We start from the raw sequence: 72,089 nt of genomic DNA on the forward strand, positions 1-72,089 counted from the left end.
CGCTGTGTAGGGCTCGAAATCATTACACCACTCGGCGCACAGTCACCCTTCATTCCTATAATCCCCCCCCCCCCGGCCTTCCAAACTAATGCCTAGTGGGATATTGGTCGAATAAACAAAAGTAGCTTGTGGTCAACGTCTTTGTGTTGGGCCTATAGTGCACGCGTGAGCAGCTCACAAAACACCTCGGACTAAGAGACTTGCCGGTGACAAATGGCAGCCGGCGGTCGCTGCAGTCCGTAGAGGTGCATAGAAAGACGGTAACGCTAAGCGTTGCGCCTACCCAAACATACATTTCGACGGCCGCATCTGGTAACCAGTTTTGTTTGCATGGTGCGCATCACGCCTGGTACACATAACGCCTTTCTCGAGTAGCCACGTTCTTGGTAAAGATGGGGGGGGGGGGGGGGGGGGGGACTGCATCTCAGAGACTGGGAGGCGCTCTTCGGTCACTGGCCCTGCAGGAAGTGCGAGGTTTATTTTGTGTCGCCACCTCGTTCGCTGTAACCGTGTTGTGCGGCCACACTTGTTCGTTGTATCTCATGGAATGCCGTAGCCCTAATACATATTTTGAAGGTTGCATCGCCTTCGTTCGTATTAAGCGAGCGTTCATTATAACTGCAGCCGTTAGGAGTGAGCTCGACTCTATACTGAGCTTGATTATCACACACACAAGAGAGCCTATACGACTTCCCTCGATTCTTGGGGCGAAGCTCCAAACGCTTTTGGAGCGTCCGCAAGTGCGATTAGTTACTGATCAGCAAGTAGTTTGGCTGAAAAATTGCTCACCATGGTGACTAGTAAGCGCAATGCCATCTCATGAAGCCCGCTTTGTGCGCCCTCTCATTGATTGATGTGCTCTCTCTTTCACAAGGCCTCGCCAATCAAAATAAATCTCACCAACATGCTCACACAAACTGTTTTAGCCTCTGGATCCTGGCAGTCCTTATGGTGAACCTAAAGTCCTTACAATGATGCAGTTGACTAAGTTGGTAAGCCATAGCAAGTAAATCGCGCAGAAAAGGAGACACGGACGAGGGGATTAAAAGCGTTGTGTCCCTGTTAGTCGTCCGGATCCCGTTTCCTGCTTTGTTTATTTGCTAAAGTCTTTTGTTTTTATGGCTTGCGCCTTTTTTGAAGAGGTCGTTTTTTTCTTGCGCCCTTTTGCTCTTGAGGCTTCGCGCTGTCTATTAAAACAAAACAACTTATCGGACAGTTTAGAGATTTATTTTCGTTCAGTAATGCTTCAGACCGAAGCCGTAGCCGCCGTAGCCGAGACCCAGACCATAGCCGCCGTAACCGAGGCCGTAGCCACCAAAGCCAAGACCGTATCCAACGTGTCCAAGGCCATAACCGTATCCGCCGTAGCCGAGTCCATAGCCAAGGCCGTAGCCGCCGTAACCGAGTCCGTAGCCTCCAAGGTAGCCAGCGCTGGCAACAGCCACAAGAAGGGCGAGGGTAGCGAGAATGGCCTGCAAATACCGCATCAAGTCGCAGCACTATGTCACTAAAGTTTTCTAGTATAGAAGCTATTCTAAGCTTTACGTCCTAGAATACGTGCACATTTAGCTGAGTGACACACCAGCATTTATACTTCGTCTTTTTAACCCGCTTTGTCGAGCCAGAGTGAAGGACCTAGCAATTTTCTCACTCCGCACAGGGATACGCAGCCAATCAAATTACTAGAACGCTTTTACTCGGTAATGGCTTATTGCTGTGCACGAATACAAAAGAAAAAAGTATATTTCATTTTTATGGCTTATCACCGTCGGATCTTGTGGTATAGAATAAATGTGAGAAGGAAAATCAGAAGGAAGCATTAGTAGTCCGCTCCGGTAATAAGTTAATGGATAAAGCTGCCCAACCTCCCCCGGCACAGGCCGGGAGCGGAGGAGTGGGAGGGAGGTTTCGTGCATGCAAATAGTTGGCTGGCTTCTCCTACATAACCCGTTTGCCAAATACTTTCGAACAAAGAAATATAATTGTCATCATCACCATCACGAAGTTCTCTGCCTGGGACAGAAATATCTTTCCATGTGTCTCTTCAAGCCCACAGTGACGGGATTTGAAGGCGCAGGCTCCTTTCCCAAGCACTGCAATCCTAGGAAGCCGAGCACCAGACCGGGGTATAGCTCGTACCTATTTTGAGAAAACCGGTGGGTGCCCGCGTGGCAGCGGCAGTCGAACCCACCACATCCCAAAGCCGAGGCGGGTGCTCTAGCACGAGGTTCACAAGTGGGCTTTACCGCACGAGGCTGATTTAGGGTTGCTTGACAGCGGAACCAATCAACGGCCCGTCAACACAACGGTTTGTTCGAAAATTCTTTTCCCAAGCGTCTCAGCCCAAAAGAGCCTAGCATCAGTCCGGGGGAAATCTTGTACCCATTAGAAAACCGGTGGGTACCCGGCGGCACTGGGGATCGAACTCAGCACCTCTCGAATGCGAGGTGAATGCTCCACCGCAAGACCATCATAGGTTTAAGAGCTTCTATAAACACTTTGCGCGGTGCCCTTGCTGCGTTGTACCAGGACGAACTAAGTGGTCGGAAACGGCAAGAGGCAAGAGCAGTAAGGTTTCGGCACGGTATTCATTACCCTGTGGTTTATGCCATCAATAACTTTTTTTTTCGAGGTGTACTAGCACAAGAAGAGCAAAAAATATGTGCGTAGAGCGTTACAATTTAGCCTTGAACAAGCACAGCGCTTGCTCCAAATATATCTTCCTTTTTGCGAAAACAAATATTGATCATATGGTACGGGCCTGACGTCCTTCCAGTTAGTAACCAGGAAGTCACGAGAAACTGAACACCTCATGCGTTTCAGCATTAGTCCAACTAGAGATTTGAACTCAACGTTTAACCTCACCTTTACTGCTTGTGTTAAGATCCAAGAGTTTTCACTTAGGCCTGTAATGTGTAAACGCAGGTGTGATAAGGAAAACGGAACTTCAGTGTATTTTTCTCAGCCAGGTACTGTCGCTCCTCATCCTAAAATGCAGCTAAATCTCTCAATTTGAGCTCAACATACATAAATCTTACCAAAGAGTAACGAATGTGATGTGATCGTCGCTATTGCTGCAGTATGCTTTCTTGAATATATAGACAGGTCGTAATGTCCAGCTGCCAGTTACTGCAAACAATAGTCGCAATTATGTGTAAAATCGACGAAAAATATAAAGATTTGTTGCAAAACACTGTACGTTAAGGCCACACATGCATCGACTCTTCTTTTATGGCTAAAATTGCCATTGCAATGCTGCTCATGTTTCGCACCTTACCCCGGCTTGCTGCAGAAAGTATTGACCTCAAAATTATCATAATTTCCACTGAACAGTCATACTTCGTTAAAATGAAAGCAGTATACTCGAACATCATCACAAATCCTTCATAAGAAACGCTGCATTTTCTCTATTCAGTTCGTTCAAAAAGGACCAACCTCCAATCATCTTTTAGCCTCACTGTTCTCTTCGAGTGCATTCCAGGAAGCCGAATAAGGCCTCAAAGGAAATCGAAACATTAAACAGCAGCTATATACAGTGTGATAGATTTGTTTTTGAAACATACAAGGGGCTCAGAATAAAATGTGGTGAACCATCAGACGCGAAACATTTGCGCGTTGGCCAACAGGCTAAAAAAACACTCGTTGTTGCACATACCGACCACTAATGTTGTGCACAGCAAGCTGTTGCCTTTGCGCTGATGAATTTCAGTCCTGAACATGCATCAGTACCCCAAGCTAAGTGCCTTTTCCTTGGCTTCAGCCGCCGCGGTGGCTCAGTAGTTATGGCGCTCGGCTACTGGCGCGAAAGACGCGCGTTCGATCCCGGGCGTGGCGGTCGCATTTCGATGGAGGCGAAACGGTAGAATGGTAGAAGCCCATCTACTGGGTGATGTCAGTGCACGTTAAGAACCCCAGGTGATCAAAATTATCTGGAGCCCTCCCACTACGGCGTCTCTCATATCCTTTATCGCTTTGGGACATTAAACCCTATAAAACAATGAAATCTTCCTCGGCTTCATTACATTCACGTCCAAAACCAAGTCATTTAGACACACTGCCGGTACTAGCACAAAGACCCCTGTCAGGACCCTTCGGAGCTTCTCAATCTGCCTGCCTCTCCACGATGATGTTGACATGTGCTGGCGTATTCTCACGTGCTGTTAAGCATGTGAGGAGACGGCAGCACAGGGTGACGAGTTTACCTTGCCTTCCGGCTGCTTTGCAGGTACTTACAACGGCCTTCATGTTGAATGAATAGAACGTCTCGGCTGGACTCAGGGCAGCTGTCGACTGTGTGCTCCGACGTCTCTGTGTCCCGTCTTATATATGCGAGCGGTCCGCAGAAACCTTGCGGCGGCGTTATCTGCATGCCCCACGCGCTGACTGCAGCGTGTCAGTTGCTTGTACGCCCCAAAGTCAAGCGGATTGGCTCCTTGAATTGGGCAGATCGCAGTTACGAGATCCGGCCGTGCACAGTATCTGCTCCATGCCGTGGGCAGAGGCATCGCCCTTTGAATGACAACGACGCGGGGAAAGCGAGGGAGCCTGTGATTAACTGCACTGATAAAGGTACTGCTAATCTTACGGGGGCTCCCTTTTTCTTCAGCGCAACCGCTTTGTGTCGGTGTTTGGGTTTGAGATATGCGTTTTTTTTTTCCTTGTGGCTCAGTTTTCACGCCAAAAGTTCAGGCCTGGCTAAACAACCTACAATTATCACTTCCTCCTCTTCTCCTCCCGATGAGCGTTCGCCACTAGAAAGCGCCCGTCCGAAAATTGGCACCTGATAAGGCTCCTTCCTGGCCGTAGTTTTTTTTTTGTGCGTTTTCTTTGCCACCTTTTGTTTTATGTTATTCTTGGTCACGGTTTAGTTTGAACTTTGCTTTCGCAATTGTCCGAAGCGAGCGTAGACCGATACATATGCACGCTGCCCGCCAGCACAACGAGTCCTTCTTCCAGTTTCTTTGTAGATACGCCCAAAGGAATTAGGTGCACGCTTAGAAGGTAAGGTTACCAACTGCTCTACTGCTGAAGCAGTTCGGACTGGCGCGCTTTTCTTTTCGCCGGTACAAAGTAAACTGCGGGCGGCTGAGAACGCGATTTCATAACCACGGTCTGGCGTTTGGTTGTCTAAGTAGGCGATCTGTATGCGGCATAGACAGCTCCACCGGTTTAGAGGCTCCAAAGTGATCTGCATATCGTCTCTTTTTTTTTTTTTTGAGTGGCCACTTCGAGTTAGCTCTCGCAACCGCTGTTTATGTTTGTTTTTTTAGCGCTCGTGTCGTAAATAATATTTCGATTTTGAGTCACTTCAATTTCCTTGTTTGCCCCTGCGGGGTTTTTTGACTTGCTCTTGGTTTTATGCACTGGACCGTAAGCAGACGCATGAATATTCCTGTTGCACCGGACGGAAGCGCATATCTCCGGTCTCAAATTTTACGGGGCACTCTTGCAAACAGCTGATGAAGATCAATCAAGAATGATTCAGCGGCCATTCTTGTGAGGTAACGCCCTAATGGGGCAATCCGGAGCCCCTTATTTTATTTTAGTATTTTTTTCCTGCTTGTAGGTTATGCTCCTTCGCCATCGCCAAGCCGCTCTCTCGTCTCTGACGCCGAAGCCGCTAACTCACATCGGTTGCCATGTGCGAGCCCTGACGTGACATATTGTTGCTACCAATTATGGGGACGCAAAATGATTAACTGAGAAGTGAACGGTTAGAAAATATGGTATTGGTATTTTTTCCTCCAACAGTTGCACCAATGACATACGACTCCTTGAAACTCTTGCAAGCAAAACGGGTCATGAATTCTTCATGACCATGCATCTTTTTTCTTTACTGAATATCATTTACACCTCTCCCTGCTAGTAGAAAGGCATTTGTCGTCAATAGAGCTGATTTGTTCCCACGGCCTTGCGTGAATGAGGCTTTCGTTTTGACATGTTGAGCGCACTAGCTAGCTAGCGCGGGCGCGTGATAGCTCAGTGGCTATGGCGCTCGGCCGCTGACCCGAAAGACGCGGGTTCGATCGCGGCGGTCGAATTTCGATGGAGGCGAAATTCTAGAGGCCCGTGTGCTGTGCGATGTCAGTGCACGTTAGAGAACCCCAGGTGGTCGAAATTTCCGGAGCCCTTCACTAAGGCGTCCCTCATAGCCTGAGTCGCTTCGGGACGTTAAAGCCCCCATACACCACACCAAACCAAAAACAGCGTAGGAGGGTGCAAGTAGCTGCTTTACACCCCATATCCTCCGCACCCCCGCCTCCAAAAAGAAAAGGAACTGCCGTACCGAACCGCAGTACATGACCTAGTACGCACCAAAACATGCATCACACGCAATATCTGTTGGCCACACTCGTCGCCACCATGCACAGTGTGGAGTAAGGTTTTCTTTTTCTCTACCATTATCTACTAAGTCCGTTTGCTTCGCAAGTATTATCGATATTTTTTGCTACACGGTGCATTTAGTGCTAAAAGTTTATCGGTTAAGTGTCATTATGCGGCTGTCATACTAATGGTGGTGTGCGAAGACTGGTTTAAGAGGAAAACATTTCGGGTAACCTGTTTCCGAATCTAAACACGGCAACATGATACGCAAAAAAATTAAGGCCAGTCATCAAATCATGCGCACAACATGATAAATGCGCCTTCTATTGACCTACAGATACTCCAATCCAGCCCCCCCCCCCTCCTGGTACCAATGAGATTTATCTCTCTTCGTACCCCTATCTCGCACACTGTTCCTTGTGTCTAGCCTGTCACTATTATAGCGCGCCATGCATTTATTATACGCTAGACGATCGAGCTGAGTCTCCCCCTGAGAATGGTGTTGAAGGACACGCAGCGCATGTGAGTCGCTGTCGTGTTTTCTGCTAGCCATCAGTGTGTATGCACAATTTGTCAAAAGTATATGGAAGGCGACTATGTCGAAGAAATTTTGTTTCTTTACATCCAAAGCATATTGCTTGAAATTTAATTGCGCAATGCGGTATCAGCCCAATTACACTTAGGCTGCATTCCGGGAAGCGTAAAAAGCCTGCCATAAAAATAAATTTTTAGCTAATATTCTATTTCACACATTTTTTTTTCTGTGCATGTGCTATGTGTTAGTGGCGTAGACCTGTAGTGACGGCGACGCCTTCCGCTTCTACAGTGAGCGCACGTTCATCTCTCGTGACGAAATACGAAACCGGCCTTATCATCTCGCCCCACCGTTTAACACAACCATCATTGTTCACGTATAGAGCACATCATGCGGGAGCGGCAGATCGTAATGTCACTTCAGCAGTTCACACTTATTGCCTCATTTTCAGACGAAGCATAAGATATAAAGTTAATTAATCGGCCTGGTTACTACCACAAGTAAAATTGACTGCAGCCGTCCTGCGATTGTATGCCCCCCTCGGTTTACTACATTGAAGCTCTTGAGGTTAGACAAATATTCGCACGTGGTGGCTTGCAGACTTTTTCCGCGTGCAATATATTTTAACTGCTCACATGCAGTCTCACAGAAAATAGCACAGAAGTATTTTAGACCAAAGAGGTCATACAGGAATGTTAGTTTTTTTTATGTTTTCTCCACTATAAAAGGAACCTACCTGAATGATCATTCTAGATGGTAGACAATATTACAATAAATTGCTAAAAAAAAGAAAACCTCATGCCACATGTCAGAGCTGAGAACTAAAGCTACTTCCCACGAGCCCGAGAGCAGAACCAACTCGGCTGCAGTTGCGGCTCTTCCGCCACAGTTGGGTTGCTTGCACCTTAACCTTAGTGTTCCCCAGCGTCGCACCCAACCAAAGCGGCAGACGCAGAGCGTCTTGCAGGGTATACCGCAAGTGCCACATAGAATGTGGTCGAAAGTGGAAGGCGGGTAATGTGCGAAAAGCCTTTTTTTTTTCAGAATAGGACTCAGTTTTTTATAAACGATCGATCAGTGAGTACACATATTTGACAAATATAGGAGGAGGTCCCAAGGCCAACGACTACACGGGGGATCTTTGTGCGACCTGTTGACGCTGTTAGTCAGCTTCCCTTCTTTTATATGAAGCACGGAATTTATCGAGAAAATAAAATTGTAGCCTCATGAAAAAAAAATGAAAAAGAGCAAGAAGAAGGAAAATAAATTCTTTCCCCAGCAAAGGAATACTACTCCCGCTCCGCACGCGTCTGTTGCTCCCTCCTTTAAAAACAGGAATGGCCAATGACTTTGGCCGATGTGATCTTCATGCTTATATAAATACAACACAACACTGATATCAAGCCAAAAGGTGCATACGCTCAAGCCCTACACTTGCGTTAGATAGGTTAGACAAGGATGAGATTTACAAAACATGTGCTCATTTAATCTTTCGTCAATCTAAAAAGGAAGAAGTTTGACCTATGTTCCGAAAAACAAGGAACGCGCCAGGCCAGTCTTCTTTCACAGACGGACACGCATCGCAACACGCACTGTGTACATCCATAGCTGCGCTTATCGCTCTTTCAGCGGACGGCTGCATTTTATTTTGACCCGGTCTCCCCTCGAGCTGCTTCCTAATCTTTTTGGCCTAGCGGTAAAAGCTGCGGAGACTGTTTTGCCTGCGTCGTTGTTTTTCGACAAAGTCCATTTTCAATAATCAAGCCGATAATCAGCATCCGTAATCTCTGTTGTTCCCATCCTTCTATAGTTTTCACGCAGCCAGTATAAAGCGTTATCTACATCTGGTAATGCAAGAGTGCTACCTTAGCCCTGCATTTCCTCGTACTTCTTTTCAGCGCTTAACTAAAGATCGCTTGCCAAAAAGTTTTAGTCATTTGGAGATACTGCTACTTGCCTTGCAGTCAAGTAACATGGCCTTCTTGGAATCTCCTCACAAACCACATGTTTCTTGTCCCCAGAATGAAATCATTATAAACAACGAGACATCACACAAGCATCAAACTTGCTACATCTCACTGGCAGCTGCTTCGTAAAAGGCACAGTGCTTTTTTCATGAATTGCGAGAAAGTTTTTGCAGGCTAGTTGGTGCATTACTAGAATTGGTTTTTAGCGCAGAAAGACAGCGTTCTGTCCTGTAAAGATCGATCCTTCCTGTGCTGTCTTTCGGCGCTATAAACCAATTCCAGTAACTTCTGTCATAGTCGAGGGAGTCGTTTATTGATTAATTTTGGCAGTTCCTTTAGCGCTCGTTTCAAAGCATACTAAATTGAAGAGTTGCGAATAGCGCTTGAGGAGAGTTGCAAATGGCAAGATACCTCTTTTCTTTTAGCTTATCTTTTTTTTTCTCTTTTTTTCTGCATTTGACGTAGAAACTGCAAGATCAGAAAAAAATGGAACGTGAAGTTTCTGACTTGTACGTCAGCATAAATGACTCTAATGAAAGTATTCAACAAACAAATCTGCATTTGGTAACTCCGAGGCAGCATACCTACCAAGATTATTGCGTGAGAGATATGACGATGTCATTTAATTTAAAGAATGCAGCGCGAAAAGACAAGGACAAACGAAGAAGTGGACAAGACTGGCGCTGACAGCGCCAGTCCTGTTCACTTCTTCGTTTGTCCTTGTCTTCTCACACTGCATTCTTTAGCCATGTTCACTGACCAACAAGCCCAAACAGCCACTTTAGTCATTTAATTGCCGGGGGGACTCTGGTTCGAGCGCTTCACCCCGTGACCTGCCCTTGTCCTTGATTAAAGTCATGTGATAGAATATTGGGGAACCCAATACCTGAAGATCTGTTAGACTTAAATATGATTTCTTTCGTTCCCGCTTAAACAGCTTAAACGCTGCGTTTTTTGCGTCCGTTAAAGCGCTGTTATAAGTTCAAGGGCAGGCAACTAAGTCAATATTTAGAGCATTTTGCAACGAAACTTTTAACCGCCACATACACTTGTTCTCGGCGCTGTGACAAAGCAATATTAAGCAAACCAGCATCACGGACTTCACTTTCCCCTTCAGTGAAGTCTCCCATCATCGAAGAATGAAAGAGCGCAACTAAAACGTGCTGGTTTATACTTTAACTGGCTACATCAGAGCATCAGAGTTCGGTGGCAAAGTTTTGTTTTCCGCGCCAAATAAACTGAGCAAGCTACTGGCTTCATTGAAACGCAGGAAATATAACAACAGCGCCACGGAAGAATGTGGGGTGCGCCACGGCACTCAGTACGTGCGGTGCGAGGTTAGCGAGGTATACCGGATCCCGTTCTCGTTTGCCCATTTCTACGTGGGCCAAACAGGCAAGTGCCTCAACGAACGCCTGTCAGAAAAATTCAGGGGGCACTTTGACTGTCTAAAGTGGGTAGAGGCGGAAGCGTTTTCCGCACCACCTTCGCTGTTTCTCTGGCACTAGTGGCGTCACATATAATTGAGTACTAATTACTAAGTGATGACAAATCACTAATTAATGGTTAATTACTGATTAATGCCTGAATACTAATTAACTGCTAATTCATGACGCTTAAGCTTCGCCTTTAAGAGTGGAACGCGACAGTGCGCTGTAGCGCTGCCAGGGAGTCCACGGAACCCCACCACCCGTTTCGGCGGATGCCTTACCCTTTGAACGCAACGCTTTTTGAGGAAAGGAAATGGCGCAGTAATTCTCTCTCATCTCGGTGGACACCTGAACCGCACCGTAGAGGAAGGGAGAAAGTGGGAGTGAAAGAAGATAGATAAAGAGGAGCCGTAATGAAGAAAATGAAAATTGTATTTGAGTAAAGGAAATTACGCAGTAACTGTCTCACAAAATTCAGGGGGGCACTTTTTTGACCTAAAGTGTGGTCACTGATGTGTGGTTAAGATGTTAAGCTTCGCACCTAATAGTGGAACGCGACAGCGTCTTGCAACGCTGCCAAGGAGTCCATAGAACGCCATCGCCCATTCGGTTCTACGCCTCGCTCGTCGGTAAATTGGTTTTTGAGGAAAGGAAATGTATCTGTCTCTCATTTGTCGGTGAACACCTAAACCTCGCCGGAAGGGAATGGAGGAGGATGAGAGTGAGTGAAGACACCGTATTCACTAGACGCGCCTTTGTTCATTCCAAACCATCGAGCTGGCATGGCGGAGTGGATAGCATGCTCGTCTCTCACGCCGTAGACCGGGGTTCGATTCCTGAGCTCGACCAATTTCTTAATCGGTTTTATTTATTTATATGGCCTGACCAGTAAAGCTAATTAGGCTAATTTGGTAATGAAGCAATTGACTAAGCTCAGTCCCCCTTACTTGGAGCATCACTATACGATCCCTTCAATTGGTTGCATGGTTACTAGCCAAAGTACAATTGGTCCTGTTTGAAATTCCCGCACTGTGACGTCACGACCGTTTCCACCAATTGAAAAGCGTGACATTTTCTGTCGACAACTGCTGCTTACAACGATGAGACATTAAAGGCTTCCGCCTTAAAATGAAAAAATCGTTGAGAGGCTCCGGTTCGTCGCTACTGGTCACACATTGTAAAACCTGTCAGTATTTCGACAACACTATTGTGCTGTATCACAACAAAGACCAACTTGTGCGGTAAATAGTAGAGGCATATCATATATTCCAAAAAGCTGACTTGTGTGTGAGGAGCACTTCCATAGCATTGACTAAGCGCGAGAAAGGACTTTTGGAACGAGACGGATGCCTCTAAGCGTTTACGATCAGCAAATGAGCAATCATTTTATTCCCTTTTTTTTTTATGAGGATGTAATGAGCTTGTTTTTCGGCGGTTAAATATTTAACTGTGTTTCTCCGATTAGACAGTTGTAAGTTCAACACTTGTACGTGTCTTTCCTTTCCCTGGTCCTTCGTTTTAGTTGCGTTGTTTCGTTCTTTGAAGATGCAATGCCAACTCGCTCGCTATGCTATGTTATCTCCAATTATGTGCGGCACCATGACATAAAATGTTCGGCCACCGGTTAACACAGCCTAAGGCACTGAAAGAAAGAAAACAATGTTCTTCACAATGTTCCAACTATAGAAGCGTGCAATCGTGTAGAAGCTATAGCTAGCTCCTGCGAATCGTGGGCCCCGTCTTTAAAGCCAGTTATGACTCAGAAGGCATTGTCGTAACCTTGCGCGACCGCCGTCATGGCTGGTCAGCACGCGGACGCCGCTAAGGGAAGAAGTGTTCCTTCCCTCTAACGGATTTCAGAGTTCGCGTAGCACTAAGTAAAGGACACAGGACCTACGTAGCGTCAAGAGCCCTGCATGCAAGCAAGTAGAAAAACAAGACAGGAGAAGCTTTTCCCTCAGTTTCGTTATACCGGAAGGGCAACTACTTCGTCTCACCAACTAAAATACCGTTTCGGTCCGTTGCTATCAGCGGGGAGCTATTGAAAAATGAGCGACAAATTTCTAGTACCATGTTAATGTGTTCCTTGCTACACATTACACAGTCATCGCAAGGTCAATAATTTATGTCTTCCAGCAATACTACCTCAAAAGAGACTCTATTAGCACCACACATGATTTCCTTACATCATTAGCCGCCATGCAACTGAAGTGACTTTTCTTGACGAACACCACATTGTACTGAAATGCCGGAAAATTGAGATGAGCTTTCAAAGGAACTTACCCGCGCCTTTAGAATCATTCTTTTCTAGGACCTCAATGCACATTTCACAAAATAGCCGGAATCTTTTTTTTATTTTTTTACTTTGCAGATGCGCCCATGACCCCTCTTATTTCAGTAGCGCGCCGAACGTAGCGCGCGAAGTTCCTCGCATCTGACTCGAGAACAAGTTCCTCGCAGAAGTGAAAGAAGGACGCAGGTGTTCGCCAATAAAGTGGAAAATATGCTTGGAGGCGCTAACACTCAGTGATGAACAGCTAATGAAGCACTGTTCGCTCAATCCCAGGCTTCGTACATACTCGATCTCAGCAGTTCCTTGCTGCACTACCAAAGCTGCGATGAGTGCAGAGGCGACACTGACGCAGCGGAATGCAGTGCCAGTATAAAATGGGCCTATGGGATAACGTACGCTAAAAAAATAGCTTCCTTCGTAGTGTACTATCGGGAGGGAAAGAAACGCGAACAACGCGGTGCCTACGCGCTCCATTGTTCGAATTTCTTTTCACCGCGCTTTTTCTGGGGGGGGGGTAAGAAAAATACATTTCAGTCGTTTTAGAATGCATCACGGACGACTATAGCGTCTTTTCGCTCTAACCGAAGTAAAAGCGTGCTAAAAAGAAACGCGAACAATAGAGCGCCTTGGCTCCGCTTTTTTCGCATTTCTTTCTATCGCCCCTGCACAACCCTGCGTAAAAGCGGAGAGACCACATGAGCTGACAGATCTGCGTGCCAGCGCTTTCTCACGGTGCAGCGCCTTTTTTCAAGATGTGCATAGGGTGTCTGACCAAATACAATAACCTGTCTGCCCCCACACTTCCGCCACGCACTCCTTTATATACAGAAAAATCGCAATAACCACCATTCCCGTACATGTACAATCGTATATGTTGGAAACGCTACTTTAAATCGAGCCTTACCGTACGCTCCCGTTACGTACGCTATTTACCAAGTTTCGCGTGCGTAGTTCTTGCGACTGCTCTTGCATACACTAAAAGATCGTTTCCAAAATGGCGGCGCCCTTCGAAGCAGAGCCCTCACTTGGTAACGGGTTCGTATGTTGTTGCCGCTGTTTTCAGAAGGTTCACTGGTAATAAACGGGGCAGCGCTGTTTCTCTTCGCCTCATGCCGCCGCGGTGGCTCAGTGGCTATGGTGCTCGGCTGCTGACCCAAAAGACGCGGGTTCGATCCCGGCCGCGGCGGCTAGAATTTCTTTGGAGGAGAAATTCTAGAGGCCCGTGTACTGTGCGATGTCAGTGCACGTTAAAGAACCCCAGGTGGTCGAAATTTCCGGAGCCCTTCACTACGGCGTCTCTCATAGCCTTAGTCGCTTTGGGACGTTAAACCCCACAAAACCACAAAACCAATCTTCGCCTCATCTCGCCTATAATAAAACGTATGAGCAATAAATTATTTTTATTTTTTTATTTAGAGCGACGATTGTGCCGCTTCCAGGCCTCTAGAGGAGCGTGGACATATTCACAGAAATGTAATAAGGGGGTAATTACTCATTGGCATCCACCCAAACGCAGTCACATGGTTAGAAAGAAAAGCTATACAGCTTTCTCAGGTTCTAGCAACCAGATAGTGTCTCTAAGCTGAGGTTATCGCTGCGTCTACGTCTGCATGCGCTGAACAATGTGTGAATCTGACATATAGCTTAACATGCTGCAAAATACTTGCGCTTAGCGTATGTAAGCGTGCATACGCTTGTGGTACGAAGAGAGCGTCTCTTTGAACTCTTCCAACCATATCTGTGTACGCCGCGAGCCGACGACCCACATACAACGAGGGAGAGGAACACGTTTAGCGCGCTCTGCTGATTGGCTCAAGAAGTCTCTAGCTTCCATACACCTGCAAGGATCTTATGAAATGCAGTATAATGCTTTATCAGCGATTGTAAGCACGTGCCTTCTTGGTGCACCATGAAGCTCCGAATAAGACTGCAAAAAGGAACGAAACCTGAAAGAACAATTAACAAACAAGTATTGAGCCTCCAGGCAAGAAAAAATAAAGAAGACAGCATCTATTTCGCGTATTTCTTCCGCACTTCTCTTTTTCAACTCCCTTTACACGATAGCCTGGTCCAACGAGCTGTCCATCTTCGTTCAACTCAGGAGTGTGTTTACAGTTTAAAATATTTAGAGCGATATGAACAATTAAGTGAGCTGAGAGAGCAGGACGGATAAGTGGCGGTATGAGGCTTGTAATATTACTGGAGCTTTGAACGCATACTACACTGCACATCAAGGCTCAATATGTCAGCGGCACAGCCAAAAACCCTGAAAGGCACTTCTGGACATCTTTTTTTTTTTTACTAGTAAAAGTTTAGCTGCTGCCACTATTTCTGCGCTTGAGTGAAATAGGAAAGAACTAGCGCCATATATGTCCTAAATAACGCGAATGAACTTGAAATGTTGCCATGAGCGACGAGCTTGGAGTATGAATGTCGGCGGTTCAAGTCTGCATGGCGGTGATGTTTACTTTCCTTCACTTATTTTTAGCTTTTAGTGCGAGAGCACTATTTCACCAGCAATGCTGAAAAAGGAGAGGTGTGTTTGAAGTCTCACAGTTACCTGCAGAAATAAAATAAGTATTGCCGCGACCTGATCTAGAACCCGCGGCGGAGCGAACAGACCTGCTTCGCTGGCCACTGCACGAAAGCACCGCGCTATCGTCGCAAACGATCTTGCCTCATGTTAAAATCAATGCCTCCTGCTTCTCTCTCGCGCTGGGCACTACAGGTCGCCGTCTTCATCAACTTCTATCTGTGCGCAGAAGTCACGAAAAGAAAGGAAACGCGCATAACTGGCTCCCTGGGTCAGAGGGCACCTCAATCGCGCTTTCAGCTACGTGACGGTAGTGAAAGAGAGATATGCGCTCCTTGCGTTCGCTTTGACAATGTTTTGGCAGAAACGCGGAACTGGCGCAAGAGGCCGCCGACGTTCATTGGGTTCATTGGTTTTGGCGTTGACAACATTGCAGACTCCGTTGATTGTGAGGAAAGGAAAGGTGCCCACTGGCTCGCAGGGCCAGTGGGCACCTCAATCGCGCTTTCATGTACGTGGCGGTGGTTTCGCATGAAAAAGCTAGCAATGCTAAACTGCCAACAATTTTTTTTTTCACTTTCTTCAACTTTCCTCGTCGTGTTATAGTCAGGAAAGCGTCCATTACGCCAGGATACGTCAAGATCCATTACGTCATTATAGTCACGAAAATATCCATTATGAATTAAGAACCACGGGGCCGGCAAATTCGTTTTTAAAGCCATTAGAAACGCATCAAGAAAAGTCACCATAAAAACTTAATCAGAGCAAATGGTCCCGCAGTCGAAGGAAATTTTAGTGTCTAGAAACTATCATTAGATTTTTTTTCCTAATTACGGACAATATCTAGCCGCTACTCGTCCAGGCATGGAGGAGTGGGAGTGTCCGGACAAGTTGTCATTCGTTAGTCCACCCTTTCCTCTTTATCTCTCTCTGCTTCCGCAGCGGGAAGGCGTCACAGCCGCTTTTGACATTGCAACTAAGACACAGTTTGTGGTCATTGGTGCGAGCGCCTAGATAAGATGGCCATCACAACCACGTGACCTCACCCATGCTTTCTAATTCCTACGCAGAAGTAAAGGAAGGGCATCTTTTTTTCGTTTCGCGGGGTACCCACCGGCAATGCAATGGGTATAAGCCTTTCCCTGGCCTGGTTCCCGGCTTATCTGGGAATCGTTTCTGTCCGGAGGCAAGCCAGTTTGCTCCTTTCGATCCGTGCCGCGTGTCTGACTGGCGAAAACGCCGAACGGCGTCGCAATAGCAGCAAGCAGTGCCGCAGCACGTGGTATACGCCTTTTTTTGCTCCCAGCAGTGTGTCCCCTTTACCATGAAATAGGCGCTCTATGCCGTGACTTTTCTTCTGCTTTTTCTTCAAATGCTGATATGCGTTCTATATGGTTTGCACCCTGCGATTTCGCCAACCCCCTGTTACATCTGCATTCTGGAGGTCAGAAAGAAACTCTCATGCATAAGCAATCAATAGCAACCGTGTCCTTATAAGTGTCCGCTGCCTACGTGGCCGCGAGTAGAGCACACTCCTTACAAGGCCACGTAGGTGTAGAGGTCGGTTATCCATACTATCAAGGTGATCTTGGAAGAAGAGAAAGATGGAGCAGAGGAAGTAGATGACCAAGAGAACATATCCTCCTAAAATAAGTAGGTTTCTGTGGGAGCTCCCGTAAAAAGTATAACAATAGCAAAGGAAAGGCCCGGAGATCCGTAGTGCACACGGTTTTCTTTCGAAGCGAAAAGCTTCACTACCCGCACCACAGCCGCGCTTCGCGTGAGCAGTCGGAGCTAAGATTTGCCACAGCTGCGCATGCGCGAAACCGCGGCGCAGGTGGCCGCAGTCGCCGCCGCGCCGACCCCGCCGCCTGACCTTTCGGCGCAGCCGCGCTCTACTGCGCATGTGCGCCGCCTCCTCACCACCGTTTGACCTTTCGTTGCAGCCGCGTGTTTACCACAGTTACTACGCATGCGCAAGAAGGGCTATATAACGCGCTTGCCTATACCGTTATCGTGGTGCTCCCAGTGCATTCTGCGCGAACTGCATGCGACAAACATGACGTCAAACAAAGCATAACTGCAGCTTTTCGCTTGTATATCTAGGCTTAACCAGAGCTAAGCCACTGCCAATTTTTTTTCATTTCAGAGGAAGATGTAGAAGAAGAAACTTTGAATACAGATTAACGACGGTGGGATGAAGAGGAAAAGAGAAAGCAGAAAAGCAGGCGATAAGCAACTGCAGTCGGTGAGAACGCATTTATACAGCAATTGGACTTGTCGTTTCGCGGGCCTATCTAGTTTTCTGTTTGTTTTTTTTTACGAAAGGCACCCGTAAACATGCAGCCATGTATTTAGACTGCATACGATGGAAGAATAAAAAAACGCAGGCTATTCTTAAGGATATTCAGGCACTAGGAAAACAGCTTTGATTCTCACATGTACACGTCTTCCACATTTCGTGGTGATGCGGAGCGACACCGAACCACTTACACACGCAGTACATGTAATTTGAGCGGTGGGAGGCGATGCTGACTAGAGATTGTATCGAGGACAAAGAGCCCTCAAAAAACAGGTCCGTCTGAGAGCACAAGCCAGTGGAGACCTGGAATGAGGACCCCACCCGCAAGCCTCCAGAAAAATTCCCCTGATTTTGATCATTGAGGTTTCTCTACCTACCTACCGCGGATTAGTCGAATATGAACGACCTAAGTAGCTGCAAGTTCGGGTGAAAGTGCTGCAAGTAATGCCAAAAAAGTGACCGGGAATTTGCACGCCTCTGCAGAGTGCAAAGCGCCGTTGTTTCCAGTTTGGACCAATGACGTTTCAAACTGCGTTCCTGGTAATAAGCTAGTCTCCACTCTCTCCTGCAAGGTTGGCACGACACAAGCAAGGCAAGGAGTACATTTTAAATCCACAGGCTTTAGCAGATGGGTTTTAAAATCACCGACCGCAATGTCTTTGCGCATCGGATAAGTTATTTTTTCTTTTATAAGCACTCCACGGCAGCCGGTTTGGCACCATGTCTTGGAAGGAATCTTTTGTTTCCATGATTTTTTGTTTGACTCTTTCCTTGTCGTCAACCGAACCTTGTCTTCACTCACGGCCACTGGTGTTCATAAGTATTTGGGCGCCTGAATACTATAGCGCTCTGCTGCTTCGTTAGCTATTCCCCGTGGCTGTAATTTTCTTACACTGCGCGTAAACGTTTTCGCTTTGGAAATTCAAATGTGCACCAGTTTTCTACCGTCAAAACTCCCGCGTGTTTTAATACTGGACATCAGTCATAATTCACGTCCTTATTAATTTTCTCTCTTTTCAATTCATTCAAAGTAGCGGTAGGTGGTGGAAGGACTGCTCCTCATGATTCCGTCCCTTCCGATGGGACGGTGGCGGCATTTGGCAGTCTCATGCATGACTGCCGGTTTTCTCGGCAGCCATCTTCAACCATACGCTAGGATTCGGGGCAAAGTAAGCAGAAAGTCTGGTTGCGGGTTCTTGGGAACATTTAGATCCTCATGTAACTGTAGCGAAAAAAAAATGAACATTTATGGGTCGCGTCCCACACCGACCTTATTTGCGCTGTCTATCTTTGCCATGCCTATACCACAATCACGGCCGCTAGATGCAAAGCGCAAAGCGAGCCACAATAAACGAACGCTTAGCTTTAGTTTTATTCCACCGCGAACAGAGTGCGCGCAGTTGCTGTTTATCATTGTTTTCGACAGTATTAACAGCAGCGCTATCGTTACCCTCGATGCCGCGGATTATTATTCGGCACATCTTCCTTTCACCTAATATACGGATATTTATGTAGCACCAATTTGCTGTGTATGCGTTTTTCTTATTGAAAGGATCATAAAAGAAAGTTCATGTCTGCAAAAACACGTGGCATGCCTCCTGCTGGAATATTATAGCACTTTTGTGTATCAGCTTTCCGAATAGGCAGGAACGCTGTCATTAGCACGGAGAAAAGAAAAAATTAGAGTGCTTTCGTTGGCTACGCATAAGAAACGAGTTTTCTTTCAGATGGTGTACTAAACAACGGCAGCCCAACTGCAACAAAGTGTCTTTGCTGCTTTTGTGTCATTGTTCTCATTTAATTCGCACCTAAAACTCCAAGAAACGCCCGTACTTTCCAAAACGTTATGTCCAACATTCTCAGAGAAAAATACTGAAAACTGAAAAATTGTAAGATACTTTTATGTAAATATTGAAGGTAATGGTCCATTCTTCTGATATGTAGCAAAATATTTCTTCCATCAAATCGCATCGAACAGTTGAGACAGCCATAGAAACCCATTTGGGAACGCTTGTGACGATAGCGAAAACGTTAACAGAGAAAAATGCGACTGTCATCAGGTGATCTGCGGATATAGTGGTTGTTATAGTGAAATCTTACGTCATATGAAAAAATTCCGTTCATAAACGGTTTAACGCTCAAAAATGATTTTGTAATCGTGGGTTTAAGATTCATTTCTTTTTTAGTTTCTTTCTTTCTTTCTCTCTTTCTTCCTTTCTTCCTTTCTTTCTCTCTTTCTTTCTTTCTTTCTTTCTTCGTTCTCTTATTTCTTCTTTCTTTATTTCCTCCTTCCTTATTTCATTCTTTCGTGCTTTCTTTCTTCTCCCCTATGTTGCTTTCTCTATTTCTTTCCTTCTTTTGTTCCTTCGTTCTTCACTTTTTTGTTTTCCTTTTTTCTTCTTCCTTTCCTTCGTTCTTTCTTCCTTCCTTTCTTCCTTCCTTCCTTGCTTCCTTCCTTCCCTCCTTCCTTTCTTCCTCCCTTCCTTTCTTTCTTTCTTTCTTTCTTTCTTCCTTTCTTTCTTCCTTTCTTTCTTTCTTTCTTTCTTCCTTTCTTTCTTCCTTTCTTTCTTCCTTTCTTTCTTTCTTTCTTTGTTTTATATTAATGCTTCTTTTAAATATTCGATGCTGATGCGCATCTTTCTGGCCGTAAAACGAGAACATTCAAGGAGCAATCTCTGAAATACAGAGCAGAACTTTGCTCTATCCGCAAATCGTAGAAGCCTTTAGCTACTAAACGCCATCTAGTTCGACTAAAGTGTTATCAGCTGTATATAACGCCAACAGTTTTAATTCCTCACCTTCATATCTACCCATCAAATATATTGGGGCTACAGTTGTCACTTTTCTCTTCAGATAAGCTACCGGGTGTGCTATCCGGGTGTGCTAGCGGGTGTGCTAGCGGGTGTGCTATCCATCATAACTGCAGCCATTGCCTGCCTTGTAAGAAAACATTTTACTTCGGAGCTCACTTGCACTTTGTCGCTTCCAGACGTGCTGCTTGGAAGTACGATATCATGCACTGCGGTTTCTTTTTTTTTTTTTTACTCTGCATTCAAAACTGTTACTTTTTAACCCACGACATTTTTATTGAGAACCTAATCATTAAAACGCAAACTACGGCTTCAGAGAGAACGCAAACTGCACTCAGTTTGTGTTAACGCAGCCTGGTACCGCGGGACAACCAAGGGTGTTTCAAGCTTTGAAAATAGTTAAGCATACCAGGCTAGGGGCTGCCATGACCTGGGCTCGATGGAGAGCATCTTTCCGGCGGATATATAGGGAAAATCAATCAATCAATCAATAAAATTCATAAAGCTGGAGCACACCTCACGACCAATGGCCCAAAAAACTTTAGACGGATTTTTAAAACTCCATCTGCGTACACTACTACCTAATTACCGTCGAACTTCTTCGGATAAACTGATTTGGGAAAAGCGCATTCGGCCCAAGCGCTCCTCCCATTCGTTCAGTCGAAATAAAAAATAGCCACTGGCAGAAGACGCTCGGCTATCTAGACTTGAGACAACAGCCGCCATCTGCCGGTAAACTTTAAAGGCTCTGCCTTGTGCCGCTGTCCATGGAATTCTAGTTCTCCGGCAGGCGGCAACACAATACTCTCGAGGCTAGCGGGCGCACATCTAGGCACCCTACTTGAGACCGCTAAGGCGCCTTTTATATGCTCGACCTTCGAAAAGAGCTTACTCGTAGTACTTCCTTAGAAAAAAAAAGAAAAGAAACACTCACACACATATGATCACACTGTACGCACCTCTGGAAGAAACAAAGCGTGGAATACTACGTGAGCTAATTTGTATGCAAGATATTTCAGTGTGAACACGCCACCCGTACGCATGTAGACGTTTCAGTCAAGCCTTCGTAAGCAGAAATCATGATAGAAAAACTCAAGAGAAGTCACATCGTTCTTTCCTGTTGCATGGGAAAACTGTAAACCAATGCTCCTCACTGATTTCATTTGTCTCGTTTACTCATCCTCCCCCTCCTCCGGGCATGCTCCTTGGCAAAATATATTTATTTATTTATTTTACTCTCAGGATAGAGTGCATTACAGAGGGGAACGGCAATTCACAGCAATATAGAAGATAAAAAAAGGTAAGGGGGCCAAGTACTGATCTTTCAGGATACCCAGAACCAAGTGGTACCGCAGATGTATTAGCGTCATTAATGCTGACAAATTCAACACCACAAGAAGGAAATCCACGGATCCAGTTAAGATTTGCAGGGTCAATGTTCAGCATGCTTAATTTATGTAATATCAGCAAGTTATTAACTTTATCGAATGTTTTAGCACAGTCAAGAAATATGCAGTCAGATGAAAAGGGGTCCAAATAGAAGTGCAAGTCGTAAGTGAAGGAAAGTAGTTGAATGTCACCAGAGAAAAACTTTCAGAAGTCAGGCTCTGTTAGAGAGAAGAAATTGTTATCCTCCAGAAAATTAACAAGATGTGTAAATATATGTACCATCATTTTGCATGCTATTGATCTCAAAGATATGGGTGAATGGATAGATGGATTCTGTTTATCTTCGGCTTTATGTACTGGTATGACCACAGTAGTTTTCCTGTCTTCAGTAGTACACTTTGTTGATACGATTGTGAGAATATGCACTTCATGATAGTCGAATAAAAAAAGTGTTTGTGCGGCAGTGACTCAAGTGAACTATGTGTTGGTGATCAAAGAGTGACGAACGATAGGTTGGCGCTGATATAAAGTGGCTGACAGGACGAGTTTGTTTATTCTACTTTTTATTCTACTTTGCATCGCGCTTTTTTTCGCTCAAGTGTACTTCTCCGTTCCTGTCGTGAAGCGTGCGGCTGGAAACAGCGACATCGCTCTCGGCGACTCCCCGTCGCCCCTTGTGAATGTGCCAATCTGTAGCGGAAGATATGCTGCCCCCTGACCCCATTGCTCAGTCTCCCTGGAAAAATTTCGGGGGAGGGGTGGTCTCGAGCCTGCCAGTCCCCCGCAGTCGGCCCAAAGAAATGGTCCCAAAGAAATACCATACGTATCGCTTTTGTGTAGACCACCGTCAACTGAATGAGGTTACTAGAAAAGATGCGTGCTCTCTACCATTCATCTTTTCCCCAGTGTCCAACTTTCGCGGAATGAAGTACTTTACAACGCCTGATGCCAATCTCGGATACTTGCAGGTTGAGGTGGACAAAGTCAACAAGGAGGAAACTGCTTTCGCTTGTCAGAGGGCTTTTCCATTTGAAGAGAATGTCTTCTTAATTGGTTGGAGCAACTGCTAGTTATCTGTGTTTAATGGACCGAGTTCTTGGAAATGAGTAGGAGTACCAGGCGCTCGCATACCTAAATGACATTGTGGTGTACTCAAAAACGTTCGAACAACACCTGTACCACTTGAATACCTAAAGAAGCTAAGAACTCAACGAGCTACTTTGAACCCGAAGAAGCTGCAGATCGCAACAACCAGAATAACACTATTAATGTCCATGGTCGACAAGGCACCTCCTGCCGTACGAGGATGAGCTCATGGCTTTGCTAAAGTATCTCTCGCCAATGATCCTTGCCGGTCTTACACGCTTTCTGGAATGCCAAAGTTTTATCGCTAATTCATCTCAGACAGCACAGTGCTGCATGAGCTTGGAGTTTGTCACATCTGCATTGGAACGACGCCTACTACTGCTCCAAAGTTCAATCCATTGGCGCTCGGAACAAAAGCGAGTCATTGACTGCTATTTCGAATGTATAAGGTTTATGTTTTATGGGGGTAAACGTCCCACGGGTGTGATGTGTGCCATACATAATTAGTTTTAGTCCTTTTCTTCTAGCTAAAGTGACCATATGAATAGCGACCCCCCCCCCCCCCCCCCTAAAAATAGCAGACATTGTATCCATGGTTACAGAGCACCATTGGCGCAGTTCTGTTAGGCGTGTTGGCTGTGGTCAAGTGCGAGTGGTTGAATAACGTTCCAAAATGTGCCAGAAAGGTAGAGTTTTCACAGCTTTGCTTCGAAAGCTTCTTTTCACGAAACTTCCCATTGGCAATCACATGGCATCAAATGTACCTGTAGCCATGCGCTTCGCTGTTTTTCGTTAGTTTAAACAACGGCTTAATCAGCCAGAGTCAGAAGAAAAAACTGCATGTAAATAAAAGACGATCTTCTTTCTTACGCTGCAGCCGTGTGAGCTGCTAACGTATTTCATATTTCGATGCAAAATAGTGAGAAACACATGTGCATTCACCAATCGCACGCACAGAATTGCCAATCTGCATACTTGATGAATAAAACGCGGGAACATGTGCAGCCTCGGTCAGATTTCTTGAGACCACATATTTTGCCGTTCAGCCATTTAGTGGGGCTGATGCCAGCTGTGAAGCTCTACGTTTGAGTAGGGTGAGTTGAACCCTCGTCCACACCTTTCATCCTTATCGAGAAACAACCATGAGGCCTGAAGAGTTTTGACCGAGGCTGTACGTCTTCAGTCAGGGGGTTTATTCAATGTGGAGTAACTTTCTCGTCGATGTTCGGCCTAGTACGGTATGTGTGGGACAATATCTTTTAAATTCTGCGCTTCGGGTAGGCGCATGCAGGCTCCCGTCGAGCGAACTTCATAAACTGCTAGAGAGGTGGTCTCTCACCTGTGTAATCAGCGAAGCTTCAGGGCGTCATCATCGTTTCCAGAAGGAATGCATGGTGGCCCCTGAGCTGCTACTGATGGTCACGGAACAGCACTGTCAGTACACAGCCTGTAGCATGTTGCCGAGTACGAAGACGGTGTCCAGGAGCACTGCCCGCCCAGCCACGTCGTGCTGGTATACCCAGTATCCATATCGACTCAGGTGGGACTGAAGACGAACAGCATCTGCCCCATCCCGTGGACACTGTAGTGTTAGCCTCCGAGAACTGGCGACCATGAACCAATCGCAGGAAGGCTGCACAGAGGTTCCTTGCTATTGCAAACTCTGAGATAAAGCAGCAGAAAGCCAGGAGGGCGAATATGAAATTGAATATTGTAACGAACACTGGGCACAGAAGCACTGACACAGCCCAGGAGAATGTGTGCTCTGACCAGATGGCTGTCGCACAAACACGCTCTTCCTACTCGTCGTCTGCTTGCCCAGAACCACGCGACAAGATTCCGCGATTGACTGTTCAGCATTGCAGACGGTCCTCGGAAAGTGGCGCTTTAACGGATGCTTCTGAATACAGAAATGGCAAGCCAAAAATATTGACCCTATTAGCGTATTTTCTTCTAGGCTCAAGCATCGTACGCAGTCTTTTCTTTTCCCCCCTCAGTACCAAGCATATTGCGCTCAGTCGTTATTTGTCTATTAGGAGTTTGTTTTTAGTTGTTTTCTCCGGAAGCGTTTTAACAATGGACCGAGATATTTCAAACATGCCATAAAGAAACACTAACAGTTCCAATGGATTTAGTTACGGCTTTAAGAAATTTTTTTTTCTGCTTCCTCTCAGATCTATCGTTTAAACAGCACTTTTTTTAAGTGAGCATTTTACTTCATGTTGGCCCAGAGCGTTTGCACAGTAGTCCAGCTGCTCCTCCTAAGGTTATAGGTTAGACGCTCGGCCACGGTAGCTGCGCTTAGGTGTAAATGAGTCCTGGGATTCCAGTGAACCTTAAATAAACCTCGGTAATGGAGACTGATGCTGAAATCACTATCTCCAATACAGTGGGCCTCATTGCCCACAGTGCTAGATTAAAATACAGAAATTATTAAATAGATATACGAATCAGTCAGTGCCACAATCAGCCGGTCACTTCATATGTGGCATTACGATAGGCTCCTCCCTAATGCTATTGGTCTGACCTCTACTGTATTCATTAAAATTTATCTCCTCCCTCCTCCATTGCTATTTGATTTGAAGAATTAATGGCCCTGCTTGAAATATAGGAACCAGCGTCGCTCAAGAGAAAGAACGAAGTGAAATATATTTTTTTATTTGGCGGAGTAAGCACTTTAGCACACGCCGAGCGTCATTTCTTGGTTGGGTAACCACTCCTGAACATCAGAACATACAAAATCTCAAGAACAAGAAAGGAGAGAACTCACCTCACTCTACTAAATGCCAGGCGTCAGGACCGTGAACACCGTAACTGTGCGCAGGTGACACCTGCAAGCGAATTAGTGCAAGGCATTAGTGAACGGTGGAGCAAGAAGATATCGCAGTTCCCAATTCATAAACAGTCAAGAAATCATCTTACAAAAGTTTAGCCACGTGGAAATATTTCTCTGACCATGCGATCGACCTCCACTGCTGGAGATCACCAACCTACAGTCCGCGTCACAATAAAGCTGATTTTAATCGGCAAGTCGTCACTGCAGTAAAGCAGTTGGCATTGAAATGTTAGACTGGTGCCTGGTCAGTCTCAAAGGAGCGAAACACCACCTTGGAACCATACACTGTACGGATTGCTTTCCTGGTACAGTCACTTGCGCATCTAGCATTCCCAGTCTCAACTTGTGACGTCATGACTTTGTGCTAAACGAGGGCTGCCAATCATCAATGCCCATCGACGGCGGGAACCACAAATAACAAAAAAGAAATAAACGCATAACGAACGATATCGTTGCAAAATACGGCTCTCGATCTTGCTGTGAGTACTCCACTGCATTCTGGCACAATGAAGACAATAAAGTTTCCTATGATGCTGTACGCTCACATAGGCGGGAACGCTCGCGTAACAAAAGAAGCCTATATGTTAGTGCACTGAAAGGCAAGCAGAATGGCACGACTGTTGTAGTTTGTGTACGAGAGAGGCCTCTTGAATAAGGCAGCATCATTGTTATCGTGAGAAATTGCGAAAATCATCGTGGTCTAGAGGCCCGTCTAGTGTGCGATGTCAGTGCACGTTAACGAACCCCAAGTGGCCAAAATTTCTGAAGCGTTCCACTACGGAGTCCCTCATAACCAGAGTCGTTTAGCGTCGTTAAACCCCCATAAAGTATAAACCACAAATCAGCGTGAAGCATAGATATTGAGGAGGGGTGCTTTCTTTTCTCGTACGCACCGCTAGAACTTATTAACTAGAACTGCTGGGTACAAAGTCATTGCTGTAGAGGCCGCGTGCTGATGGGTAACAGCGGCCTTGGGGAATGTGAAAGTCCTATCCATCACAGTTCACTTGCTGTATGAGGCATCGGTCCTAATTTAATCCTCCAAGCTCCTACGCCCCATTTCACTGCCCCTGGAAACAAATTGTGGTTGGCGGGACGATTGAGCTAAGTCCAAACACCGACAGCTTATCTCGGCAGGTGTAACTGCTTCCACATCAAGATAAAGGGACTCGGCAGCGACTCAGACGCGGGAATCGCCTCTGAGCAGCATCGAAAACACATTTGAAGGCTAGCACCTTCTTGGGGGGTCCTCGGAGAGCATCTTCTGATTTTCATGATAGGATATAAAGAACAGAACCGAATTTTTGCATTACAGTTGCGCAGCGGATACGCGTCAAGAAACCTTCCTCTTATCTCTGTGGGCTTGCAGACGATAGAGGTTGACGGGTGACAAGACTTCAGCATAAAGCTGCCTTGCTGCCCACAGCCAGGAGCCCGCGAAACCCACGGAAAACGCCTGTTGAGAACAGTGTCCGAAGCCTCGAGTCCGCGTACAACCTGCGTAACACAAAAGTCTAACTCAAGCTCGATATTCTAATATTCTACCGGCAATTCTCAGTGAACGAAACCATTCTTTCTCCACATCTTTTTTACTGAGTTAGCAAGATGGCCCTCTTTCGGCGAAAAATGCGTCCCATGCGTGCTTGCGCTCCCATGCGTGCTTGCGCGCGCGCGCGCGCGCGCGCGTGTGTGTGTGTGTGTGTGTGTGTGTGTGTGTGTGTGTGTGTGTGTGTGTGTGTGTGTGTGTGTGTGTGTGTGTGTGTGTGTGTGTGTGTGTGTGTGCGCGTGCGTGTGTGTGTGCGTGTGCGCGTGTGCGTGCGTGCGTGCGTGCGTGCGCGTGCGTGTGCGCGTGCGTGCGTGCGTGTGTGAGTGGGTTGTGGGTGTTACAGTTGTGAATTGAAGTTTCGTCGTGCGATACGTGGATTCGAGCTGCCGTCGCTGTGAGCAATCGTCGAGAGACTCGGCCTCACCCTGTCTGATAGCGTTCAGAGCTTTGCGCATGGCTGTCCATAGTCCGTGACTTGCACATCTCGTTCCGGTAGCCGGAAGCCCCCTTGCTCCAGTTCAGCATGCAGCATGCAGTGGTCGCTTCCTAATGCCTCGAGAGTGTTATATCATGACCCGTCAGTGTTCCCTTGGTAAGCGTGAGCTACGGTGCAGTGTCATGCGTGATGCTCGTGCCGATGCGTGTCGGGGAGTTGCCCGTTCTCAGCGTAGTGTATCCCTCCTCACCTGGGCCTCGACTAACTAAAGGGTCGCGGAAAGAGTTCTCGGGCAAAGAGTTCTCGAGTGAGGAGGGTCAGAAAGCCTCAGGTGACTGGCTGCCCAACTCACTTCTGCCGTGTTGGCAGCGACGTTGTTGGCCATCTCCGCCTCTTTTGCGTCCGTCCTGCCTCTATGGCCTCCGGCGCGGGCAGGGGAGGGTAGGAGATGGAAGGGTAGCGTTGTCTCCACTGCCTGCTGGGCATCGATCGCGTTGCCTGTTCGATTTGTAGCCATGACCGGCGAACCCACTTCCGCTAACGCTAGCGGGTCTTCTAGCTCACACTCGCGCTACCCCAACTCTACGAGGCCTAGTTTCCGGGCACCAAAGGATCCTGAGTTGCCCAAAAACCAAAAAAAAAATAAAAATACGGCGTAGAGCGGCGATATTGCGGTCCCGTAGTGCAAGGCAATGAACTGAGTGGAGTCATGGCACTCACATGCCAGTGCCCATGAGTAAAACACCGCTGCGGAAGAAATCGTACGGAGCCCTGCTATGCTGTCCTAAAGCGGCCGCACGTCGACGATGGGGTGCAGGCACAAACAGAGGCGACGTTGTTGTTGTTGTCCTCAAAATAATGGCGCGTACCCACTGCGGGGGATTGGCCAAGACACAGGCGGCGACTGACAGGTGCTCAAAATGTGAAGCAATGAAATAAATAACGAAATATATATATATATATATATATAAATATATATATATATATATATATATATATATATATATATATATATATATATATATACCCGGTGTCCCAGCAAAATGTAACCAAACTTTTAAAAAAGTCGAAGTCTCCTAGTCCAGTGAAACCAAATGAGGGTTGTTCATAGTCGCGTGGCCTAGTCTTGAGAATTTTTTTCGCTCGTCAATGTTAATTGATCATGTTTAATTAGCTAACTTTCTAATTACTGACTTCAGGAAGAAAGTGTCAACCAGAAAGTTTTAGATCGCCTTGAAAAACCGCTAGTAGTGCTACTTCCGTCAAGTTACGATTTACGTACCTTCATTTCATCATCATCATCACCATCAGCCTGACTACACCCACTGCAGGGCAAAGGCCTCTCCCATGTCTCTCCAATTAACCCTGTCCTTTGTCAGTTGCCGCCACTGTATCCCCGCAAACTTCTTAATCTCATCCGCCCACCTAACTTTCTGCCGTCCCCTGCTACGTTTGCTTTCTCTTGGAATCCACTCCGTTACCCTTAAGGACCAGCGGTTATCTTGCCTTCGCATTACATGCCCTGCCCAAGCCCATTTCTTCCTCTTGATTTCGACTAGGATGTCATTAACCCGCGTTTGTTCCCTCACCCACTCCGCCCTCTTCCGCCCTCTTTATTTATTGGCCTTAAAAGAAAGCTATCACGTGACCAGCTGCTCGCTCACTTCTCTGCCCCAATGTGCACCCAAAGTCTCATCGAGGAGAGGAGTTCAGAAAAAAACGGATTTTATTCTTTAAGGCGCGTCTTGGGACGTTGAAGTGGCACAGTTGTCATGTGGAAGCTTTTTCTTATTGTGCGGGTTATGGTTAAAGGCCGGTAAAAAAACTACTTTACGTAAATATTCCTTTCTGCAAATGTCTCAGTAAGCTGTTTCTAACAGCGATCTACAACTTTTCCATTGACACTTTGTTCCTAAAGTCAATAATTAAAAAGTTAGTTAATTAAGCTTAACTAATTAGTCAACCTTGAAGAACGAAAAAAATACTCCAGACTAGGTTATGCGACTCTAAACAACACTCATTTGGTTTCAGACGGCTAGGACATCCCGTGTTTTTTAAAAGCTTGGTTACATTTAGCTGGGACACCTGGTATATATATATAGTGGCTGTTGGCTTCTTTCATATATATATATATATATATATATATATATATATATATATATATATATATATATATATATATATATATATATATATATATATATATATATACCAGGTGTCCCAGCTAAATGTAACCAAGCTTTTAAAAAAGCTTATATATATATATATATATATATATATATATATATATATATATATAGAGAGAGAGAGAGAGAGAGAGAGAGAGTCTTGAAAAAGGACAGGCTCTGTCCGAAACGTCGACTCCCAATAAATGTTTCCTAAATGAAGCGTTTCATAATTTCGCTTTTTACCTCTAGCAACCAAGTACGTTTATCTTTTAGTGCTGTATATATATATATATATATATATATTGGTAATAATGATAGTAATAATAATTAGCAAACAAATGAAAGGAATTACGATTTGCAAATAGAAGTGAACTAAACAAATACTGTGAGATCGGTGACTGATAGAGGGAACGCGCTAAACGTGAGTTATTTAGGATAGCTTTCATTCCACAGAAATATTGATCGTGAGAAAGAGCATAGGACGGCAGCCTTTAAGTGTCTGAAAGGAAAGTTGGAATGGCGTACAGCACATTCCAGTTACTCTGCCTAAGGGAGGAAGCACCAAGAAACAGAATCCCAGCTGACAGACTTAGACCTAGCTGTCGTAACGGATCCTTTAGCAGGCGGCTCCGTAAAGAGGAGAAACGGCGGCAAGTATACAAGAAATCATCTATCGTTTCGGGTTCTCGACGAACGGGCACAATGGGGAGACCGCCAGACCAGACCTATGAAGGTAGAAGTTTAAGTGAGGCACGCGACAACGTAGACGCGTGAAGGAAACCTCAAGCTTGTGTGATCGCCATCCTCTACTGCACCACGGGTAAAGGAGATGCCGGAATTCAGGAGAGGAGGTCAGTGCTGATGCTGCGAATTCTTTGAAGAGAGATACCTTCGAAACTTGGCCGCAATAATATATGCGCTGGGCGGAAGCAGAGATACGACTGGGCCTTGAAGAGATGCCAGGGTATCAGCAACCTCATTCAAATGGATTCCTCTGAGCCCAGGTACCCAGACCAACCGTAACGAATACACGTGGGGTGGAATCCATCATTTCAGTTTGCGGAATGTCTGAGCTGCTGTAGGCTCGGTGAGAGATGAACACGAGGATTATCAATCCGTCATAATTATGACAGAAGACAAACAGCTGTTTAATTTGCGCAACGCCAGGACTACTGCTAGAAATTCCGCCAAATAAATATGGATGCAATCGGGAAGGCGAAGTGAGAATGACCACTCAAGGGAGATGGAGAAAATGCCAACACCGGCCTTTTCTTCACACTGTGAGGCGTCTGTCGCTATGAGTACATGAGAGTAAAAGCGCAGCAAGTAATCCTGTAATAAACCGCTTAGCAAATGGAAAGGCATTAACATTGCATGTTTTGGAAAGATGTCATCGAAGACAATCTGAATAGATGAAGAACTGGCGCATACCGGACGGATGTCCGAAATGCGGACATTTAAGGGGACAAGGAGGGACTGCACAAAACATATCAGAGGGGTACGGAAACGAGACCAGGATTCGTTGAAAAATGGCCGAGGCTGACGAAGGAAGATCCAATTGGAGGCATGAAGCGAAGAATCGCACATTCTTACGAACGTTTTCAGCGTTAAGAGCCGAAATCTAGAAGTCAATTATGGAATACGCGCTTCCAGATACAAAACGGAATTCGCCACAAATTTTGGAAGGCCCAAACAAAGGCGCAACGCCTCCCGCTCCAAGAGAATCAAGGGGCAAAGTTTGTACGCTGGCGCACCAGAGAATAAAACTCAGCCGAACTCTAATACTGGACGGACATACATTCTATAAATCATAAGAAGCGAGCTCCTTCTCATGCCGGAACGAAAGTTGCTCAGCCTGCGCAGCATACCGACTGCTCGGACACCTTTCGCAGTGAACTGCTCTATAAGGGCCCGCCGGGAAAGTGAAGGATCATAAATTATTCCGAGGTATTTGATACTTTGCACTTGAGGAATTACATGGTTTCGGTAAACAATAGCGATATTAACTGGATGAGAGCGGAAAAACCAATACAGCACGTTTATTGACATTAAGGAAAAGGTTAATGTCCTCTAACCATCGGTCCAGGACATTAAGGTAGGGCTGTAATGACTGGTACAAAGAGGAAATGTCGTTCTCTGAAGCAAAAAAGGCGACATCTTCAGCATACACATAGGAAGACACCTTAAAATTGCAGGGAATACTGCTGAGTAAGATGTTGAAGAGTACAGGGGAGAGGACCGCCCCTTGGGGCACTCCTCTCGCTTGCCGAAACCTGCTTGAGGAAACACCGTTCTGAAAGCAGTAAAATTCTCTATCAGCCAGAAATTAAGAAACCCACGCCACAAAGTATCTCGGAAGTCCTACTTCTTGTAGTCTTTGCAAAAGCGTCCTGTGCTCAGCGCTATCATAAGCCTTAGACACATCTAAAGTAACAAGCGCTGCGTATTGGTTTCGGCGATGAGCTAATTGTATGCGGCTCTCCAGATCGGTATGGGCACACCATATACAGCATCCTGGCCTGAAACCTATCTGGCAAGGGTTCAGCAACCAAGTCTCTGTAATGATGGACATTATTCGACCATGCAACACCCTCTCAATTAACTTTATGAGTTTCGAAGTCAAAGAAATTGGCCTTCAATTGTCTAACACATAACCGTCTCCCTGCTTTTTAAGCAAAGGAATAATCGTTGCTAGACGCCACTCATTTGGAATCCACTGCCCTTTAAGAGAGTAATTTATAAGTGCCAGTAAGTCGGCGGGGGATTCCTCGAACAAAATTTTAATCATGGAAGAAGTCACACCATCAGGTCCAGGGGCCGTGGGTGGAAGGCGAGATACAGTGTTCGAGAGCTCCGTGAGGGTGACCTCCTCGAAATCGTCCAATGTGGCAAGAAATTTCGGAGGAGAAGGAAGAAGAGCCGTAAACCGACGCTCAAGGCCTCTGCCTATCTCTTCTAAGGACTGAGCAAGTTCAGCCGGTGACTGAACTAGGGAGACTGCGTTCATGGAGGTCGAGACAAGTTTTCTTGAATTTTAGGTAATTGAATAAAGCACGCCTATTACTAGATTTAGAAAGGAATTCGTAGTGTTGAGTATCGCGCAACAATTTTGCACGAGATACGGTGCGTTTAAACGTAGTTGCAATGAACTTATAATCGATCCAGTTTTTGGGGCACTGATTGTGGAGAAGTTTCTTGCAAGCAGCCTTTCTGCGCCTATAATCTTGAGTGCAATCTGCGTTCCACCAAAGACATGGCGATGTTCCCTTATTTGGCTGGACCAAGAACTAAGATTTTTTACGAGCTCCATTCAAAATTGAACTAATGCGGATAGCATTATCTCCACTGTTGAAATTAGATAATTCTTGAAGGTCTGCTTTGAGCACATTTTTAAAAATGTCGTAATTAATGAATGTGCGCCGTGTGCTGTTAGGAGAGGTCAACTGGCACATAACTTGGAAACTGATCGGAACGTGATCACTATTGCTGGCACAGTCAACTGGCGCCCAAGAGGACACAGTTATTCCGGGGGAGAAAAAAGACAGGTCTAACGCTGCGCGAATCTGACCACGCAAAAATGTTGAGAGAACCGAATTTAAACAGATGAGGTTATTTACACTAGCCCAGTCCCATAAGAGGGTACCGCAGCGATCTTAAACAGATGAGGTTATTTACACTAGCCCAGTCCCATAAGAGGGTACCGCAGCGATCTGTTCGAAACCCCCACGAGACATGATGCGAGTTGAAGTCTCCAACAATTAAAACTTGTTTCCTGCAACTAGATAAAAACGTGTCAAGAGGCCGAATGTCATGCACACCTGTGGGAAAATATACATTTGCTAGAGTGAGTGGCTGATATCCAAGAAGATTCAGATCAACAACCTGAATTTCGCACTGCCAGCTGTCCATATATTGATATGGCACAGTTGCCCTGTGGCAAAATTTTGTGGATACGAACAATAGCAAGCCACCACCTCTTGAGGGATGGTCTAGCCTTAAAGAGCGGTAATTTTGAAAATTGTACCTAGAATCTTTAGTGAGCCACGTTTCCTGAAGAGCAATTAAATCCGGACTTAATTTACTGATTAAACAAACTAAATCTGTTGAAGCGGAAAGAATTGACTGAGTGGCAGTTTGACTGCAACACCTTCAACGACCCTATTTCGTCGAAAGTGCCGAAGCGGAGACCGCCTGATCCAAAATACTGCCTTTGGGTATAGATTTAGGGTATTCTTTTCGTCTTCGTCAGACGGCAAGACGGACCAGCAACACCTAATGGAGACGCACTGCGCTTTTGAGCACGCATCTCAGCCTCCATGTCAACGCGCTCTACACATGACGTTTCTTTCGCACTGTGATGTGGATAACCGGTTGGAGGAATAGACAAAGGATGTGATTGAGTCTTACACACTGGATTGGAAGCCGCGTGCGCAAAAGGTTGGGGAGGTGCAACCAACTGTGAAGAGATTGTGACAAAAAGTGGTGCAGTAGAGGCTTGCAACAAAGCGGACGTCTGGGATGCCATGACCTGCGAAACGCACGCAAAGAGATTTTCGAAGATACGATCCATGGCACTCGCCATTGCTTTTTCCACCGCTGCAGCAATCGCTTGCGACAAGGAGGAATCTACAACGGTTGCATGCCGCGCTGCCACACTTGCATAGCCAGATGCCCTCTCTTTGATGACTGCAAAAGCCTCGCGTCTTGAGCACCTGCGCTTGTCAATCAACTCAAGCACTTGAACTTCTTCAGCTCGCGCTGGGCAGTTGGAATGGCTTGCGGAGTGTCCACCACTACACAAACAGCATTTCTCGTGTTGAGAAGAACACCCAGCGGGATCGTGGCTCTCTCCACACACACAGCAACAGAAACTCGATTTACAGGCCTTGGTACTATGGCCAAACCTTCAGCAACTGCAGCACTGAAGGGGCCTAGATGGAAATTGATCAACACGGAAAACCAAAGTCAACACCTTAACTTCACATGGACAGGTCATCCCCGCAAATGTAGCTATAACTGTCTCCGTCGGTATCTTTGTTCCGTCCACCATACGACTGCATCGGTGAATGGCGATCACGCCAGCCGAAGTCAGTTTTTCTAGTGTCTCAGACGCGCTCAGCCGTGGGTCTACACCACGGACTAACCCTTTGGAACACGCCAGATGAAGAGGTATAAACGCGCACTCACCGGGTGATTGGCAAAGGAAGAACACTTGAGTAGGTCAGCCACGCATGCCTGGTCTGGCGATCTGCAAACTATCCCGCCATGGCCGAACTGCCGGACGTCAGTGATCCTCATGTAATGAGGGGTGCTCAATTTAAGAGCTGCCTGTACAGCCTCGGGGTTATTGAGCTTGATGGAGCCCTCATCCGCGGAGACGAAAGCAACCGGAATGCTGCTTACTCCGCCACGGAAGGAGCAGTCAAGGTGCAACTCGTCTGGGGAGAGACAAGCCAACCAGGGGGAATTCCCCTGGCCTGGAGAGCTTGTGGACATCAGCCCACGCTCCCACGTTCAGTCACCCTGGAAAACAGGAAGAGAACGCAGGAAACCAAGCAGAAATTCGACAAATAACGCGGCACCGCCTGGTACTTAGCCGCAACCCAACAGAGACATTCGCCGCCGGCTGCCATGCTCCTCGTCGTCTTCTCGAGCGCTTGCAGCAGTATCGCTTCATTCGCGCCAATCAGGGCTGTGGGCTATGGCATCACTAATCCCTTTTCCGGTCCTTCTATACGTGGATGATGGATCCCTTGCGTTTGCCTGCGTATTAACTGCGCTGGCAGTAGAATTAAATGGTTGGCACTCGTAATAAATATCGTGGCACTCGTAGTAAATATTGTGGCACTCAGATTTAACTCACTGGCGTCAAAGTCGCATAAACAAGCGCTGATATAAAGTGAGCGGAAATACAGATACTTCACCAGAATATTTTGTTTCCTTTTGGACAGTTCAATTATTATTGTTTTACATCATTCGTGTCCGTGTAGCTTTACTAGTAGATAGCAGTTACGGCATCATCGCTGATCTCGTCGGCCGTAAGGCGTGACGCTCAGCATAGCGTAAAGGTGAAAACCCCGTTACGTTATTGTTGCGAAAGCAACGCTACGCGAGTCACCGAGCCATTTCGCGGAGCTGAGGAAAGGCCATACTGCGCATGCGCGAGGAGCAGTGACGTCACACGGCGCACAGCTGGCGCGCCACCGCCGTCGCTGCGCGGGTGACCCAGAGGTGCCGCCGCCACGCTCACCAGTTGCGCATGCGCAGTGGCAGCGCATAGCTAGCGTGCCGGGGCCGCCGCCGCTGCCCGCGCTCTCCATCGCCTCTCTCTCTCTCCTCGTCGCTTTCGCAATCCTCCAGGTATAACCAGAGCTAAGCCACTGCCAATTTTTCTTTTTTTTGCTATCACTTGTATTCTTCTCCACGTTCGGCTCGGGCCAGTATGCCCGGTTGTGGAACCAAAGAAGCCAGCACCTCACCACCTAATAACTCTAATGCCCGACGCATCAAGTACGTCACACACTGTAAAATGCGATTAAAGTTCGTTTATGCTTCTAAAAATATCAATACCTGACATTTTTGCGTAAACGGCATCAGCCGGCATATTTATCAAACCCAGGTCAAGGTGGCATTCGCTGAAGTTGAGGTGCGAGTGATGGAAAATTGCTCAGTCGAAAATCTGACCCTACCGACGCTGCTACTTAAAATTCGAACGGGCGTATACGGATAAATTTGCTGGTGGTTTTAATTATGCTGAATTTGCATTGGCTTTAATGTACGCGCTTGAGTACGTGTGCGGAATTTTATCTTTCTCAAACATTCAAAAACTGTTATAATTTGCTCAAACAAATTAGGGAGCAATCGCATGTTTCTTTAAAAAGCTACTGGATCTTTTTTTTTTTTGCAATGTATAGGAACCATTAACGATGCAATGATGGAAGCCGAAAATTCTTTTCTTCGATGTTTTCATTGTCTGCACATTTCACGCTGTAAACTGATAATATCGATGCTGCAGACATGGTCCATGTATAAGAAAAGCTATAGTACTGAAGTTCTTCGCTCTTGGCTTTGTTCAAAACGAAGTGACTAGCTTCAGGGGCAGTGAGTCGGCTTGTGTACTATCGCGTATAACATGAAAAGCTCCTAAAAGAGTGACAAGTCGATCACTTCCTTGCTTCTAATTAGGAGACACTCATAATCTGTTCTAGCTCTACAGTCGGGTTATTTTTTTTTTCAGCTACGCTGAGCTGCTTTGCGTGCAAGGTCGTTTAGACGAGTGAAGGGCGGGACTAAAGTTATGACTTATAGGAGCTGCACTCGTCTGTACGAGATCAGTACGAGCCTCAGCCAATAGCCTGACGCCGAGCGTATTCTTCAGGAAAAGGCGATAACCTGTGACCTTTTGGGTATCGTTCCATATTATGAGATAAAGTGTAAAAACAAAACAAATTTGGCTTGCATCGCGTTTGTAAGAGTCGATAAATGAAAAGAGAAATTACTTTCCTTCCCACGGAGCGCACCATATTCACTTGTACCGTGCGCTCAGCGAACACATGGAGCAGGTCTATGCGCAAGTCGCTGAATTTTTAGCACAGTGTTTAATATGTCGCATGAAGAGTCTGAAGATGAGTGCCTCGTGCGAAGCACGAAGCATCCCTGCCTACGTCGCCGCTGGTGAAGCCGCGCTCTACGACGCTTTGATATCTTCGTTCCGGAGCACACGGCGTATACGGCTGTCGGCGGCTGTTAAGGCCCTCAGCAGGCGAGCTCGCCGGCCGCTTTGAAGCATGTCAACGTTCTATCTCCTTCGCGAAAGTGAAAGGCTTCACCTGTGAGCGTAGAAGGGTTTTGGCTGACATACTTGGCCGCGTAAGTAAACGTATACGCGAAATAGATACTTTTCACGCGGATAACTTAGCACGGAACGCTAGCGAGAGACCAAACGCGGCCCATCTAAAAACGAAGTAGCGTTCAGCAGCCCAAATACGCACCTTGAGTCGTACAGACGATTTCATATTCGTTGCCGCCGTCTGCTACCCGTGGGTGCACCGCCACGGTACTGCTGTCACCTCGTGGACGGCCTCACTGGAGCAGCAATCGTTCTCGAAAGCAGCATATCCCGCTAGAAAATCTACAATACGTTGACAGCTCTATCTTATGCGAGATGTTGTTGTTGTTGCCTCCGCAGCGATGGCAAATACCACGGTGGGGGACTTTCCACAGCGTTTAGTGCAGATCCAAACAGGAGAAGAATTCATCCAGACTTATCTCAAGCGCTTCAAAAATAAAAATTGATGAATCTGGGAAAACGAATTAGGAATTTTTAGAGATTTTGAGGAGACTGGAATGAAAATCAAGGAAACAAAGAGGTGAAGGCTCAATTGAAAACTAACAATGATACGTAAATAAATTTTGAGAGGTAAAGAATTTTTAACACCAATATTTCCCGGTCTCCATAAAAAAAAAAAAGATACGTCCATCGTCTTCTTTTTCCTCCGGAAAAAGCAGGGTAGAAAGTGCACTTTTCGCGCTGTATACAGTACGCGTAAAATGAATGCGCTCTTGTAGGTTGGCCGAGCTACACTTGTTATACAATGGCGAAAACAATGGAATCATGTTACACTGGCTGTACCGTATGTAGCACTAGCCACGGTGATAATGATCATGATGATGTCCTCAGGCTTAATGGCACATACCCACGGCGGGGGATTGGCCAGGGTGCATAGCGGATACAAACGCACTCATGTACAGGGAATGGAGTATTTGGATAATTTTGGAACGCAGCCATGGTGTCTAGTAGTATGTAATTTTTTTTCTTTTTTGTCTTCCATGCCATCTGTTTTCCTGCTACGGTCGATTACTTTCTCTCCTCCATTCTCTCACCTTTCCCACTTTTGGTCCTTTTCTTTATTATGTTTTTGCCCTCACTCCTGCTTCACCTTTTTTTCTGTTTCTGCCCTGCTTTTCTCGCTGTTCTACTTTCTTTGCCTATTTCTACCATTCAAGTTCTGCGAATCTGGTGTATTTGTTGAGCGGTTCTCCCCAAAGCCGCTCAGCGAACTGCTTCACGAGACACAGCGCCGTCTTCTGGCGACGCCTTCATTCAGAAGAGAAAGACAATAGTAGACAGTGTGGTCATAGAGCGGTGCGATCTGCGCGATCCCTCCCAACAGCACCTTGCACCGTCTCGCCAAGACTGCGTATCATTTCCTCACTGAGTTTCCTTACCTCCGAAACCACCACCTCGCTTGGCCAGAGTTAGCAGCGCACGGGCCTGTGGATGAAATTATGTATACCTTCGCCCGATTCCCAGATGACGCCTCACATGCGCTTCCTGAAGGGCTAATCTCGATTTGTCGCCCTAAATGAAGTAATTATATTCGGTCTGCAGATGCATTCTGCTCGACACGCTTTGCTGCTCGAGCATTGCAACAGCTTGCCTGGTTGTATTCTAACAACGGTTGCAGGGTCCCTGTGGCCCCTACGCACATGCGCTCGGCCGTGCATGGCTCCGCAGTTTGCGCAGGAGCGCCATTGCCAGGCCTGGAGAAATCAGTATGGTCCAAGTTTATGCAGGCAGGCGTTCGGGGTAAGGCTCCTTCGACTTTGGCCGTCAGCCCTGAAGGCCTGCCTTGCATGGCTTCGTTTTTAGATGCAGATAGCCCACTTACAGCCCACCTGTAGCTACAGTTCCCTCCCCCTTCCCTACCACACTCTGAGAAATTGCTCCAATAACAGTGCACAATTAAGTACTTGGCCTAAAATGTAAAAAAAGCGATAGCTCAGTCCAAGGGCTTTTATCCTTGACAGTATGATTGCGGACACCTCCAATCGCTCACCATGCTTGGGCTTGTTTAGATTGGCCAGTCGTAGGCTTATCTAGATTGATCGTCTACTAAGTAATTATGTACAGCTTGACCACCGACGATTTGCCAAGGTTGGTTCCAGTAACTTCCGCTGCTTGGAAATGCACTGTACTTATTACGTTTCGGCCTCCCACAATAGACTCATAACTGTTGTCTAAGTCATAGATGTAATCACGAAGAAAGGTAGGGCGCCCCAGTAAACGTCACCAGTACTAATGAACACCCATTCAGGTGTCTGAGAATGTGTGCTAATTCAGTGAGCAGTACCAACACAACTCAGCCAGGTTTCAGCTGCCAGCGCGAAAAAAGGCAATCGACTTTAATTCAGGTGCGCAATAAAAGAAAAAAAAGCATCCTGTTTAGTCGAACTCGAAGCTGCTTCGCACTCTGGCCCGGTTGGTGCGAGCAGGTGAGCATGGCCGGTGATCTCTCATTCCGGCTGCAGTCGTCCGTGCTGGCGGGACCAAGCTGCGCTATTCCAGTGGAATAGGGATGTCGATGGAAACGTTCAGCTCGATGCGTCCCTCATGCCAATCACGTATGAGGCGTGGAGAAACATCTGGGATGCTGAACGTGGTAGAACCCTCCGCAAACACCCAGGTTGAAGCATCTGGATCAGCAGAGTAACTCTGATCCAGGGTCACGTTTGTATCCTCTGCGCCTGGTGGGGGCGGTAGCGGGTCTGTTGCTTGAAAGGTTGTTTCTTGGTCCATTGTCTCCTCCCACGGTGCAATTTCGACGGATGCGTCAATTAATACACCGCCGTCGATACCTTGGCTTTCGAGCATTTCTCGCAGGAGATCTTCAAAGGCAGCGTTGTTGGGCTCGTCCTGTGGGCTCAGTTCTTCGCCCTGATTTTCCTCTTCGCGGGGCCTAGATGGGATAAGGACATGCCTGGAGCGGCCAGCTCCGGCTCTGTAGCGGTATGGCGGTCGTCGCGACCGTGGAAGGTGCCTTGCAGAGGTGCGGCGTCTTACATGGTGGTTCCGCGCAGCGCGGTTAGGTCGACCAAAGTTGGATCGGGCATGCAGGGACACAGCCGAAAGTATGGCTTTGAATACTTGAGCAAAGAGGTCTTGAGGGGTCATAGGGGGTGTACTGTCTTCCGACCAACTATCTGTATCGTCGTGGCCGGGGGAGCGAAAGGCCATGGCAGCACGTACCGTCAGTGGACGAGAACCGTGCTCGGCTGGTCCGGTCGTCAAAGGATCGACTGCTGGGCGGAAGCGCCGCCGGCTTGGTGTCGCGAGCCCGAACCTTGAGTCGAAGCTGTGTCCTCAGGTGGACCAGGCACAGCGGTGAGAGCAGTCCCAAGGCTCGCTCTGGCGCCGACCGCGCTGTCCGGGGTAGAAGGGAAGTGTGCCGCCGAACTCCAAACGGCCCTTGGACGCCAAAGACCAGGCACAGCGGTGAGGGCAGTCCCAAGGCTCGCTGTGGCACCGCCCGCGCTGTCCGGGGTCGACGAGAGGTGTGCCGCCGAACTCCAAACGGCCCTTGGACGCCAAAGGCCACCGGCACCCACGGCAGACGTGGAGCGAGAGCCGGCTACGTCTGGTCGGCTCCGGGAGGGCCGGGCAAGCACGCGCCAGGCGAGCGCGCGTGACAGCCTGCATGCGCTGCTCCTGCCCTAAATGATGATGATCTCTTCAGGTGCGCCGACTATAACAAGTGAGAAGAAGAAATTTTCTCCTGCTCCTAGGCGTTTATATGCGTGGAGCTATAAATTTGCTCCATGGGGCTGAATAATAACAAAACTCCGAACACAAAGAGCGCAGGCTGTGAACGTAACCTGGAGGATGGCAGAATGTGAACTAGAGACCACCTCAAGCATGGAAACTGCTTCACTGAACGCGTTGATACGTGCACTGCTGGAAAATTTTCTAAGCGCGATGATTCCACGAGAGATCAAACTGCCCATATGTTTATAACTTTTAATATTCTTTATTAGTTTACACTTTGTGCACACATTACTCAGTAGGCCAACGGTGAATTTTCTTTTGTGAAAATGCTAATATTTCAGGAGAAAAAAATTATGAACCACGTCGTTGCAGGGGCAGCGTTTTCACGCACAGCTCAATCTCGCAAATTTGCAACGACGTAAGAATCGAGATATGAAAGCCATGATGGATATATTTTGCGTGCGAAAAGTACAGATGATAAATAATATGCCAGGCTTATTTCCGCCGTTGTGACGAAATGTCGCTTACTAGAAAATAATTCTGAATCAACCATGTCTCAAATGCGGCTATTTTCAAGAATTTTGATTGGTTTGGTTGGTTTATGGGGTTTAACGTCCCAAAGCGACTCAGGCTATCAGAGACGCCGTAGTGAAGGACTCAGGAAATTTCGACCACCTGGGGTTCTTTAACGTGCACTGACATCGCACAGTACACGGGCCTCTAGAATTTCGCCTTCAAAGAAATTCGACCACCGCGGCCGAGATCGAACCCGCGTCTTTCGGGTCAGCAGCAATGCATAATAGTTAAGCATTGAGGTGCTAAAAAGTGCACCAACTTTCACTGTTATATGATATAGGAAAGTGCAAGGAGTAGTGTCCTAAATCTGGCATGTTTTAATATAGTAGTGCTTTTCAAAAATAAAGAAAAAAAACCCTTCCCCAATTAATCTTAAAACTCCTTAAACAAACCGCTCGAAGGAGGCGAAAAGAAATATGAGAGAACATGTGGCATTATTTGTTTCAAACAGTGTTATCCAAGCTCAAACTTGTTGTTTCTTGAGCATCGGCAGGAGCGCCTAATTGAAACGGCGAAAGCAGCAAACTCGCTCTCCGCTGCTCTAAGGCTTCCACAAATCCCAAGATTGAGATCTTTTCCATCAAGCTAGAGCATACCTAATTACTTTTTGTGGACAACTACCGATCTATGACATAAGGAAGGCCATAGCGCCGATGCTCGTAGGTCTTTTCTACGGTGCTGTTCATGCGGCGGTCCACTTTCGTCCACTGAGTCTGCCTCAGACGAGCTTTCCCGAACTAAATTCCCGCAGCAGGTGGTGTGGGCAACGTCGGTGGTGCTCAGTCTGAGCGAGGCGGCTGGTTCATTGGAGAAAACTGCTAGTGGTCTAGAAGCTCGTTTCGTCGCCTTTCCCGAGGCCTTTGTCGCACCCAGTCAAGACGTCTGATTTTATCGAGGTGATAATGCCGGAGCAGACAGATGTCTTAACAAATCCGTTCCTCGGCTCCTAGCCGGACCCGAAAATATCACTTACGGTATTTCAAAATTTTAGTTTCAAATTTCCTCACAGGACCTTCTAAACATCATTTGTTCCCTGAGTTATTTTGCGATCTCCAGTTCCCATGGAAACTTGCGAAAATTGTGGTGCTGATGAAAAATAAAAGTCTTGGGTATGTTGTCTGCAATATTGGGCCGATTCCCCATACATCTGGGCCGATCAAAATATTTGAGCGGCTTATCGACATCCGTCTATCCCAGTTTGTGTCCTGCAGCAACAAACGTTATTCCGGACAGTATGGCTTTCGACCAGTGCGCTCTATACGCTCAACGCACATTGATCTAGAAAGCAGGATTCGCCTGGCTCGATGGTCTAGAGAGGTTTACGCTTTGGTCACTTTAGACATTACTAAAGCGGGTGACAGCGTCGACCACAGGGTTTTGGTCTCTCGTTTGATGAACTGTCACATTTGGAACAGTCTCGTTTCCTGAATTCAGGAATTTCATTCTGGAAGAGAATTCCTTTGTTTTCAAGTAGTTATCTCTCCTCGCAGGTAAAAGCAGTCTAGAAGTCTAAGTTGAAGCGGCGTCAGGAGCCATGGACGACATGAAGTGAGCGAAAAGGACGAGACGGGCGCTGTCTCGTCCTGCTCGTCTCTTTCCTTTCACCTGTTTATTTCTGCCCCGCGTTGACATTGATCCTGGATCACCTGGCCCTCCGTGGAGTAAATCTAGCGGTGTTCCACAAGTTCTTGTCTTCAACTCGCTTCTGTTTAATAATTCTCCGTCTTCTATTCATCTGCGTGACGATGTCCGCCTCTACGTGTATGCCAACGATATCGCTTTCTTTTCCTCATTACTAGATATCCATTCGTTGTGCCCTTCTCTACAATCTTATCTTATCCAGATTAGAGATCTGGCTTGATTTCCTTTCCATCTTACTGCACGCCAGAAAATGATCGAGGCCTTTTAAGCATGAAATGCGTTTAGCTCCCGTTGTCGGCAGTGTGGTGACGTCACGCCGAGACCAAGAGCCAACATCCGGTCACTGAATTCCACTCATCGGGGCACTGAATTCCACACACCCGGGAGCTGAAACGAGAGTATCCGGGCACCGTACGCGATTTAACGAGACTCATACGTGATCTGTTAGGGGCTTTGAGAGAGGGCCGCTTACAGCAAGAGGGGAGCTCCAGGGCGAGAAGGGCTTTCGGCGGAAAAACTGCTTCCGCGCCGTCCCCAAGGATGGCGCCGCGGTCCCACACTCACGCATGTAAAAGACCGGCCGCTGGGCCTTCAGCTCATGACGTTTCCCCCTTTGGCAGGCAGATGTATACACGCTCGCGGAGTATTGGAACGCGCTGCATATACATTCTTGTCAGGCCTGCGCCTTGACGTGTCCGCGTACGCTTCTGCATCGTCCTGCATTTCAATGCCGCCACCGTCACAGCTGCTTAAGCCGAGCAATGGAGCCTGATGAAAGGAGAGGTAGGAAGCGTCTTGCGGAAAGCGATCGCTTTGCGAGTGATACGCCACAGCAGAAGAGTGCTCGCCCCTGCCGACAACGTCATGATTATGCGGCCGCTCCCGAATGCAACAAGGCCGCCACGGTTTGCGGCTGCCTACCTAAGCCCGCACTATTGCAGGCGATCGCTTCGACGCAACAAGAAGAGTGTGGTGTGGTGTGTTGAACACTAGACCCGTTTCAAGATTTTGACTAGTACCATCTGAAACCAATGTGTTATGCCCGTAAACATTTCATGCTTACTCTACTCTCGGTTACAGGAGAGGCAGATTTTTTTTCCTGTTGCTCGCCCAGGGTCCATACCTCTCTCATATCGCCAGGAGCGGATCTTTCAGGTTGATTCCCTGAAATATTTTGTAGTTTTATACGATGCATCTTCGAACTGGCGACCACATATCGTGTGCACCGAGCGTGAATAGGAGCTCGCCTTAGGTGCACTGCGCCGTGTCAGTCCCAGATAGCATCGCATGCGGCGAGACATGCTTGTTGTGATGCACAGGCTTTACGTCCGCCCCATCCTTGAGTTTGGTTGCGTCTCTTTTTGTTGCTTGGTTGGTTGGCCTCAAATAAAGATGGAACATACCCACTACAGGGGCGTGGCCGATACACCGGCGGTGAATTGCTGGAAACAGGAGTATTTCGAGGGGGAAAGGGAGCGGTAATAGGGTATAGGCTTAGGGTATATGGTATAGATTGGACGACGTAACGACAGGGGATCTGTTAACTCGGAGATCGAATTCGTGACAATGGCTTTATGTGCAAATTCGAATGCAACGCGTGGAATGTCTCAATTTCGCACTACCTTCGTCCTCTTCTACTTCTCGCGACGCTGGCCTTGCGGCTACGCACTCTTTGGCCTAGTTTTGCGGCAAATAATTTTCTTTACTATGTGGTTTGCGTTCTTCTTTTAGAGATCCGGCTTAAAGATTTTCGTGTTCATGTCTTCATAAAAATATATAATGTTTTTTTTTGTTCCGCTCGCAAAGTATTTTTATTTCTTCTACGAATATATTGTTCTGGTTACATTGGCCTTTCTTTGGAAAAAAGCAGGTAGCCTTCGTTCAGACCTTCCTCTCGCATTTGTAGGTAGGCCTGCCTTGCTTTATCCCTACCAGTATCCACTCATGCCAATTTGACCTATTTTTTGACATCATATTACCCCAACCATGCAAATTCCTTTCCTGTGCCTACCTTGGCTAGCATCTAGCTTATTGGACCACGTCGCACAGCGTTAATGCTACTGGTGCTGCCCATTGTGAGAAAAAGGCCGGCGCTGACATTTAATCATCCTAAATTTACTGGGCTTTCTGTCTCCGCTTGCCTGATTAACCCCTATTTTCACTGTGGGATTTCTGGCCCTGTTCCTGTACATCAAACAGTTACATTGTTTTGTTAGTTGCTGCCAATATATGTAATCAAACAAACCTTGAAACTTTGTACGGGGGCGCAGGCGCGCAATCAAGCTCCAGTGAGAGCTTTTTGTCTGCGCCCCTAACATCTGGATGATGTAAATAAAGATTTGATTTATTCTCAGCTGTGTGGCGCCATTATTGTGACTGATGCGCTTTTAGTTTCCATAGCCCGGATATCTCCAATCCGTACATATTTGCGTCTTCTATTTTTTGGTCTTGCGCCTTATCATATTTCACAGGTCAGGCTTGTGTCCCCGCCCACAGTAGAATTAACATGAACGAGACGGTCTACTTTCCTGCATCGTCTTCCTTGAGCGATACGGGCGGGTGCCCGCTTCAAGCAGTCTTGATTACTGAAGCATACGCAGTCATCATTGCTACCATCTCGTGATTTCCGTCGTTTAAGGTTCACGTGAAATTCGGCCAATGCTCTCCTCGTCAGTGCGAGGTGGCTCTGGCAAGTTTTCGATGCAGGATTCCTCCCCTTAATTGCTACCTTCATAGATCTGGGTGTTCTCCCTCAGCCACGTGTCTTATGTGCAATGAACCTGGAACGTCGGCTGATTTCCTCCTTTTCTGTCACCGATCCCGCTCCTTCCGTGAAGCTTTCCTTGAAATTTGCTATCAGAATTTAAGGCTGCCTCCGACAGTTCCAAATTTACTCTCGTTTGGCGCTACAGAGCTGGGGTACAGCCACACGACAGCTTGCTCCGCTGCCCACAAGTTCAGTTCAAAAATTTTCTGCTAGCAGCGCCGATTACGCTGTGGTTTTTTACGCGATAGCGTAAGCAGCTCGTTCGGTCGAAAAGCCGTCGGCGTCCTAGTTGTAATTGTCGGGACCGCGCTTCGGAAAAAATCGTGTCATGCCAACCGTCTGCCGCAGAATGCTCCGGGTGGTGCCATATGGTTTAGCGTTTCATGCAGCATAAACTTACTAGTTAAATTAGAGTCTGGCCCGTGGCAGGTATACGAACCGAGGACCTATAATAGGGGGCGGCGTAAAAAAAAAATCCTACCATGCGCGGTTCTGGTGTCCACCAAGACAAGGGAGACTTAATGCGTCATTTCCTTTCCTCAAAAAAAAAAATCGATTTTTCGAACGGGCAAGGCGTCGCGCTCAACGGGCGGTGGCGTTCCGTGGACTCCCTAGCAGCTATAAGACGCTGTGGCGTTCCACTCTTAAAGGCGAAGCTTAAGCGTCCTTCAAAATTTTTACTTTTCTCTGCCCGTCCTTTCCTTCGCCATTTTAAGGCCAGGTTACGTTCGTTTTTTGTATTTATGTTTTTGTAATGAAATCGCTGCTCCTGTTTTTCTTTTTTTTTCTGTGCTTCAAAGTGCTCAGAACACCTGGCTACTGTTTTGACTTGTTATTACTGAGCGCTTGCATGAGCCCGACTCAGTCTGGTCGAGCAGGGCTGTCGGGCTCAAAACATCCTGTCGAGCTAGAAACTGCTCGTCGAGCTCGTGTGAACGTTATCCGGTAGGACTAAGTAACCATCAGGTTGGGCTGGGTCATCCCGTCTGCAGGGTTTAGCAGGTTAACCCAGCCTGACCCGGCCGACGAAATGCTTTTAATCGGTGTCGAGCCAAAGAGTCGGGTTAGGCCAGTTTCACATGCCGCGATTTTACCCTCCCTGCGCTACGATTTCCGTTGATCTGCGACACGAAAGAGCGTTGGTCTAGCCGCAGACAGCTTGCGATGTATTTCCATCTGGTCATAATTCAATTCCAGCTTCGGCGTCCTCGCCCTGCGACTGACAAAATGCGGAACGCGGGGACGTAATTGCCGCGATGGAAGCAAAGTTTCGTATTCTAATCAAAACAAACGAAATACTGCCTTGCATCTACAAGTACGCAAGTACGCGTGATTTTAACAGCATGAACACATTCCTTGTTGTAAGCCGCCGCGGTGGCTCAGTGGCTATGGTACTCGGCTGCTGGCCCGAAAGACGTCGGTTCGATCCCGGCCGCGGCGGCTGAATTTCTTTGGAGGAGAAATTCGAGGCCCGTCTACTGTGCGATGTCAGTGCACGTTAAAGAACCCCAGGTGGTCGAAATTTCCGGAGCCCTCCACTACGGCGTCTCTCATAGCCTTAGTCGCTTTGGGACGTTAAACCCCATAAACCAACCAAGCCAACCAACATTCCTTGTTGTGTTGCTGTCGCGTTTAATCGTGGGTTATCCATGCAAACTTCAAGCAACCCTGCTTGTCGCTCCGACCGAATTCGCTGGATATGCGTTGCGTGTGAAAACACCTATCGAAAAGTGCACTACGACATCATCGACGGTGCCGAATATTTCCGTTCTGGTACCAGCATGTGAAACTGGCCTTAGTTGAACGGGGAGGGAAATGGGCAAAGGAGAGGGTAAATGGGATTCTGTTCTATGCTTGCGCCGTCGCGGAGTCGACGCTGTGTGTCGCTGCAGTTTCGTCGGTCTTGACCAGCTGAGATCGAGTTCATCTACAGTCGTGCCTCGTTAATACGGAGACTTTGGTTCCTGAGCAGAAGTGTCCTTAAACTGAGTCGTCCGTAATAAAGAATCATGAAGAAAACCAAAAATGAATTTGAAAAAAAAAAAGGTTTACGATTACGGACTGCATCTCCGCGTAGCGGCGAGAAGTGAAGTGGAAATCGAACAATCTTGGAAGCTCCAGGTGCATTATTTGAGTCACCATTATCTTTAAAATCATGTGAAACAAATTTTAGCACGTTCGAAGTGCCTAATGGTCCATGAGACGCGTGATGGCGCCTCTTACTGTGATGAAGTATCTACGCTAAGACTGTTCACATTCCAAGAACTCTGTGCTCACTCGGCTGGCAGCTGCTGAATGTGGTTTTAAACGTAGCACATAGAAGTTGCTTCTGTGATTCATTAACCCGTACACAAGCAAAAAGACCTTTACTGGGCATTCACACTTTCTCACTGCTTTTCGCTGGTGTTTTCCTTCTCAAAATACCAATTACAAATACTAAATACACAATACCATCTCAAATTTTGTTCTCATCGTTGTCAATATTAAAGGGACAAAAATACATTGTCCCCCGTGCATTGTCCGGACAGCGAGTTTTCATATTAAACACGTTGAAAAAGTTTGGTCCCAGAAAAATTTGCTATAATTCGAGTCATCCATATCGTATTAACGGGGCACGCCTGTATAAGCGCAGTCGTCCGGTCGGGGAGGACTGACTCGAGCCGCCTCTGCCGGTCTTATGCAAACGAAGCTTATGTTTGACGCATGTGTTCAAATAAATGATCCACCTTTTACCACGTACGGCGATCATAAATATGCGAAATGTTGGGGAATATTTACCTTTCAGAAATTCGAAGGCACGTCTGCGTTTAAATTTCCACCTGTAAATAATCAGAATTACTTGATAATATTACCACAAAAACACACGATAATTCGTGCATTTTTTTCTCAGAACTTACGTGAGCGCCGAAAAACTTGAGCGTCAAAGCTTTTTCCGCAGTGATGTGGACATTTTATACAACAGAATGGCCTCCCCCAGTTGACTTTGCTTCAAGCGCCACCACGCCCCTGTTATCGCCAAGGATAGCCTGTGAGCTAGGCGCATGAAAAGAACAATAGAACAGGGAAAAAGAGGAATCGCGGCAGCATACCGGTCTTGGTATCAGACGACGGCATGGGCAGGTAAAATTGTTCTTCACATCGACTCTTGAACAAAACTAAATTCTAGACTAAAAACGCAGGTTAGGATACGGGTGAGTAGGAGAGTTGACGCAGCAGTGACTTATTTGATTTGAACTCTCCTGGCATGTTTAGTTAGGCTTTAGCCGTGTTTTCCTTTTTATTGCATAACGCATTGGCCCTTACCCCTCTCCTCTAGGCGATTTTAGAGGCAGCAATAGGTGAGTTGAAATATCAAAAGCTGAACAGGCACCGACTGAGGCTGATTTCTATCTCTTGCAGTATGTCTCCAGGAGCCTGGTGCAGCGATATTGCTCTTTTTTTAGAGCGCTGATCGATCATTGAGCCGTATTTGGAAAGGAGACATGAACGAGAACAAACGTATTTAATTATGTTTACAGACAAAAAATGCAGCTTTTCGGATAATACTCATAGTTTAATGGGTCATTCTAGAGCTACCAAAAAACGATTCGACACGCAACTCTATCCGACCTTTGTTTGTCCATCTTTCTTCTTTATTTTGTAGTGAGAGCTACCTACCTTTCCCAGTAGAGCATTTTGCCGTGAGCCTGGGAGGCCGATAGTGCGCATGCGCGAAACCAGAGAGGAGCAGCAGGTGCGCGGCTAGTTCGCCGGCCCGACTACGCCCGCCGGCGCCGCGCGTGAATGCGCATGCGCGGCAACCAGAGAAGGGCAGCAGAAAAGAGCACGACCACTGCTTCTATCACCACCTCATCAATCCCGACAAGGCTTTGGCATCGGAATTTGAGCGCCTCGACCGGCACGCCCTTGACACGTCGTATGCACGCTGTGAAGCGCTGCTCACAAACCCCGCCGCAGCTTACTCGGTAGCCTTACTGAACGGTACGTTGTGAAAAATTACGTGTCCGATGTGTGTTCAGACCGACTGCTAACCAAAACTGACGTCCTCGTGTTTGCAGAGACTGGTCTTGCATCGGGATGTCAATCTTTCCGAATCCCCGACGGAACTGTAGCTCTCGCCACGTATATCCTGGCATAGCTGAGCTAAGGCACTGCCAATTTTTTCTCTACTTGGATACTACGGCGACAGTGCCAATAATCGAAACAAGGCACTGCTGTGTGTAAAAGCTGTAGTGACGCTTTTGTTCACCACAGCTGAGGCATGCGAGACAGTGTGGAACTCAAGTGAGCTTTTCCCCGCCGCTCCCGCGTGACTTCGCACTTGATGTTCATTCCCTGGTAACCCCTCAGGGAGAAACGGGGACCGAGTTGTGGGCGCACCGCGCAAATGGCGAGACAGTCGGTGTGAAGCGGGCGACAGAAGACGTTCGGGTGGTATAGGCGCGCGATAGGGTCATTGTTTGACGTCGGGATGCGCGACTTAGCGTTCCGTGTCTGCCGCCAACGCCCCAGCGCCAGGACGACGACCGCCTGCCCCGAAGCCGTCGCCTCGACCCGGTATGTGCAGGCTGTCCACCGGACATTTTTTTATATTAACTACAACGTTATAAATTGATATGTCTGCATTAGACAAGTGTTGTTTGTTGCATCATAACTGTTTAAGTTTGCAGGCTGAAGTGTTCGCCTGATCTTTTATAGGCACATGTCTCTAACCTTCTCTCTGTTAACCTTTGCAAGTAACTAAATGGGCTGTTCTCTTCTTAAAGCCCGTCTCCGAGTTATCTTCGCCGCAGCCGACGCACCGGCACACGCGCACCACGCAAGGGCTGACCTGCCTTAAAAATAACTGCGGCCCACTGCTCATCGGGAAAAGCGTAAAGCGGACCCCTCGCCTCTATGACTAGCTTCTGGCAGCCGTTAGCCGAGTAGTTTGTGACATGCCCAGTTGCTTACCGTTACAAGATTATGATCAACAAAACTGGTCACCAGTGTACCCAAGAGGGCAGAACCAGAGGCTCCCGGAAGAATATCACGCACAGCTGATTAGTGGCGGTCCTAAGAAAGGGGGGGGGGGGGGGCAGCCCCCCCCCCCCCCCCATAAGCCTTTGCACATTTTCCCGAACGTCCGTTTTCGGGCTCTGATAGGGCGAGATTTGATTTTTGATGCAGAAATGGAAAGCTTTTTCATCTGTGATGCGTCAAGCAGTCCCCTACTTTGTACGTTAACAAGTCGAGTCTGCCTTGCTTTCTTTTACTCTTGCGGCCGAGGTGGCCACGGCGCCGGTTGTTGGCAGGCATGTCGCGGCGCGGCGGCGATGGTTTCCCCCTCTACGAGGATGGTTGACCACTCGCGACGCTGAAGGGTCAAGGCTACTCCGCCCCCTCCTAGTATTATCGCCGGGTAGCGACCACTTGCTGGTTGTGGGGGCGGGGGGCAGTCGGTTGAATGTCCCCGGCATCCTTCCCGACCTTCGCTTGTTAGCAGCGCTCCTCGTTAGGACCGTGGCTTTCCCTCGCGTTCCTTCCCATTTTCTACATGTTTCCTCCTCCCCCCCCCCCCCTCTTCAACATCTGCAAATCGTTGGCGCAATGGGCCTTGAGTATTCGTTTTTTTTTTTTTGTTTGCCACGAGAACGCGGTGACGGGAAAACTACGAGCCGGGCATAGAGATGGGCAAAACGGCTCACTTCAATGAGCGGCTCAGAACGGCTCCGCTCACTGAAATGAGCCGGCTCATTTGAGCGGCTTACCGGCTCACTTAAATCTGCAACAGTGAGCCGTGCTTCTTTTGGAGAGAGGAAGCCGGCTCTTTCTCTCGTTCACACTGAGCCGTCCTTTCCCCCCGCTCTGACGTCAGCCACTTTGACCGCTGACCCCACCGCATTCCTCCGACACTGAGACGTCTCCTTTCTTCCCTCAACCAGTTCTGCACCCTTCCATAGTCGTGTAGCCGGACATGTCAGCGTGCGCTGCTGCGTTTTATTGCTGTTGCGTTTGTGAGTGCTCGCTAGGAAATTGCTTGTCATCGTGATACCTAAATCTTTGTGTGTCGTGACCTGCTGTTGAAGCAATGGGTCGCTGCTGCGTGCCCAACTGTAGAGGAAACTATGACAACGGGCCAAAAGTGCGTGTGTTTTCGTTCCCAAAAGACTCCCGTAGGATTACGTGGGAGCGTGCTGTTCGCCGCGACGACGTCGACATACGGACTGTGCGAGATTCTAAGGTACTGTACGTTGTGTCTGCGCATCGAAGCAATCGTTGAAATCTAATAATTTATCACGGTGGTAAAATATGGACAAGGTGCGGTTCTAAAATTCATGGGACGCGATGTTTGCCCTAGACTGCTGGTATCAGTAAATATTATATCTTTTTCTCTTATGCACCAGGCAGTGTTCTTGTGTGGTTGAAAGATACAAATTTTCAAGTTCAGGGCGGGCGTTCATGTCATGGTTAAATAAATATGCCTATGAATATCATCGAATTTTGCAGAGAGCATACATGCACTAATGAGATATATTCTTGCATCTTGATTCAACGTTTCGACTATATTTAGTGTGCGTAGTGTTTTGGCTAAAGAATGCTCAGTATATTTAGATAATTGAAGCGATTCTATGCATATGCGCAATGAATAAAGGCGTCTATGACATGGGTGCGCAGTGTCGCATACAAGTAGCTGCACTGAACTTGGTTCAAACTTGAAATAAAATAGTGAACAGAAAGGGCAATATTTTGGTCCCTAAAGGACTTTTTCCTCCGCTGCTTTTCCGGTATGCGCTCGAGCTACATTTCAAACCTTAAAATGGAATCTTTAATAGAATCGTGTGGGCTGGCGCACGAACGGAAAAAGCTTGTCATTTGTAAATATGTATATAATTTGTAAATATGTGAATGAAAGGGACTATGAAACAAATTTATTGAGATTATGTAAAGATAGGCAATCCATCACTCGTCACTCCAGCGCAAGAATTTTTGAGCTAGCATCAATAACAACGAAGTTATAGGCGATTAAAAATCACCCTCCTCCTCTCCCCCCTCAACTCGTACGTGCGGGCAACCATAAAAAAATAAAGAAAACAGCTCCGGGACTGGGCTCCGCCCATGAAAACGTCATTCGATGTCGTTCGGTTTACAACTTCCGGTTGTCGCACTCGCAAGGAGCAGCGTGCGTCGGCAGCGTCTCTCCGGTCTCGGCGCTTTCTTGGATTGCGGCGCGCGCGGGTTTCTTTGCTAGTTGGCAGAATGGACCCGGACCTGTTCCCGGCTCACACAATGTTTTATTTTTTTGTGCGCTGGTTCGGCCGTCACACCGATGCTGCCAAGTCTTGGTGTGAAACACCGTGCATATACTGAGCCTAGCTCTCGAATGATGTTGGACACCCGGCTGCGGGATCGCAAAATCGCGTTGCCCGACTTAGAACACAAGGAACATACGGTATTACGGTCGTAAAACGGACGGGAGAGTCAAAGAAGGTCGGGACCGAGTCTGCATGTCGAAGCAGGAGCCGAATGTGAACAGCAGCAGTACGTAGCCGTCAGGCCAAGGCCCTCCGCGACAGCTAACGCTTCGAATTCGTCCTGTGCCCTAAGTAAATGCGGCACCTTTTTTTAAGTTCTCGTAGATAAAATTGTCTTCCATCGCAGATCATATCGTGTAAACGTCCATACCGATCGCTGTAAGCTGGAAACTCACCTTCCCGGCGGGAAGAAACAGTGTCGGCAGCGACTACGGTCGAAGCTTCAGGTGCTTGACATTCATGCCTGACTATCGAACGAGCGCTGGGTTATAGTAGTAAGCGTCAGGTGCGAAGTGTCGACCGCAAACGCGGAGTCTTCGGCGTGCGTGCGACGCTGGCAGTCCGATGCGCTCCATCCAGGCTGCTCGCTCACGCACGTCTCTAGGAGTAACATGCCTGAGTTCAACACCTCGCCAGTCACTGGGTTTGCAGCCGACGACACAGCAAGGCGTATTCATCTTGGGCGGTCGAAAAAGGCACTGCTAGTGGCTCCCGAACTCGCGACAGAAAGAGGCGGCAGAGGTAAATTAAAACCATATGCGCGAAGGCAATGCCCTCGCTCGCGCTTGCCCGAGGGGGTCGCGCGGCCGCTCGAGCAGACGATTTTCACCGCTACCGGAAGTGTGCCCGTGACGTCGAAGCTGCGGCGGCTCTAGCGAATGACAGCGTGTGGTGGCCTGCCGACGTCATGGGACTAGTGACGTCTATCTTCCCGGTTTTGGTTTCAGAATTGCTCCCTACGAAGACACCAAGCGGCCCGCGAATTTTGAAAAACACGGTTTTTAAAAATTCATAATAAATTGCCGGCTGAGTTCCGAAGACTCATACTTGGTGTCAATGCTTCTGAGCATCACTTCTAACATTTACAAGCGGCTTTTAATTCTTTTCATGGTCCCTTTAACTTGTGACCACTGTTCCTTACGATCCCTGGCGTTTCTTTTACGGAAGTTCCATATCTAGGTATGCTACGTGAAACATATACCGCAAAAATATTCCAGCAATCCCTTTATTAATACGATGAAAACCCATCCATTCAACGCATACCTTCATTTCAGCCCAATGCAATTTAATAGCAGTCGCCAAAATTTTACCCCGCATCAGTACCGCCCGCACTTCACGCGTGCACCTGCACGGGAGGAGACGCAGGCAGCGGCGGCTGGGTCAAGTTGGGTGACGTCACGGAGGGAGCGCGCAGGCCTGCCGTGCCCGTGGACGACCCGAACCGTTTCGTCGGAGCCGGGTCTTCTGAAGGTGGTTGTGGTTTATTTTTTAAAATAAAATAAAAATGAAGCAAAAGAGTGTTGCCGGCCGCGACAATTGCTATCTAATATCTTAAGTATAGTGTACTATAATTAGGAGTAGTGGGTCGAGGGAAGGCGGCGGGCTGAAGCTGTTTGCGCCGACGCCGACAGATGGCGCTGCCGCTCCAAAGCAGAGATGTGGCATAAGGTTAGAATAGTAGGAAACCGTAGGAAAAGTTGATGGAGAATCTTAATGAGAATTGCCAACACAGTAAACAAAAAAAAATAATAAATAAAGAAAAGCTGAGCATGGTGGCAATTGCCACCACCCCGTTTCAAAGGGGGCGCTCCTATCCATCCATCCATCCATCCATCCTGGCAAGCGCGCGCTCGCTCGCAGCAGCTCGGCGAGTAGCTGGTGATCAGGCAGGTGTGCTCCTCAAGTTATTCGGGCTCTACGAGGTTTAATTTTACATCAGACATTTATGGAAGAAAGGCATATAGTCCTCTCTTGTAAAGTCATAAACGTTCCGTGTGACTTATGGCTGCCGAGCGTTCACTAGCTGTAGCTCACATAGGCATGTGAAAAGTCTGATTGCATTGGAAATATATACAAAATGGCTTTATTTGCAATAATTCGCAAATATTTCCGAGAAAACGCAAAGCTGCACTGGTTGAATTGAGGGAGCCGTGGACGAAAGCAACACCATCGTAGTTCCAAAACTTGTGCAGTGCCCAGAGCTCAGACGGTTTAGGGACTTCGCTTAACTGAAACGCATAATTCTCGCGAGGCTCACATAACTCCGCTGCTTCGTCATTCTGGGACGTAATAATCAGTGACATATCCCCATGTGTGCATTGCCTCTTGGCCGACAGGTCGCTGGGCACTTGCGAAGACGTTCTTTTTCTTGCTGGCCTCTCGCGCGAGGGCTTTTTGGACAGATACGCGGGAAGGTTGGGCAGAATTTTTGGTTCTGCATCTGGCGAAAGAAATGGCTTGCCACGTGGTATGCGCACCTCCTTGCCGTTGATGATATGCACATAGTCTCTTAATATGTTCTTCTCTTCAAAATGCAGCTCACACACGGCATCCGTCATTTCTAGGGGCTTGTCCGCACGATGAAAGTTGCGCTGCCATGTGCGGCGCCTTGCTTCGTCTTCAGGAACCCCGAATAATGATAACTTCGGAGCATCCTTCACTCCACTGCAGCCGGTCCTATATCCAGGTGCAAAACAATAGTTCCTCCGCCGAGGTTTGCTCATCTCGATAATATCATGGGCTGCACAACGCAGCAGAGGTGAAATCAAGACGCACATGAATTATCGTACGGAGGAAAAACGCTTGCCCACGACGATCTTGCTGAAACCAGCGCGCGTACCCTACGTATACGCGTGCACGTGCTAAGATTGCCGCGCAAAGTGTTCCGTTTCTCGTACGGTCAGTGGATGGCCCCTACCTGTTTCCTGGAGAAAGTCACGGGGTACACTAAATTGTCTTCTGACAATGGAATTTGGGGAATTACACCTATGTTAAACAGCATAACAGAGCATGACACACTGAAAATGCACTCCAAGGCAGAGTGCGCTCCCCGTGTAACAAGCCGCGCCTATCGCAGCGAGCTCCGGAGTATGATGGGGCTGCCAAGTGAAAGGCGCAGCAGCGCCGCCGCGCGGCGGCCCGAGATTTCGGCGCCGCCTGCTTCACGCGCTCCGCTGGCGCGAAGCTTCACTCGCCCCATTAAGCACCCGAGCTGCAGCCGTCGGAAATGAAAGGGAAAGGGAGAGGATAGTGAGGAGAGGAGTGCGACAGCAAGAAAGGGAGGACAGGGGAGAGATTTGTACACTATTTGCGATTCCGCGCCATGGTGCGAGAAGGCAACTGCTCTCCTGCCCTTCCTGGCAAGAGTGGCATCCAACCCCTCACCTTCGGCTGTCTTTTGAACCGCTCTTTTTAGAGAACGAGTGAGCCGTGGCGCCGTCACCAGCCGTACGTGGGTGACGGTGGTTCAGTAAAAGTGAGCGGCGGTTCTTCTGGAGAGCCGGCTCTCTCTCGTTCAGTGAGCCGTACCGAACCGTTCCCTTCGGAGCCGTCTTCACGCAAAGCATTGGCAAAGAATGGCGCCGTTCGTTGACCGCTGCTGTTCGAACGATGTCTCAAGACTCCCACCGATCTTGCATCGTGTGTTGATGCAACACTTCGAAGTCATTTTTCTTCGAAGGAATTAGTGAAAATATCTATCGTTATAATTATTGATTAACTAATCACTGTACAATCATCAAATTGGGTGTTGGGGTTACATTTTGTCCCCTGTATCTGATGGTACCATTAATTTTCTCCTATCCTGATTAGTTGGCGCGTTATTCGTGGAAGAGAGCGTTGCACCGTACGTGACCTTAGCCGCGAGTATATCAGCCAAAAGAGGTTTTCGCCTTAAAAACGCGGGTGCCAGCGGCAGTGCACACGCGGAAACAGCTGAAGGCGAGGGGGTGGTGCTTTCTCGCACTGCTCAATAGATGACGCGCAAATCGCACCCTGGAGCAGACCCGGCTCTGACGGAACGGTTAGGCACGGTCAGCACGGCTCACTGAACGAGAGAGAACCGGCTCTCCAGAAGAACCGCCGCTCACTTTACTGAGCCATGGCTCACTCGCTCTCCAAAAAAGAGCGGCTCAAAAGATCCGGCTCGCTCCTGAGCGACCCATCTCTAGCCGGGCAGTTGGCTTGCAGATTTCGGTGCATGCGGACGTGTGTGATTTCAGCCGGGGAAGTGGTCGGCAAGTGAGCCTAGCCGGATGTCTGATGCGTAGAGCACGGCGACAGCGGCTCCGAAGACCCGTGGCCCAAGCTCGCCCGTATCCGCAACACCCCATCAGCCCCGCGAGCATCCGCAGCCCGACGCTCCCTGTGACCGGACCTTGCCATCCCTCAGCTAAGCCACCGCTTCTCCCCACTCGCTTGAGTCTTTTCTTTGTCCTGTTGCTATTTCTCGCCCTATTCATTTGTACAGTATTGCTTTAATCGTGTAACATTGTTGTATAGTTCCTGCCCTGATGTTTTCCTCTTCCTGTTAATAGTTGTTTGCGTCCTCATTTTGTGCTCGTTATTCGCGTCGCGACTGTGCATTGACACTACTTTGCGGGGATTTGTTTTGTAATCTTTTGTGTTGTTCTTTGCTCCGTTAAAAATGTTTGTTAAGGATCTTGTCTACGCCTCATGCCTCCGGTCAACGGCTAATCAGGCGTGGCCCCTATCACCAGTCAGCAGTCGAATCTCATCTTTGGCACGTGGGTTTGAAACGTTTGTCGCTCCTCCCCCTCCAAACTTGTGGAGAGAGCAGTGGTGGGCAGGTTGGCCCGGTTAATTATAATTTCGGTGTCAATCAGCCATCAAGTCGCCCACAATATCATGACAGTTAGCCGCTGCCTTATTTCACACAATTTTACGTTCTACAGGTTTATTTATTTTAGTACCTCAAAGACCCCAAGCAAGTGGCATTACATGAGGGGTGGGTTTTACCGAAATATTAACAAAAAACGAACATATTCTGTACAATGCCAAAATCAAGGTTCAAAATACGAATGAAACAGGCAAACAGCTCAGAAAATCAAGATGCAAAATGCTCAAATGCTTTCTGATACACGAAAAAAAAGGCAAAAATAAAAGACAGGAAGAAGCGCTGAACGTTGGGTAAAAATTCAATAAAGGATTAGAGAACAGTAAAAACCGCATAGTAAAATAAAGTGCAATAGGTCAACGTTAGAGGCGAACGGTACACGGAAACCTAAAATGTGTCTAAAGATTTAAGCTTATCTTTGAATGCATCTTGAATGCACCTTTTTTAAGCTTAGCTTTGAATTTTAAGCTTATCTTTGTGTTTGGCGCATGATGGCCTTAGATGCCTATGTGCCATAAAACCCAACACAACACAACTTTGAATGCGAGCGTGCCTTCTATTATTACAGCGGCATTTGGAAGGCCGCTCCAATCTTTTGCTGTTCGGATGAAGAAAGACTGCGCAAATGTTTTCGTTTTCGGGGCAAAGGTATGACACCTGCTGATTGTTTTTGTGACGAGCTGAAAACAGCAAGTGGTTTGTGACGTAGACGCTTAACGGAAATGAACAGTAGAAACGATGAAAAAGGGCTAAACTCGCTGGTTTTCGACGGTGCTTTAATAATGACCAGCTGGATCGGTTCTTCAGATCGGTTAGACTTGTGTAGGATGAATAATCGGAATGAACAAATCTAATGGCGTGATTTCGTTAGTTTATATGCTCCCAGAAAGGAATTCTTCATGTGGTTTCCAAATGGTGGCTGCATATTCTAAATTTGGGCGCATTAATGTGGTGTGGGCTAGTAATTGTACATGTGCTGGGGCAAGCTTCATCGAGCGTTGAAGCTAGCCAAGGGGTCGGCTGAATGCTGCAGTGATGTGGTTGATGTGCGTTGACCACGTAGGACCGTCAGACGGGTGTAATCCAAGATATTTGTATGCTTTAGCAGCATGGAAACGAGAACCGCAGATAAAACTAGCTATGGGGTATTAAGTTGGAGCATCTATGAAAATGCATCACCTTACACTTAGCAATATTTAAAGACATTTGCCATTTTTCACGCCAGTTTCTTACTGCTACAGTAAGTCATGTTGTAAGCTAATACTGTCTTACAACAGTGTTAGTTATGCAACAGATTGGTAGTTATGAGTGCAATTCATACGTGACTGTCGAGGTATCATGGTCCTGCCGTGCCCTCAGAGTTACTTTTGCGCTTCATGACTGGCACTGTCATTCAATTTGAAATATTGTGAGATAAATAGATCTGTTTTGTTTGTGTGTTTTATAGGGGTTTAACGTCCGAAAACGACTCAAGCTATGAGGGACGCCGTAACTAAGGGCTCATAATATTTCGACCGCCTGGGGTTCTTTAACGTGCACTGACATCCCACAGTACGCTGGCCGCAAGAATTTTTCCTCGATCGAAATTCGACCGCCGCGTAAATATATATGAATTATATAAGTTAATTGTTACGTGAGCAATATTCATATATAAATCATAAATAGATATGAATTACATATAAATATTGTTCACGTAACCGTTGGCATTCAAAGCATGAGTTATGGTAGAACATCTCATCGTTCGCCATTGAATTTTCAACAACAAAGTGCAGAAATGTTTTACCAATAGTGTAAATAAAGAAATCGTTCTTTCTATCTTTTGTTTTGTTTTTTTATATACGGAAGTCCACCCCCCCCCCCCCCCTATAACCAATCGCCGGGACCGCCACTGCAGCTGACGTGATAATAGACTCGCTCGTCACTCTCGTTAGGCAGCAGGGTGCCGTCCGTTCTAAGAATCTTCGCGCACCTTCCTCCGTTATGAAGACGTCTGCTACTCGTCAACGAGGCAAGAGCAGTGGCTTTTCTCGAGTCTTTTTACTATTTCACACACTTCCGTGCCCCGGTGAACCGGTGAAACTGAGGTTGTTATTGGGTCCAACTTGGCTTTTTGTGGGCCTAAATATTTGTAGGAGATTCGAGGTACGGACAGCTGCCTGCTGCAGGCAAGGCGTCGTTGTGCGAAAGAACACCAGGTGTAGGGACGAAACCAACAATAAGAGAATCGCTTTAAGTCAAACCTACTTGAACATACTGTGCTACCGCAGTTCATATTTGCAAGAATACAGAACAAAATAGATAATAATAGCTGGCTCCTTCGTTATTACATCTTCACTGCCACTTTTGTTTAAAGATTTGGGGATGGTGACACCAGGAAAAATCCATTTCTTCTGGTCGGCCGGCCCAAAGCGATAGCCTTCATATCGACGCTGACTGTACTTCGCAGTCGGCGCCGGTGCGCATGCACGTCCGACAGCGTTGTGTTTTCGAGTTGCACTTCACCAAGCGAAGGGCTTGTGTGCTTTTGCATCGTTCCGCGGGAACCCAGGCAGGACCTGGACGGAAGCTTGACAAGCTATTTCGACCAGTGCAAGGAGTTTTTTAGCGGGTTTTTGTCGCAGCGTAGCTTTTATTTTAGTTGATTTCGGCTTGCATCTGGTGAATGGGCGTTTCGTAGCTGCCGGCCTATTAGGAGCTCAGCGGCAGTGGACCCAGTAAGCGCTTGCGTTGTGTAGGAAAGCGGAATACTATCGATGTCGATGTTTTCTTGCAAATATCCTGGCGCTGCCGTTAGAAACACCCAGAATACACCCTTTTAACCGTGTAGGTTGCATGGCCAACAAGAAACAATTTCGGAAACTGTGGAGGACGCAATATTCGTGCGCATTCGTATGGGCCTACCATGCCTGCATTACCGCTGGAAATAAAGGATTGCCGATGACGACTAATTTTTGTTTTCATTATACTGTCATCGCTGAAGTTTCGCGTCATTACCAATGCCGATATTGCAGACATTCTCTGTACTTGCAGCTTTCAAAGTACTGATAATTTCCAAATTTTCAGGGAAAGCTGACGTAAAGAAAGATTTTTTCCAATAAAAAATTCTCGTCGGACTGTGTTCCCACTCCCCGCTATGCCCAAAAAAAGGGGTTAGCGCAAGGAGAGATGCGTCAGACGCCCACCATTGTATTCTTTTTCGAAACCAAGAAAAGGAAGGGGGCGGGGAGAGGGAGGGGGGGAGGGGGCGTTGGCTTTTATTTCACGCATTAATTCTACGAGGGGTGGAATCTCGTCCTGCCACGTGACCTCACTGCGTGCGTGCTGGATTTGAACGGCGTTGGGAAGTCTGCCAGGCTTTTAGCGCTTCTCTTTAGGTCTAACTGTGCTTTCGTAACAGCTCCTACTAATTATTCCCCGTGACACAAATTCGCATCCTGAAGTCTGACTCGTTCAAAATCACTTCTCTGTTTTACGTGACTCCAGTAGAAACGTCCGCATTGCTCCCTGCTAGAAACGCATAGCTGCTCACTATAGACACTGCAGCTCGCTATTTTAAACAAATAGGGTAGCCAGTTTCAATTGACTGCACATTGAATACAACTTGCTGGCAGAACGAGCTTCAGATCCAGACGCAAGCAATGCCTGTTACGCCTGGGAGATGCTTGCTCTCATTCACCTCATCTACTGCGTGCTGTGTGTACACCCGCAACATTTTTTAGCGCCGCATTTTTGAGCACTCCATTTTTGTGTTAATCACGTTCACACAAAGTGTCAAACGGATCTACTTTATGTTAGCCTCCCTGATACTGTCTTGCTTTGCCCCCATAATGTTTCTTATGCGCATTGTGTTCTCCAGTACTTCTTCATGCATGTCTTACAACAACAGGACGGTTAAACTGCAGTTTTTCTAACCTGGATTAACCTTTAAACTTATAGCACTGTTCCCTTACAAACTGACCATTGCGGAGGATAAGTATCGAAACTCGCCGACGCTTTTAAATCCAGAGGGAAAATTTGTTCTATTTTTTTTCACTGCATTCTTCGTTTAAAGTTTCTAATGATATGTCCGACGTACCCAGTCGAGTTTAATTAGAGATTTAGCATACCAGAGGCGTACTAGCGGAGACGTATGCCGGTTTTAAGGAAGGGAGCTGCGCATGCGCAGTGGCGAGTGCGTGGACGGGTAACACCCCTGCGCGTGCGCAGAAGGCGTACGTAAAACCGGTATACGTATCCGCTAGTACGTATCCGGTATGCTAGATGGTATGGTATGAGAGACGCATTCTCTCAGTGCCTAGGTTTCGCACTTCGTAAACAGTCTCGTAATATGCCACCTCTATTTGCTCGTAATTTAAGCAAGCCGTCACTAGCATATGCGTCGTCTGCGATTCTGCACCGCCGTACCCCGCACAACACGCATCCCAACGTGCAGAACACCCGTCAGTAATACGTGGTAATTCATATAAGAAATGCTAGGCTAGCTCTTTCTTACAGGTAAACAGAGCAAATAGAATTTTCATCATAAAAGTTTTCGTTTCTACGTCACAACCATGCCAAAAAAAGCACGTTTAATCTATTCGAGAACTACGCTGATACAGCGCCGATGGCCTGGGCGGCTAGCCTGCCGTAGCGAAGATGTGCTCCGCCTCAGTGCACGGAAGAGCACAGAGAAAACCGAAAGCATGAACGATCGCGCTTGCGGGCAAACAGCGGCGTAGTTTGAGGAGCACTAGGCAAACGCCCAGCCCGTACCTTTGTATCCGCGGGAAAGTTCGTGTACATGGAGTTTAAATCCCTGCGGATTCCAGGTGAGCGCAAGCCGAAAAGCCCCCGCTCAGCCGTCGCCGTGCGTGCACATGTGGCGCGCACTCACGGCTCGCCTCAAAGAGAGCTTATGAAGCGGTCTTCGGCACACGGCAGCAGATCCCGTGTGCCTCATCTTTGCTTGGAAATAGCCAGAAATAATTTTTTACTTCGCTTGCGCTGGAACCCAACGATGTATGCGGGCCATGCGCGTAGCAGCACAAACCGTTAACTGCTGGCGCGCTCGAAGTACGCGCCCCGAACGCCAATCATCGAGTTCGGGGCAGTACACAGGCTGTTTCACCTAAGACTCTGCGCAATTTTATTGCGAAAGCAATACTACGCTCATGAAAGGCCTTTCGCGTAGGGGTGGACGGTAGCCACGCGTGACATTTAGAATGACCTTTGACGTCATGCCATGCCTAGTGACGTCACAGCGTGATGTCATACCAGGGTGACAGATGGACTACCAAGTCGAGTCGTCGCGCAGCGGCGGCTGGTAGCCACGCGTGACATTTAGAATGACCTCTGACGTCATGCCATGCCTAGTGACGTCACAACGTGACGTCATACCAGGGTGAGAGATGGGCTACCAAGTCGAGTCGTCGCGTAGGGCGGCCGGTAGCCACGCGTGACATTTAGAATGACCTTTGACGTCATGCCATGCCTAGTGACGTCAAAGCGTGATGTCATACCAGGGTGAGAGATGGACTACCAAGTCGAGTCGTCGCGCAGCGGCGGCCGGTAGCCACGCGTGACATTTAGAATGACCTTTGACGTCATGCCATGCCTAGTGACGTCAAAGCGTGATGTCATACCAGGGTGAGAGATGGACTACCAAGTCGAGTCGTCGCGCAGCGGCGGCCGGTAGCCACGCGTGACATTTAGAATGACCTTTGACGTCATGCCATGCCTAGTGACGTCACAGCGTGATGTCATACCAGGGTGAGAGATGGGCTACCAAGTTGAGTCGTCGCGCAGCGGCGGCTGGTAGCCACGCGTGACATTTAGAATGACCTCTGACGTCATGCCATGCCTAGTGACGTCACAGCGTGATGTCATACCAGGGTGAGAAATGGGCTACCAAGACGAGTCGTCGCGCAGCGGCGGCCGGTAGCCACGCGTGACATTTAGAATGACCTCTGACGTCATGCCATGCCTAGTGACGTCACAGCGTGACGTCGTACCAGGGTGATAGATGGGCTACCAAGTCGAGTCGTCGCTCAGCAGCGGCCGGTAGCCACGCGTGACCTGTAGACGCGGCGCACCGCGTTCCTTCTGTTGGAGGCGCTGCGCTTTTGCTTTCGCAACCTACCAGGCTTAACCAAAGCTGAGCCCCCGTTTTAAGGCGAAAGCCTTTAATGCCTCATGCTGTCGTTAGCAATCCGTGTCGGCAGCCGTGTCTGCGTCCGTGTCAGCAGCCGTGTCAGCAGCCGTGTCGACAGCCGTGTCGACAGCCGTGTCGACAGCCGTGTCGACAGCCGTGTCGACAGCCGTGTCGACAGCCGTGTCGACAGCCGTGTCGACAGCCGTGTCGACAGCCGTGTCGACAGCCGTGTCGGCAGCCGTGTCGACATATGTGTCCGCGTTTTGACGGGTGTCCACCGAGATATGTGAGACAGTAACTGCGTAATTTCCTTTCCTCAAATACAATTTCCAGTTTCTTCATTACGGCTCCTCTTTCTTCTTTCACTGCCGCTTCCTCCCTTCCTGTACGGTGCGGTTAAGGTGTCCACCGAGATGACTGAGAATTACAGCGCCATTTCCTTTCCTCAAAAAGCGTTGCGTTCAAAGGGCAAGGCATCGCGCCGAACGGATGGTGGCGTTCCGTGGACTCCCTGGCAGCGCTACAACACGCTGTCGCGTTCCACTCATAAAGGCGAAGCTTAAGCGCTATTAATCAGCAGTCAATTAGTTCCGAGTGATTAATCAGTAATTAGTCATTAATTAGTAATTTGTGATTACTTCGTCATCAATTATAAGTGACGTCATCTAGTGGTGACGTCATCAGTGTCACATAGGCAAAGTGGTGCGGAAAACGCTTTCGCCTCTACGCACTTTAGACAGTCAAAGTGCCCCCTGAATTTTCTGTTTTCATTGCGAAAACAATACTACGCTCATGAACGGCCTTTCGCGAATCGGCGGCCGGTAGCCACGCGTGACATTTAGAATGACCTCTGACATCACGCCATGCCTAGTGACGTCATATCGTGACGTCATACCAGGGTGAGAGGGGCTACCAAGTCGAGTCGTCGCGCAGCGGCGGCCGGTAGCCACGCATGACCTGTAGACGCGGCGCACTGCGTTCCTTCTGTTGGAGGCGCTGTGCTTTTGATTTTGCAACCTACCAAGCTTAACCAAAGCTAAGCCCCTGTTTTTTAAATATAGTCGTTTTGAGTTAGACCAGCGCTTTTTCGGCATATCACTGTCAGCGGTGTAGTACATCAGAACACAGCTAAGGCGTGCTAACTAGCAATATGGTTAACTAATACTGAATAGTGAAGTCTTTAACCAATACTGTTGGGCTCCTTAATTACAGAGAGGCGTGTAACTCACCGTAAATAATATCCGTAATAGTGTCTAGACTTTCGAAAACGCGGTGAGGCCTAACAAATTTTCGGCGCTGAGGCCCAACAAATTTTGGCTATTTCAACGAGATAGATGCACTGGAAGGGTTGCTTTGCCTGCAAGCTTCTCAAAAGCGCGTGTATTTTGGCGCGATGTAGCCAGAATTTGTTGGGTCACAGCGCCAAGGGCAACCGCGCTTTCTAAATTCTGAAAGTTGTTGTGGATATTACTTACGTTGGGCTCAATAATTAAGGAGCCTAACGGTAATAGTTAAAAATTTAACTATTCAGTATTAGTTATCCAACCTGCTAGTTAGCACGTCTTAGTTGTATTCTGATGTACTACACCGCTGACAATGCTATGTCGATAAAAGCTACCTTCTTACTCAAAAAACCTATTTTAAAAACTGTGTAAATGCTTAGGTGAAACGCCCTGTATATGTTGGCGACTCGCACTCATGCAAGCGAGTTAACATGAATTTGCCTTGTTTCAACAAAGAGTGGACGGAAACACTCCGTCGTACACGTGATATTAAATCTACGAGAAATTTTTCTGAGGTATGTCGGATTTTGAAAAACACTGATTGGATCTGTTCGACGTATCCGGGGGGTAAAATGTTCGGTCCGTCCGACGTGCCGTCAAAACAAAGCTCTCGGGTCAGTCCGACGGACTCGTGGGGAAAAGAAAAAGTAGAAGCAATAGGGATGTTCGTACTGTATTAACGTAACAGAAGCACTTGATTTTGAACTAGTCAGACTTTTGGATGCACGTTTTGTGTCACGGGAAATAATTAGTGCGAACTGTTACAAAATCGCAGGTAGACTTAAAAGCCTTGCAGAGCCGTCGCGGTGGCTCAGTGGTTATGGCGCTCCGCTGCTGACCCGAAAGACGCGAGTACCATACCGGTCGCAGCGGTCGCATTTCAGTGGAGGTGGAATGCTAGAAGCCCGTGTACTGTGCGATGTCAGTGCACGTTAAAGAACCCCAGGAGGCCGAAATTTTCCGGGGCCCTCCGCTACGGCGTCTCTCATAGCATCAGTCGCTTTGAGATGTGAAACCCCATGAAACCAAAACTAAAAGCCTTACACTCACGCCCAGCGGATGTCCCAGCCCCGTTCAAATCTAGCAGTCAGGCTGCAGACCATGTTGCAAAACAAGCCCCCCCCCCCCCCCCCCCCCCCGTAGAATTCCTGGGTGAAGTCAAAGCCTCCCGAGAAGGTGAGGGGGGGGGGGGGGGGATGCCCCTTAATCTGCGTAAACATGAACTCCGGATTTTTACCATATAGGTCCCGCGTAGAGGGTAGTTGTCGAAAGGGTATAGCGTTTCGCGAGCGGGAAAGCAGGCCAGTTTACAGCTGTCTCCCAATGTCTGCCGCGGGCCGCACGCGCAAAGTGCTGTTTCCAACTGCTGGTCAAACTGTCATTCACGTCGGGCGCTGACTCAAGTCGCTACACGCACATGTTTCTGCCTTAAATGTTAATCCGAATAACTTAGGATGACTTGATGTATAAGTGCCAACGAAGTGTCCTAAAAGCCGTTTCCCGCCGGTCGTCGCATCATGACTTTCAATTCCTTATCTCTATACTGGCTTTAAAATGCAGATCGTCGAGCAAAATGGCTACGCATAACCTGGGTTCCATTGTTATCGGAAAAATTGAGGGCAGAAATGTCGCTTACGCGTAAGGGCCGCACCCCGTAAAAATCTCGGGAAAAAAAAGTGCGGCTCTTAGACGAGTACAAAGGTCGTACTTTTTGCATTGATGCCCAAATGTCCTGCGCTTCAGTTAGCGCCAACTTCAATTTCCTAAATGACGCATCTGTAGCTTGTGACGATAGAGGAGGACGCTATTCGAACGCACCCCTGGCGTATTCACAGATGACCCGGCAAACCACACCCGATGTTTGTCACGTCTTCCTCCAGATTCGTGGATACAAACTTTGAATGCCCTTGATGCGTTTTGAACCTGCTCGTACAGAGGGCAAAACGCTTGCCTAGAACACGTTCTTGGTGTGTTTGGCGATGAACACATGATATATAGCAATAACAGTTCATTAAAAATGGTCTGGATGTAAGCATGTGCAGTTAAACTCATAGTATTTCATCGTCATTTTTTGCCTTGCTGAAGGCAGCGGCTTCAGGAGCTGCGGAACGCACAATTCGGTCGCTCTAGACATGTGTTTTGCCCTCTGTACATAATGCCAGCTGCGTTCCATCACTTTTCTGCAATATCTGCACACATGCACCAAACCAATGACCGTTTATCGCGGACTTCTCAGACATGCCGTCAAAGTCATCAACGCTAACCATGAGTTCAGACTGACTTCTGGCAAGTTTCTTCAGTGGCTGTTTTAGAATATTATGCGAAGCATATTAACGTAGGTTTCGGGCCTTCGCGCGACGCCCGGCGGTGGCCACCATTGACCTTCAAGTGACCTTCAAGTAGGTCACGTGACATGACGTCACGTGATGACGTCACACCGGCTGCAGATGGGGCCTCATATCGCGCCGTCGGTCGCCTCCCGGCGGTGGCCATCATTGACCTTGAAGTGAGATCACATTATGTGACGTCACGTGATGACGTCACACCGGCTGCAGATGGGGCCTCATATCGCGCCGTCGGACATCGCCCGGCGGAGGCCTCCATGCTTCGGTTCGCGCCGTCGCGCGCGACGCGGCGGCGGCGCCACCATCGCTGCATCACGTGATATGTGACGTCACGCCAGGGATGAGGCGGCGCGCGCCCGCCGTCGCGTCAGTCTCTGTGCCCGCAACCGCGCCCACCGCGCCAGCGTCTTTGCGCCGGGCGTGTATGCGGTCAAGATGCCTCCAAACGCTAAGGACATGCTTCGCATCCACTGGGCTTAACCTTGATAAGCCTCCAATTTTTTACAACATGGCATGCAATAACAGCGCACCATGCTCAAAATTACGCACCTGACGTGAACTCCATAAAATGTAAGCGTTTACGAATAGGAATCAACCATGGGAAGGCGGCTCCTCGGAGTGCTGTAAACTCGAAATCGCCGGTGAACTCACGCTATCCGACAAGAAGCACGAAAAGCGGCTATAGCATGGCATCTGTAGAATCATACTCGTCGCCGGCCACTGAATAAATCGCATGGTTTTATTGTTGCTATGAGCTATATTATCAGTGATTGATGGCGGAAAAATTTATTTCTGTGCGAGCGCAGGCTTTGCAGATTTAAAAATTGGACAAGGTTCATAATTAAGCCAGGAAAACAGAACGCTCCATTCCTCTGTTAGGCAATGAGAAGGCTGGTCGTACTTTACTGTTCCCAAACCGGTGAGCAATGGGTGCGAAAGCAACCTCAAAGCTTTTATGGCAGCTATCAGGAACTTTTACTGAAGCGAAAGCTTAATTCACTACGGGACCTCGGGCTTCAATTGCGGACCGTGCATATTTGACCTTCAGCTGAGTTAGAGGTCAAACCACGAAAAAGAGAAACAGGAATTGAATCAACCTCCATGACTGAGAGTTGTACCCACAGCTGCGCGAAAAGATCGCCGCAGCCAACACGCCTCGTGTTAAACTACTCTCGCGCTGTGCATTGGAGAGCGCCGTCTTCATCAACTTCCGTCTGCTCCGTACCGCGGCACTGCCTGCTCATCATCGTCTTCTACGTAGCATAAATGCGTGCTTTCGCTCCGATTCAAATGAAGTAAGCATTTTCTGCAGATTTTTTTCCTGATTACTATATGGAGGTGTCACTTAGTCTTCCTTGCAGACTTTGTGAAGCACATGGCTTGTGTGAAGCGAAGCAAGTGACGCGTGCACAATGACGCGAAATATGCCACGGGAACATGGAACACCATGGAACACAAAACGCGTTAATGTGCGTTCACGCACATTAGCGGTTGTAATTTTTGCACCATGATGCTGGGCTTCCTTTCTCCCGCAAACCACGTTGCTCAGAGTACCCTCCCCTATTTATTCAACAGGTTATCGGTACATCTCATTTGTACCTCCTCTACTGAAACTGCTGGGCTTCGATTAGTCTTCTAAATGCACGTACTAAAGTGCACAAACGCAATAAAAACAAGCGTGGCTAATGCAAGGGCAGTGGCCCGGCAAGTAAACCAAAGAAAAAGCGTGGAGGTAAAAGCCTAAGGTGTTGAATCGCAAAGGGCCTGAATCGTATTCATTACCTCGTAGTTGCGTTCACATCAAGTAAAAGGTGTTGCGTGCCACACCTCTCCATAAGTAATGTTGTAAAACAGTTTAGGAGGCTGAGAGCGCAGTGATAAAGCACTTTGGAGTCACTGCTAAAAGCCGCCACTAACAGATGATATGGTCTGCTCTTTGAGCCTCTGTGCTCGCGTTAATATAAATACATGGCACCACTGCAAATATACATCTGCATCATATAGTGTTGACACTGCGTGCGAAGAAAAAAAGGCAGCATGCATTTATTTGCCGGATCACACAAACACACACACGAAAAAAAAAAGAAGCTGTTCAAACTTGAAGACTTCAAACTTGCATCCCATTGCACCACAGTTCGTTCTGCTCTTGACAAGGAGATGGCAAGTCAACTTGGACGACGAGTTCTGCCCGTCCGCGTAGCCATGAGCGTAACTGGCGGCGTGGGAGTTCGGGAACTTGTGGCTGCGTCGAAGCCGCGCTTGGGGTCTGCCAGGCCACAGAGTTGTCGGTCCCAGGCATGGGCTCCAGGATCGCATTCTGATGCTGCTTGTTCCGTGGAGCTTGCAGTGGGAGCGCAGTTGCGAAAGCAGATCCATGCTTCGTTTTGCAGTCTGATGCACTGCTCTGAGACCCGGCTGTTTTAATGTCTTCTTGGTCCTGAATGCCGATCTTTCGGATTGCAGTTTCCAAGCGTTTCCGAAACGAAATACTGTTGGGCGCGGGACATGGCAGGCCTTGTGGGAGTTGGCGTTCTACTTCTCGAGAGGCCGCAGGGGAAAAGACGTGCTTGGATCGGCAAGCCCCGGCTTTGTAGGGGCTGGGTGGCCGTCGCCGACGCAGAAGGGGTTGGTTCGCAGCCGTGGGGTACGGCTGTCTTGTCGGATGGGCGTTCCGTGATACGCGGTTCGATGGATTGCTTAGCAGATGCTGTGACATGGCCGAAAATAACGCTCGGAACGCGCGGATCCAAAGTCTTTCCGCTGACACAGGGGGGCGAGACCCCTTGTTTGGGCGACGTCCTTCACCGTTGCCCTCAAAGTACCGAGGAGCCATGACGGCAGAGCACGTCACCAGAGCGAACCGTGCCGGACAGGTGGAGATACTGCGGTGAACCACCAAGGGCTCGGTGCCGTGATTCAAAACTTGCCAGTGGGACCAGGCCTAGCGGTGACAGCAGGCCCAGGGCTCGATTCGGGCGCCGTCCACGGTGTCCAGGGGGAGCAGTGGTGTGCCGCCGAGCTCTGCGCTGCCTTAAGCCGCCAAAGACCGCTGGTGCCCACGGCAGACGCAGAGCGACCGCTGACCAGCTGGAAGCTTGGACTGCGGGAGCAGCGCGTGTCGGGCGAGCGCGCGTGACAGTGGGCATTCGGCGCTGCCGGCCATGATGATGAGCGCTAGTTAAGGGCCCTGGAACATGCAGACCTTGGTGGGACCCTTTATTTCTATTCGGAGCATTCAGCCGTTGCTGGGGCTTAAGTCAAAGAAAGTTCAAATTATCAACAACTGCATGCCTTGCAAAAATATGGGCGAGCGATGATATCAACAAGTGATATCGCTTTGTTAATAGGAACGGCGCTTCAATGCTGAAGGATACGAGAAGAACGTATTCACCAAATGCTATTCCAAGGAAAGCAGATATTTAACCATGCAGGGGCCGAACAGCCTCTGAGCTTCCGACCAAAGTCGTATGAGCCTCCGAATATAGGCTCAAGTTTAGCAGTTAGCCAAAGGAGAGAGAGAAAGCAATTTTATGAAAGTAAAAGTGGAGGCGCTGGCCGGCGGTAAGGTGACTCTGGACTGCTACTCCCCACAGGGGAAAGGGAAAGTAAAAATAGAGTGAGGGTGCGAAGGGAGGGTGGCGATGTCATAATGCAATGAATTGATTCGGTGGCCGAGGTTATAGCAGAGACCACGCACACACTGTGTGGCACTCATCTCGTGTAGATGACATAACTGTAACAAGGTACCCATGTGGGCTAGTTGGTGTACATCAGACATAACTTCACCAGCGAAAGAACGAGACACGAGGAGAAGAACACAGGACGTGTAGCACATGCAGCAGTCTGCCGCATATAGCTGGTTCTTGCACACACCCCAGTTCTCATTGCACGTAATCCGCGCAGAGTTGCAGAGAAGAACTCTGCGCACTCTTATGTCCCGGCAGAAACGCGCTTAGCAATGCTTGATTATAGCGGTCTCCTCCAGGAGCTTAAACTC

The 72,089-nt window shown here is 47.8% G+C and overlaps 1 protein-coding gene across 1 annotated transcript; it reads right to left on the reverse strand.

The window, feature by feature from the left end:
• Nucleotides 1–1,235: 1,235 nt before the first annotated feature.
• LOC149355096 (uncharacterized) lies at nt 1,236–27,872 on the reverse strand. The gene is made up of 2 exons (XM_089576064.1): nt 27,840–27,872; nt 1,236–1,472 (listed from the first exon to the last, which is right to left on the reverse strand). The coding sequence occupies exons 1-2, from the start codon at nt 27,870–27,872 to the stop codon at nt 1,236–1,238; spliced, it is 270 nt and encodes an 89-aa protein (XP_089432190.1).
• Nucleotides 27,873–72,089: the final 44,217 nt, after the last annotated feature.

The sequence above is a fragment of the Amblyomma mixtum genome, chromosome 3 (genome assembly GCF_055824585.1).
Source record: "Amblyomma mixtum isolate Tamu chromosome 3, ASM5582458v1, whole genome shotgun sequence".
NCBI lineage: Eukaryota > Metazoa > Arthropoda > Arachnida > Ixodida > Ixodidae > Amblyomma > Amblyomma mixtum.

Coding starts and splice junctions, on each gene's coding strand:
- LOC149355096 (XM_089576064.1), bottom strand. CDS start 27,872: ATGGCCAACAACGTCGCTGCCAACACGGCAGAA. Junction 1,473..27,839: donor TCGCTGCCAACACGGCAGAA/GTGAGTTGGGCA, acceptor CGGTATTTGCAG/GCCATTCTCGCTACCCTCGC.